General features: G+C 34.1%; 4 protein-coding genes across 6 annotated transcripts; 1 reads left to right on the forward strand and 3 right to left on the reverse strand.

Moving 5' to 3' along the window:
* Window positions 1-3038: 3038 nt before the first annotated feature.
* On the reverse strand, window positions 3039-21132 carry LOC107919361 (probable protein arginine N-methyltransferase 1). The gene is made up of 8 exons (XM_041108589.1): window positions 20843-21132; window positions 5467-5678; window positions 5091-5101; window positions 4572-4727; window positions 4375-4438; window positions 4143-4285; window positions 3403-3490; window positions 3039-3241 (listed from the first exon to the last, which is right to left on the reverse strand). The coding sequence occupies exons 1-8, from the start codon at window positions 21130-21132 to the stop codon at window positions 3039-3041; spliced, it is 1167 nt and encodes a 388-aa protein (XP_040964523.1).
* A 32005-nt stretch (window positions 21133-53137) lies between these two features.
* Window positions 53138-55492, forward strand: LOC107920188 (transmembrane emp24 domain-containing protein p24delta9). The gene is made up of 4 exons (XM_016849749.2): window positions 53138-53606; window positions 53702-53911; window positions 54895-54971; window positions 55099-55492. The coding sequence occupies exons 1-4, from the start codon at window positions 53400-53402 to the stop codon at window positions 55241-55243; spliced, it is 639 nt and encodes a 212-aa protein (XP_016705238.1). The 5' UTR covers window positions 53138-53399; the 3' UTR covers window positions 55244-55492.
* On the reverse strand, window positions 55269-61128 carry LOC107920187 (integrin-linked protein kinase 1). Of its 2 annotated transcripts, none has more exons than XM_041108774.1 (11): window positions 60595-61128; window positions 60425-60499; window positions 59686-59802; window positions 58714-58808; window positions 58238-58358; window positions 58056-58135; window positions 57699-57758; window positions 57308-57429; window positions 57144-57229; window positions 56944-57059; window positions 55269-55701 (listed from the first exon to the last, which is right to left on the reverse strand). In XM_041108774.1, exons 1-11 carry the CDS (start codon window positions 60907-60909, stop codon window positions 55608-55610), a joined length of 1281 nt encoding a protein of 426 aa, XP_040964708.1. In that variant the 5' UTR covers window positions 60910-61128; the 3' UTR covers window positions 55269-55607. The 2 variants fall into 2 exon arrangements, with proteins under 2 accessions (XP_040964708.1, XP_016705237.1); XM_016849748.2 differs by lacking the exon at window positions 55269-55701 and adding an exon at window positions 56288-56610.
* Window positions 61129-61829: 701 nt separating this feature from the next.
* LOC107920294 (26S proteasome non-ATPase regulatory subunit 11 homolog) lies at window positions 61830-64314 on the reverse strand. Of its 2 annotated transcripts, none has more exons than XM_016849922.2 (2): window positions 64135-64314; window positions 61830-63363 (listed from the first exon to the last, which is right to left on the reverse strand). In XM_016849922.2, the coding sequence occupies exon 2, from the start codon at window positions 63347-63349 to the stop codon at window positions 62081-62083; it is 1269 nt and encodes a 422-aa protein (XP_016705411.1). In that variant the 5' UTR covers window positions 63350-63363; window positions 64135-64314; the 3' UTR covers window positions 61830-62080. The 2 variants fall into 2 exon arrangements, with proteins under 2 accessions (XP_016705411.1, XP_016705412.1); XM_016849923.2 differs by having other exon boundaries at window positions 64108-64312.
* Between the last annotated feature and the right edge of the window lie 7775 nt (window positions 64315-72089).

Consider the following 72089-nt stretch of genomic DNA (forward strand, 5'->3'; position numbering starts at 1 on the left):
TGAGTTGTTGATCTCGGCACTAAACGTGCGGGTATAACCATTTATGACCATGAGATTGGCGCTAAGTGCGCGGGATTAAATTGTACAGCACTAAGTGTGCGATTTGACTATGTTGCACTAAGTGTGCGAAATGAATATGATGCACTAAGTGTGCGAATTGACCATGCGGCACTAAGTGTGCGAGTTTGACTATGTAGCACTAAGTGTGCGATTTGATTACGTAGCACTAAGTGTGCGAGTTGATTATATAGCACTGAGTGTGCGGACTCAATATACATTCGTGAATCATTATGGACACTATGTGTGCGACACTATTGAGTCGATCGCGGACAGCGGATCGGGTAAGTGTCTTGAGTACATGGCTAATAGGTGCTATGCTTATACTTGGTGTTGAGCTCGGTAAGTTTGAACCTATGTGACAACTATACTTGAAGTCACGTACATAAAATTTATCGTAGGATGGGTGAAAGGCCGTTTAGTCGTTTGATTGTAACGAAAATAAATTGATTTATGAAAATGCTTCAATGTCCTATTGATGAGTATATGGAATGTGAATGCATGAATTGATATGAAATTGAATCGATAGGTTGGAGTAACTATGGTATGGTTCGGAATGGATGGAGTAATTAGCCTCGTTCCATTTTGTTTTCTCTTGTGATAATGTTATTGATGGATGGTAGTGCATAGCTTATGACTTACTGAGTTATAAACTCACTCGGTGTTTCCTTGTCACCTATTCTAGGTTTCTTGGACACATCTCTTTTTGCGTGATCGGGCCGTCATCGAAGTCATCACACCGGATAGCAAGTTTTGGTACTTTCTTCTTAGTTGGCTTAGAAGAACATTTTGGCATGTATAAGCTATTACGTTGTGTTTGAACTTTGGCATGTAAACTTTAAGCCATGCGAAAATGGCACGAATGTTCGATTGAGTTGGATCAAGGGTAGGCATGAAATGGACCTAGTTACTTTCGTAACAGATGCTGGCAGCAGCAGTGTCATGAGATTGAAAAATCACTAAAAATAGTAGGAGTGGAATTAATTGATGAATAAATTATGTAATCGAAGCTCGATGAGTCTGTTTTCATGAGGAAGTAACGAAAAGATCATATGGGCAGTATATTAAGAGATAATCAGATTTTTGTGGGACAGGGCCAGAACGGTTTCTGGATTCCCTGCTCCGACTTTGGAAATTCATTATAAATTAACCAGAGATAATTAGGGGTCGTACCATATATGTATAGATTCCTCTCTGAGTCTAGTTTTCATAGAAACAAACGGCATCAGTATTGAAGCCCCGTGCAGGGAGATATCCAAGTCGTAATGGGAAAAGGCAGTGTAGTCGACCCCTGCAACATGGGAGACTTTGACTAATAAACTGTACTAATTGGCCCGACCAAAAATTCTAGAAAAAAATACATAGATGGGCACATGAGTCTAGTTTCTGGGAAAAATTACGAAACTGATTTTCGAGTTACGAAACTCAAGATATGATTTTTAAAACGACTAGTACACAGATTGGGCAGTGTCTGGAAAATAAATTTTATAAGGGGTTAAAGTCAGTTAACACCTCGTGTTCGACTCCGGTGTCGGTTTCGGGTTCGGGGTGTTACAAATCCAACCCAGGTAAGTTTATATGGTTACAATTTCACGATTATTTGTCAATTTAGGAATGATTTATTCATAATTTGTTGTTGAAATTAAGGGCACGTTTGGTTCGCTATATTGGATTAGAGGCGTAATGGAATAGAGGTGTAATGGAATAGAGGTGTAATAGCAAATCAACTGTTTGGTTGAATGTAATGGAATAGAGGCGTAATAGTAATCTTGTGTTTGGTTGAATGGAATATAGGTGTAATAGCATAAGGGAAAAAACTAAAATGACTAGAATACCCTTAGCAGAAATTTGTTTAGATAAATGGTTATTGTTATTGCTATTAAATTTTAATAAGATTATTAATATCAGTAATAAATAATTTAATCATATTTTAACATAATTATTATTAAATATATTTTAATTAAAATATATAATTTAATAAAATTCTTAATAATCAATATTCTTATATGAATTTACTCAAATCATAATATATGATACTATAAAATATAATTTGAAATAATTAATATTAAATATATTTTAATTAAAATATATGATTTAATAAAATTCTTAATAATAAATATTCTTATATGAATTTTCTAAAATCATAATATATAATACTATAAAATATAATTTAACATAATTATTATTAAATATAATTTAATAAAAATATATAATTTCAATTACTTATTTAATATAAATTCAAATTAATGATGATTAATTATATTAGATATATATGATCTTGTCCTAAAATTATTTTAAATTACCATATTATTTAATAATTGGAATACAGTTAATTTCTTACCAAATTATCTAAAAATGTTAAAAATTGTGTTTGGTAAAAATTTTAAAATAGCTGGCACAATAATTATGTTTTAAAAAACTATTAAATTTTTTTACCGTACCATTCTAAAAAATTCAAATATTGTTTTCTTAAAAAATATTAAAGTGCGAATTTATCATCATACTATAGATAAATATTGAAATTTGTCACTGTACTTTATTTTTATTTATATTTGCCGTTATTTTTTAAAAAAATATGAGTAAATTTGTAACTTAATTTTTATGTTATTGAATTTTACCACTAAAATTTAAATTTTATTAATTTTTGCCACTAACTCTTATTTTTAGTTAAACTCTTATTTTAAATTTATATTGAATTTTTATTTTTTAAATTACAAATATCTTCATTTAACTTAACGAGTAAATATAATTCTTGACTTTCCTTTCTCATCATCTAAACAAAAGCACAATAAACAAATTGTCAAAAAGAAACCCAAATCCAATAGTTGGGAGATTCAAAAGCTTTCTCCAATAATGTGTTTCTTCTATAAGAAACAATGCTTATAAGCAGCTTGTCAAAGCTCAAAATCTATTTAGTCCTATGTCATACATCCAATGTCATTTGTATATATGCTCCCTCACATCAGCACAAAACACAAGACTCAATATGAAGCATACATGAGAAGAAAACAGTTGGATTGAGTTAATGAAGTACATGCATACAGGAATATGCTTGTGTATTTTCTCACCTTGAGAAGGTGGCAATTTGTTACAATTTGTTTCTGGTCAACCGTGTCAACAAGAGGTTCCATCATAGCTTGCTTTTTTATACAACTCATGTCAAAGCCATAAACATTATTCCAAACTGTAGCAAGATGATGCCATGTAGAAAAGATGGGGTATATATAAGAATCCAAAAAGTTGAATTGCAATGAAACACAATAAAAAAACTCGTTGAAAGTTATACAAATACATATGAACATGAATACCTAGATTTATATCAATTTAGCAGTCTGTTATACTCACATTCGATCTTGTTGTCTTTGGACTCGGCATCCTCAATTGCTGTCAAGTAAAGAGAAGCTTCATCTGGTAGCACAACTCCATCATCAACCTGACACGGGTGAAGGAATAAGAACTTTGATTGTAAACAATGTAGCTTATAAGAACCCAACAAAAGTTTTGTTTTCATGAGCAAGAGTAAAAATAAATTTAAAAGGCCCAGCCCGTTTACCACACGAAATAATAAGGAAGCAAACTGCTCAAGAGAGCTTGACATGATGATGGAGTTAAAATCTCAATCAATTAACAGTTATAGCAGGAATCTAAGCTACTTTCTGCAAATCATAGCATGCAACGGAGAATTTAACTAACAAAGTAGCTAGCTGCCCCCAACCAAAAAGAGCTTGAGATGATGGTAACTGGAGTATGGGAAAAGGCCAAGAAGACATTGACAATAACATAAGACCAGGCACCACTACTGCTGCCATACTAGAATTTAGATTGGTCGCACAGTGGTATACTGGATATAGTATCACAAAAAAACCCCATATAGGCAGCCAGTCTTCACAACTAAACATAAGCCATACCTAACACATACAGCTCCATAACAGCCATACTAGATTGAATATCAGTTAATATAGCATACACATAAATGATTCATGAAGGAACTTCCTATTACATGATAAAAGTGCAAAAACATATTTCCAACCATGAAAATATTTTGAGTATAAATATTTATGGTATCAAGTATAGCAGCAACTTACAAGCCATTTATCACGGGCATATAACACTGTGTTCAACATATTCTCGAACAATAAAAAGTAACCCATCCACTCAGATATTATAATATCTACTTTTGCAACAGGAAGCTCAATTTCTTCAATCTTTCCTTTCAAGACCGTGACAACTGTAACAATTAAATAATTCTTTGGTAAACAATGCGCTAAAAAGGAGAGGAAGCAATACAAGAAGACACAAAAATTTTAAAAACTTCACCATCAGGCAAGCCATTTGTTTCAACAATTTGTTTAGCCATGTCAGCCATATGGGAGCATTCAACCTAGGAAAGGGAAAAATATGAACAGCATTTGACAAATAAGAGATAGACGCCAGGAGTGTAAGAATTTGGTCAGACAGATTATTAACAACACATAAAATAGAAACAAAAGGAAGATGTAAACTGGAAGTCATACAGCATAAACATGTGCCACCCCTGCTTTTGCACAAAACAGGGACAAAATTCCAGTCCCAGCTCCCACGTCAAGAACTACTTTGTTCTGGAATAGAAACTTATTCCGATAAATAACATTTTGATATGTCTTGGTTCGCACTACATCTTTAAGCATTTCCTGAAATACAAGGAATGGCAGGTTAACACAGAGGAAAAAAATTTCACAAAAAAGAAGAAATGAAAAAGTTACGCAACCGTATCAAGTTCTTCTACTGAAACCAAGAAAACAAACGCAGAAATCATTTCCAGAAATTTAAGTAAAAGATTAAGTTAAAAAAAGAAGATAGTTTTTGGATAGTAACTGTGATGCATTAATTCATGTATGAGCTTAAACAAACAGAAAAATTACAACCAACCCTCCAATCATAGATATTCGGCACCCAATAGATCATAAAATAATGGTGATTGAAGCAGAACCATTCCATAAATAAGTCGACAAAAACAAAACAAGATTCAAATGTCCAAGTTGTTGCACACTTACTTCATGAATACCTGCACATACACAAAAGAGGGGACAAAGATTTAGAGGAAAGTGCTCACTGGAGATAAATACAAGAATGTATGACTTGAAACATCAGCGAACCCAATGCCCTACCTAATACTGACATGCTAGCCCCATAAACATGCAACCAGTGAACCACAAATTACTTAGATATAAATAAACTATTGAACTCAACAAGCTTTAACTTTTGCGAAGATAGAAACTTTCTTCTCACATTCGAACCTTCTTCACAAAAATCTGAAAGGCAACACTAAGAAATCCTCACATTCTCATTGTTTTCTAATCAACAAGAAAAATCAGTAAAAAAACTTCAAAATTGAATCTTGGAAAAGAGGATGAAAAGCAGAAAATATACCGAAGTGAGAGTAAGAATCGAAGTAATAATCAGCACTGGTTTTATCATCTTTGCCGTCGCAACCGAAAAACGAAACGTCGGGCTCTCCTATGGAAACATCTTCACTAGCTTTGTCAACGGCGACGATTGAATCATCGAAAAGGAAGAAACAGAAGACGTGGATTTTGGGTAAAACAGAAGCGGGAATGGGGAGGGTAAAACAGGGACCAAAACTGAAGCAGCACCTAAACTGAGCTCAAGGAAGCGATTAGAAATCGGTGGATTTCACCGATTAAGTCAGTAATGGTTTAACCCCGTAATAGCAATACATTGAACCAAACAACGGATTAGAGGCATAATAAGTGGGACCCACCGATTAGTAGCCAATACACCTAACCAAACATAGTGTAAGATTATTGTAAAAGTATGAAAATTGAATTAAATGTTTAAAATAAGTATAACGTAGGATTAAGTACGATCGTTTCGTGGCAATGAATGAATTGACAGATAAGACCATCGTTGGACCATGACAATGTTTAAATGTAAGACCATAGTTAGGCTATGGCATTTTAATGAAAACACCATAACGGGGTTATGACACCTTGAACGTAAGACCATGGTTAGACCATGGCAGTATAGATACATGTGTAAGACCATAGTTGGGCTATGGCATTCTGATGATAAGACCAGAAGTGGGTTATGGCACTACAAATGTAAGACCATGGCAATGCATATGTAAGACCATAGTTGGACTATGGCACAAAAAGAACGATGTACTCATATCCGTAAGTCGTTCTTTGATTCAGTAAGAAACGGTAAGAGACTTATGTGATTGAATTGAAAAAATTATAGATTATTATTCATATTGATCTGAAGGAAGTCTGTTTATTGATTATATTGTATTTGACAAGAAAAAATGTATGATTTATTTACAATTTAATTTATTATATTATATTAAGTTCGGTAAGATTAATGTTTAGCCTATTGAACTTACTAAGTTTCATTAAGCTTACTCGTGTTGTTTAATGTTCTTGTAGATTAACGTGTAGTCGGAAGATTGGATCAACACATCAAGCTACACTATCCAGTTTATTCTCGTAGTTTTTGCAATGTAAATTTTGGTTTATATGGCATGTATAGGGTTGGTTTGACAATGAAATAGTTTGAATTGTGGTTGTGAATATTATATATTTGTATGCATGTAATTAGTAGTAGATTTGAATAATCAATGAAATGAGTTAAGTAGGTAGGTATAAGTAAATGAAATATTTGTGATGTTATGTCAAGTTGAGAACATGTTTTAGCTTGTATTGATTGCTTGGTGAATGTAAATATGTGTGAATGTAAATGAAATATATTAGTGTATGTGAATGTTGAGTGCAGGTTAATGTCAAAATGGGTAAAAAAATTTCTTTAAAATGACCTATTTTCGTCCACACGGGTAGAGACACGGGCATGTGTCCCTTGCTTTTAAGAAAATTTTTAAAATTTTGGGAAAATTTCCTGAATACCCGGTTTAGTCTCGATTCACTTCTAAGGTGAATATTGGGTCTCGAAGGTCCATTTAAGGGACAATATGAGTGTTATATGATTGATTCTTAATATGTGTAACAAAAGTTGGGAAATGACCGTATTTAATTCCTAAAGTTCAGTAATGCTCCGTAACCTTGTTCCGATAACGGATAAGGGTTAGGGGTGTTATATTTATTGGTATCAGAGCTTCGGTTTAGTCGATTCTCAGAATGATAGTAATGTGTAAAGTGTTTAGAAATACATGCCATATAAATCTGTGATAGTATGATGTGTATAATCCGATCTAACTTTTTTTTTCTTATAGATTGTAAAGATGTCAGATAGATCTGAACATGCTGAACATGATGACGTCAATAGTAGAGTGCAGTCATCTGAGCACGAGACAAGTAGTAACATCCCAATTACTCCTGCTCAAGAATAAGAACTTCAAAATGTGCTCTTTGGATTTATGAATCAATGGTTTAATGAATTTATGCAAGAAAGAAATCAAGCTCAACAACCTCCTCCCCCTACTACACCATCCGAAGTGCCTCTGGTAGCACCTCTACCTCATTTGGTGATTGAATCTAGTAAACGTACTCTGATCGAAAAACTTAGAAAATATGGGGCCGAAAAATTCTGAGGTAGGTCAGATGATGATCTTTTCAAAGCTGAGTACTGGCTTTAGAATACAATAAGAGTTTTTGAAGAAATTACTTGTTCAACAGATGCTTATTTGAGATATGATGTTTCCTTATTGAAAGAGGAAGCATATAATTGGCGGATGACTATAGTGGTCCTGGTGCCGAAAGAGAAAATCACTTGGGAATTCTTCCAGAGTGAATTTAAAAAGAAATATGTTGACAAGAGATATTTGGATAAAAAGAAGAGGAAATTTCTTAACTTGCAACAAGGAAATCAGTTAGTAGCTGAATACAGGAGGGAATTTGTATACCTCAACAGATATGCCCGAGAAATTGTATCAACTGAATAAGAAATGTTATTCGATTTGAGGAAAGTCTAAATGATGAAATTAGAATGATGATTGGGGGCATAGAAAGTTCAATAAATGTGAAATCCGGTTTCATGAGGTCATATTTTTGGGTCATATTGTATTAGCCGAAGGGATTCGGGTGGACCCGAGTGAAGTATCTGCAGTGGTGAAATTTAAAACTCCAAAGAATATAACAGAAGTACGAAGTTTTCTGGGTTTAGCAGGATATTATTGCTGATTTGTCAAGAACTTTTCGATGATTGCTTTACCGATGACTCGATTACTATAGAAAAACATAAAATTTGTTTGCTCTGATGAGTTTCAACAGAGTTTTGATCAGTTGAAGAAAATGCTAATAGAAGCTTCGATCTTGACTCAGCCAGAACCAGGTGCACCGTATGTTGTTACAGTGATACGTCTTTAAATGGATTGGGTTGTGTACTGATGCAGTTGGGAAAAGTAGTGACCTATGCTTCTTAGCAGTTAAAACCGCATGAGAAGAATTATCCTATACATGATCTTGAGTTGGTTGCATTGTGTTTACTTTGAAAATCTGGAGACACTATTTATACTACGAGAAATGTTATGTGTTTATCGATCACAAAATTTTGAAATACTTGATGACTCAGAAAGAGTTGAATTTGAGACAGAGATGATGGTTAGAGATACTAAAAGATTATGACCTGGTTATTGATTACCATCCGGGGAAGACTAATGTGGTTACAGATGCACTTAGTCGAAAGTCATCATTGTTTGCACTTCGAACGATGAACTCTCATTTGTCTCTTAATAAAGATGGATCTATATTAAAAAAATTGAGAACGAAAACTATGTTCCTTCAACGAATTCAGGAGTTGCAAGATAATGATCCAAAATTGGTGTTGAAACAACAAATGGTTCCGGACAAGTTGAGTTCAGAGTATACCATTGATAATAATGGTATGTTGCGTTATTACAATAGAATTTGTGTTCTGAATTATTCAAATTTGAAAAATGATATCCTTTCTGAAGCTCACAGTAGCATGTATTCCATTCCTCCGGGTAGTACAAAAATGTATTGTGATTTGAAAAGAATGTATTGGTGGTCGGGTATGAAATGGGAGATTTGTGAGTTTGTGGCAAAGTGTCTGATTTGCCAACAAGTCAAAGTAGAACATCAGGTACCAAAGAGTTTGTTACAACCGATCATGATTCCTTAGTGGAAATTGGAGCATGTCACGATGGATTTTGTATCTGGATTACTTGTGACTCCGAGAAAGAAATATTCAATCTGGGTGATTGTTGATAGATTGACTAAATTGGCACATTTTATCTCGGTTAGAACAGACTTTTCGCTTGAAAAGTTAGCGGAATTGTGTATATCAGAGATTGTGAAGTTACATGGGGTTCCCACATCCATTATTTCAGATCGGGATCCAAGGTTTACATCGAGATTTTAGAGTAAATTGCAAGAAGCTCTAGGTACAAAGCTAAATTTCAGCACTGTGTTTCATCCTCAGACTGATAGGAAATCAGAACAAGTGATTCAGATTTTGGAAGACATGTTGAAGTGTTGCATACTTGAGTTTGGAGGTAGCTGGGAAAGGTATTTACTGTTAAATGAATTTGCATATAACAACAGTTATCAATCCAGCATAAAAATGGCACTATTTGAAGCTCTTTACGGAAGAAAATGTAAGACTTTGTTGTATTGGTCTGAATTGAGTGAATCCAAGCTAGTGGGAGTCGACTTAATCCAAAAAACTGAAGATAATGTTCGAATCAATTGGGACAGTTTGAAGGCTACTTCTAACCGTCAGAAATCATATGCAGACTTGAAAAGAAGAGATATCGAATTTACAGTTGGTGATCGAGTGTTTTTAAAAGTCTCTTCTTGGAAGAAAGTACTACGATTCGATAAGAAAGGGAAACTGAGTCCAAGATTTATTGGACCGTATGAAGTTATAGAAAGAATTGGCCCTGTAGCTTATAGATTAGCTTTGCCTTTGGAACTTGAGAAAATTCATAACGTGTTTCACGTATAGATGTTGAGACGGTACATATCAGATCCTTCACATGTGATTCCTCATAGTGAAATTGAGCTACAACCGGATATGACTTACTCGAAAGAACCGATATGACGTACTCGAAAGAACCGATAAGAATTTTGGGTTAAGAGGTTAAAGAATTACAAAATAAACGAGTACCATTAGTTAAAGTATTATGGCATCGTCATGGTTCTGAGGAGGCTACTTGGGAAACAGAAGAATCAATGAGATCACAATATCCAAATATATTCTCAAGTAACAAATTTCGAGGATGAAATTTCCTAAAAAGGGGAGAGTTGTAACAACCTAAATTTTCAATGGTAACGGAAATGGTGATTTGAAGTCTCAAATTCCAATGAGTAAACTCATAAATTTTATTATTAAGTATTTACGAGTTAAATGTAATTTTAGAAAGATTTGTGAAATAGTGATTTGAGTTTAGAAGGAATTATTAGGTTAATTGGTTTTAAAAATAAGGTATCGAGACCTCAATTTTATAAACCGAGTCATAAATATTTTTATAAATATTTACGGAGTGTCATTAAGGTAGTACTAAAGTTTCGTTAGAAAATTTTATCGTTTCGATAGTTAATTAATTAAAAAAGACTAAATTGAAAAAGGTGTAAAACTTGCTAAAGTGATTAAATAGCATAAATGGTAAACAAAGGAGGACCTAAGGATAAATTATGCCTAAAATAAAGGCATGAGGCAACATAAGCAGAAAAGAAAACAAAAATCATGTGATTAAAAGGTAAAACTATAATTTTTATGAAATTAACGTAAATAAATTGAATTCTAAACTTTTCTAGGCTATTCTTCTTCCAATTTTTAGTACAAAAATGCCATTGAAGGTCCTCTAAGCTATTTTTTCATAGTTTTGCATCATGTGAGTTCAATTCTTGCTATTTTCTTGTAAATTTTGTGTTTTTAACACTTTTATAATTAGGTCCAACTATCTAATTCATTAGCTTTTTGTTATATGGGTAATTTTAAAAGTTACCATTGAGTAGTCTCTAAACTATCACCAATTTCACAATCGAACCCTGGTAAGTTCATATGGTTAAAATTTCATGATTATTTGTCAATTTAGGAATGGTATAATATATTTATTCATATTTTGTTGTTGAAATTAAGATTATTGTAGAAATATGAAAATTGAATTAAATGTTTAAAATGAGTAGAACGCAGGATTAAGTACGATCGTTCCGTGGCAAAGAATGAATTGACAGGGTAAGACCATGGTTGGACCATGACAATGTTTAAATGTAAGACCATAGCTGGGTTATGGCATTTTAGTGAAAAGACCATAACTGGATTATGACACCTTGAACGTAAGACCATGGTTGGACCATGGCAATATAGATACATGTGTAAGACCATAGTTGGGATATGACATTCTGATGATAAGACCATAAGTAGGTTATGGCACTACAAATGTAAGACCATGGCAATGCATATGTAAGACCATAGTTGGACTATGGCACAAAAAGAGCGATGTACACATATCCGTAAGCCGTTCTTCGATTCAGTAAGAAACAGTAAGAGACTTATGTGATCGAATTGAAAATTTTATAGATTATTATTGATATTGATCTGAAGGAAGTGTGTTTATTGATTATATTGTATTTGATAGGGAAAAATGTATGATTTATTTACAATTTAATTTATTATATTATATTAAGTTCGGTAAGATCAATGTTTAACCTATTGAACTTACTAAGTTTCATTAAGCTTACTTGTGTTGTTTAATGTTCTTTTAGATTAACGTGTAGTCGGAAGATCAGATCAACACATCAAGCTACACTATCCAGTTTATTCTGGTAGTTTTTACAATGTAAATTTTGGTTTATATGGCATGTATAGGGTTGGTTTGGCAATGAAATAGTTTGAATTGTGGTTGTGAATATTAAATATTTGTATACATGTAATTAGTAGTAGAATTTGAATAATCAATGAAATAAGTTAAATATGTAGGTATAAGTAAATGAAATATTTGTGATGTTATGTCATGTTGAGAACATGTTTTAGCTTGTATTGATTACTTGGTTGGGATATATTAGTATATGTGAATGTTGAGTGCAGGTTAATGTTGAGAACATGTTTTGGCTTGTATTGATTACTTGGTTGGGTTATATTAGTGTATGTGAATGTTGAGTGAAGGTTAATGTCAAAATGGGTAAGAAAAGTGCCCTTAAAATGGCCTATTTTCGCCCACACAGGCAGAGACACGGGGATGTGTCCCCTACTTTTAAGAAAATTTTTGAAATTTTGGAAAAATTTCCTGAATACCGAGTTTAGTCCCAATTCACTTCTAAGGTGAATATTGGGCCTCGAAGGTCTATCTAAAGGATAATATACGTGTTATATGATTGATTCTTAATATGTGTAATAGAAGTTGGGAAATGTCCGTATTTAATTCGTAAAGTTCGATAATGCTCTGTAACCCTGTTTTTGTAACGGATAAGGGTTAGGGGTGTTACAGTGAAATTAAGTGTCACTACATCATTGTGAACTAAAAATACCCTAAAACTATCACAATGTCACCTCAAAATTCTAACACAAACAAACTTTCTCTCCTAAAATTTTAACACTCAACAAAAAAAACAATTTAAAAAAATCTAAAGGTCGGTGGGTGAGAGAGCTGATAGAGTAAGGGGAAGAAAAACCCTCTTTATATAGGCAACCAGGGAAAAAAATTTAAAATATTATGTAGGAGCCTATGACTATCCGGGATTCCCAAGATGGAATGTTTCAAAATTATCCCAGGATTCCCTATTAGGGTTAGGGTTGAAATGTGAGGGAAGAAAATGCCTTCTGCAAGAGGCCCCCTGAATCCTAACCTTAAACTCAAAATTCTCGGGCCCCAAAATCTGGAATAAAATTCAGTTATCACATCCTATATATAGAAAAACGTTATAACAAGAAGCATTTTTTAAAAATAATTTAGACTTTTCAAGAATACGCTTCTTGTTAAGCATTTTTAAACTTGTCATTGTCATGTCCAATCTTTTCCAACATTTTGAAGTTATGTTTGATATCCAGGGGTAGTATTTTTTATAAAAATAAATACATTCTGTGTAGAGGTTCCATACTAAAATTTCGAGCAGATTGTTTGCACAAACATATTTGCATAAGAAGAATATTGTTTATGTTACAAATCTGAATTTCAAAAATCAACCCAACAAAGCAAATTAGTTCAAGTAAGTGTCATTGTTTGAATTTGGATAATATATACTCATTTTTCTATATAATTTTTTGGTTTTAAACATGTGAAATAGGTTATTTCGTTGAAGATGAGTAGACGAATTAGAGTTGTTGTTTATGACAACGGTCAAATTTGCAACACCAAAATTGGAGACATTTTTTATCAACCCAATCTATAGAATTGGTTTTCAACCAGAGCACAAAATTGCACGAGCTTCGATCAAGAATTAGAAGGAAAGTGTCGACTTCAAGCTAGAGAAGATTTTCAAGCTTGAAATATAGATATCTAATGTCACTAAACCCTGTATCAACACAATCTATAGATTTGGTTTTCAACCAGAGCATAAAATTGCACGAGCTTCGATCAAGAATTAGAAGGAAAGTGTCGACTTCAAGTTAGAGAAGATTTTCGATCTTGAAATATAGATATCTAATGTCACTAAACCCTGTTAGATATGATATATTTGAGCTCAAAGGCAACAAGGAAGTCGAGGCTGTCGAAACCACTTTTTTAAAAAACAAAAAAAAGTTTGTTGTCGACTTAAAAAAATGAAAATGAAAATGGGAGTCGCCACCGATCTTTTATTGTGGTGTGATCGGATCACCTTGAAAATAATTTTAGGTCTGCGAATTTTGAGAAAATAGGTTCGGGAGTCGATTACGCACGAGGAAGGATTAGCACCCTCGTAACGCCCAAAATTGGTACCGAATCGATTGTTTAATGTCTTAATGTCAAAATTCTAAAAAGATTTTAAAATACGATCCTTTGAAAAGAAAATTTGAGTGAAATGAATTGAACGATAAGGCTCACTTATTTCAAAGAAATAAATTGTAACACTCAGTAAGTTAGGGTGCGGCATTAAGTTTATCTCTTGACTCTTAAAACTTATGCATTTTGAGAAGGATATTTGATTATTTGGGTCAAATGAGAAAATCAAAACCCAATAAGTTAGGGCTCGATTTCACAAAACTCCTAAATATCAAATATTTCCTTTATTTTCATTTATTATAAAAATCCTCGCCTCGAGAAAACAACATGTCATATCCAATGCGTTAGGACACAACGTGTCGAATTCCCGAGGATGAGCTTTTTATTTAAAATTTGTAAGCTTTATTTGAAAAAGGTATTCGGCTATCTAAATTTAACGAACAAATTAAAATCCAGTAAGTTAGGGCATAATCTGCTCGAGAATCGTGAGCACCAAGTATTTGAAAACTTATGGATAAACGATTTCAATATTTTCCTAAATGGATGTAACGCGATTGAGTGGTAACGTATTACGCAAAGGTGATAATTTGAAAATAAAACACACGTTAACGAATCATGAATGATAAATAAATACAAACTAGCATGGCGATAATAATCTCAATCATACAATATACCAATATCGATGTTCAAAAGCTAAACAAATCTATCATCAATTTTAAGAATATACCAAGATAAAAAAAATGAAAAAAATGTCCTACATATAAAAGTTTTAAAACAAATTGTACGCATGAACTCAAAATAAACTTGAAATAAAATAATAACAACCTTGAAAGATTGTATAAAAAAATTATATGAGCATTTAGCATATGGATATACAAAAATGAATTTTAACATATAACCTAAACAAAACATTAAAATATGTACAAGTTATACCAAATTCTTCTAAAAATATACATATTAATAAATAATGAATCAAATAATGACATGTCAAGTTTGAAGATAGAAATATATAATAGATATTAAAATATATGATAAATTTAAAGCACATCAATAATAACTTAAAATAATAATATATTACATTTTAAAATTATACTAAAATAAGTACTAAATTCGATTTAAAAATTATACTATGAAAAATCAAATTAAAGTTAAGACATAATTTAACTATAAAGAAGAAATAATAATAATAATAATAATTGTAGTAAAAATGATAAATGAATATTAAAGTAATCATTTTAGTAGTAAAAATAACAAATTACTAATTTGGAATTAAAGCAGAAATTTAGGGGTAAAACGTGCAATAAAATGAAATGAAAGGGACCGATTTGAAATTCTTTTGAAATTGGAGTGACTAGAACCGAAATTAAACGCACAAATCCCACGTGGCATTCAAGTCAGATCATTGGAAACGGCGTCGTTTCAGACATTCGTCTCCTCAACTAACAGGAGGACGAAATTGAAAACAGGATCGAATTATGTGGCCAAATTAAAAAATATAAAAAGATTAAACTGAAGTAAATAAAAAAACAGGAGGACTAAATACGCAAATAAACCATTGAAATGAAACTCGCGGATCCTTCCCTCGGGTCAGGTCACCGCGCGGTTGCTGGGATTAATCGGTCAATACGGCACCGTTTTACGCGCTATACAAGATCCCCCCAGAACCTTAAAACCGTTTGTTAACAAACAAACTTCTCGAAACCCTCTCTGCGCCGCTTTAGCATCAAAATCCTTCCCTCGTGTATTCAATCTTGGCCTGAACGGAAGGGCATTCAGCGACGCATCGACTCAGGTAATGTTTCCGAACTCTTCGCCTCTTTTCTTTTTTATATGCTTGTATATATCTATTTAATAGCAAACGAAAAAGAAAAAATGTAATTGGAAAATAGGATCGAAAAGAGGAAAAAAAAGAAAACCTTTTTTTTGGATTAACTTTCATTTTTTGATACAGCCTTTTCGTTCTCTCTCTGTTCTCTCCCTGTTTTTTTTACATTCCAACCTTTTTTAAAAAGAAGAAGCCCCCCCCTTTTTTTTTACAGATTTTTCCATCTTTTTTTTGTAAAAAGAAAATACAAAAAACCTTTTTTTTCCTTTTTCTCTCCTATTCTCGTTTTCGCCCCCCGCTCGTTGTGCTTTTGCTTCTCCATTTGTTGCTTGGTTTCTTTTGTTTGTGTTGTTGCAGATACGGAGGCCAGCTAGTGTACGGAGCCGTATGGTGACGTGGCGCGGAGGCTCGATGCATGCTGAAAGCAGGAGCGGCGCACCAACCATTAGGGCTTTCGGCTTTTGCTTGCGTTGAGGTTGGGCTAGGGTTTCTACATCTGAATTTGTTTTGGGCATGGGTGCTGGGCTTGTGAAACCGGGTTAGGCTAGTGTTTGAATAGTTTAGGTATTGGGTTTCTATTAATTGGACTTTGGGCTTTATTTATTTATTTATTTTTGAAATGTATGTGGGTTTTAATAGTTGGGCTCGGGCCGAGCAAAATTTGGATATTACAGCTGCCCCTCTTTGCTTATTGTCGTGTAACAGGAACAGAGCGAAGACTAAAAATGACCAATTTTGCCCAGTCGAGCTTGGACCTTGGTGCTCTTCTTCTTCTAGTGGCTCCATTCCATCCTACTGCATCTTCAGAGGTATAGGAATTGCTTCGATCTGCTCCACTGTAATATCAGGGAGATAGGATTTGTAACTCGTAACTTTTGGAAAGTAAGATTCGCCATTGTTGCTTTAATCTTTTTAACTTCAATGTCGGGGAAGCATGATTCGCTGTTGTAGCTTTAATCTTTTTAATTGCAATATCGGGGAAGCAAGATTCACCGTTGTGGCTTTAATCTGCTTTACTGCATTGCCTGGGAGATAAGGTCTGCAATTTCCTCGATCTATTCCACTGAATCTCAGGGAGATAAGACCTGATGTGATCTACTCTACTATAACTTCAGAGAGATAAGATCCTCTATTTTAATCCGCTCCACTGTAATCTCAGGGAGATAGGATTACTAGCTTCAATCTGCTCCGTTGTAATCTTAGGGAGATAAGATTTTTGGCTTCAATCTGATGTGATCTACTCTACTATAACTTCAGAGCGATAAGATCCTTTATTTTAATCCGCTCCACTGTAATCTCAGGGAGATAGGATTACTAGCTTCAATCTGCTCCGCTGTAATCTTAGAGAGATAAGATTTCTGGCTTCAATCTGATGCGATCTACTCTACTGTAACTTCAGAGAGATAAGATCCTTTATTTTAATCCGCTCCACTGTAATCCCCGGGAGATAGGATTACTAGCTTCAATCTGCTCCGCTGTAATCTCAGGGTGATAAGATTTCTGGCTTCAATCTGATGCAATCTACTCTACTGTAACTTCAGAGAGATAAGATCCTTTATTTTAATCCGCTCCACTATAATCTCAGGGAGATAGGATTACTAGCTTCAATCTGCTCCGCTGTAATCTCAGGGAGATAAGATCTGTAATTTCCCAGATCTGTTCTCTGGGGAACATGATCTATATAATGAACCTAATTATGCCTAATGATTAGGATGGCATGATCAAAATGAATCAAATGCTCCTAACTAGGCATGTGAATAGTGTTTGCATGAATGTAGAGTTTCATTTTTTCGAGAAATGATCCCGCTTAGGTTGTCATTACTCGAAGTTTATTAAGGCTTTGCCACTGATGTGGTGCAACGCCTTCTCGCTTGACTGGCTTGTCTGAAAAACATTTAGCCAAGTTGCCCCCCACTGTAAACCTTAAAGTTATAACCACTGGGGCGCAAAATTTGTACCATCATTCTCCTACTGTAATTCAAGGGTAGAAATATGTGACTTTTCCTCGATCTTCTTTTGTCACAATTTAAGGATATAGGATCTAAGTCTGTCTGGTCCCTTACACCATTTCCAAGGTATTGTACCAAAGAATTACGCGCAGATGAAGGCTCTCTTCTCCGAGGTAATCTCCTCCTCTTGCCTGGTGATCATTGATCGCTTGTTTATTTAAGCTTTATCACCAACACGGCATCTTGTCAATCAATGCATTTGACAACAAAATCCAAAGAGAATGTCCAAATTTAGACTCTTCCTTCTCAAATTTCCAACCTTTAAATTTGGTGTGTTCTAAACAATAGTCCTGTTTCAGGCTCCTATATTATTTAGAAACTTTTCAGAGTAATATGCAAAACTTCCTTTGTGAAAGTTTTATTAGTCCATTAATCATTATTCCAATGCAACATGTTTGCAAAAAGGTCATAACAATGGATATGAATAAAGTTGGTTCTGAGCATAGCTTGAAAGAACAAATTATCGAAAATAGTAAAGAAGGATGACAAAGAAATTAATTAGGAATGTATATCTTGGAAAGGAAAAAAAATATTCCAAGAACAAAAAATAATATGAGAACTGGGTGTCCCAGATATCGCAGCTTGAACTTCTCTGTACAAACTTTCTACAGACCATTTTGAGTTAAACATGTGTTTAGGAGATCTACAGTGCTTTGTCGAAGCCCCAAGATGTCGCTTATCCTTTCCTGTTGATTCAGGCATAGCAAGATCACCACATGCCCCAATATAATCAAAATTTGAATTGCTCTGATCACTTCATGCCCCATTCTGATCAATATTTGAGCCGCCCTTTTCGGGTTTTCAACTCAAATCCCCTTTGGCTTAAGGTGCCCTTTGCGGGTTTTCCCCTTAGCCTCTCCATTTTTACTCTTTCATTTTTCTTTTTCATTTTTCATCTTTTTTTTTGGAATTGGCCATTTCTTCTTCTTCAAACGAAGTATTTCTTGACTGGATCTGAGTTTATAGGACTGGCAAACTCATTTAGGATCAGCGTTCCTTTGAAAAAGGTCTTCTTTACAACACAGGGACATCCCCGACTTAGCATTCATTTCCTTCTAGAATCTTTTTGTTGAAGAATGATATTTTGGCATCCACCCTTTCGTGGAATTCTCTGAGATGACCCTGTTTATTATGGGCTCGTATCATCTGGTACATTCGACCCTAATGAATAGCTTTTAACCCTTTTTCTAGGTCCAACTAATCATATCGAAATTGGATCCTTCCAACTCTAATACCCGGAGGGAGGGGATTTCAATAGATAAAACTACCTCAACCGCGTAAACCAAAGAGAACAACGTTGCTCTGGTAAAAATCTTGATGGATGTTCGGCAAGCAAGGAGGGCAAATGGTAATTTTGCAAGTCTCAGTCATTTTTCAATTTTCTTGATGTTCATCTCTAGTCAATTCGGTGACGAATCGTGGTGTTTGCTTGTGAGTTGATTTCAGACCTCAGCTATCGTGCTATTGTTCAAATTCAATGCAATTTCCAATACCATCTTCTCTGGAATATTGGCGTATGAAGCAGCCTCTAATGATCTCAAAAATGAAGCAATGCCCATTAGAAGTCTTCGATAATGGTGATGTCCATGCCCCATTTTGCTCAAAATTTGAGTCGCCTTTTTCGGGTTTTCAACTCAAAACCACCTTTGGTCACAAAGCGCCCCTTTGCGGGTTTTCGCCTTGGCCTCTCCTTTTCCTTTTCTTTTCCTTCTTTTTTCTCTCTTTTTTCATTTTCATTTTGACTTTGATTGATTTCTCTTTTTTACTTTTGACTTTGATTTTTTTCTTCTTTTGTTTTGATTTTGAGTTTTTTTTGCTCCCTTTTTGAATTGGATCTAAACTCTTGGGATTAGGCAAGTCCTTGTTATCCCTTTCAAAGAATCTTCTCTGATATCGGATTTTCCTTTATGGAACCCTTTGGGGTGAAACTACGACTGGAAACTTTTGATCTTCCTCTTCCATCAGGATAAAATCCAACAACATCTTGAAGGGATGAAAACTCGACTTCAAATGGGCAAAGTTATGCTGAATCAACGAGAGAGGCATTGCCCCAGCAAAGAATTTTCATTGCGTCACTGCAAATTTTGTCATTGTGTTGTTGTGCAGATTTCATTATCAGCACTTAACCTGACATATCCTGGTATGATCATACAAAGACACATTTGAACTCTACAGGTCACTCAACAAGGTGTTGCTTCGTCTTTGCGGTCAGGTCAGTTCTAATCTTCACCAAGCCCACAATTTCTAATGGTTCCTCGTGAGGTAAGATCTGTCGGTTCTCTTGTTCTGCCATCCTCAACAAGTTCGGAGGTAGGCTACAATCCATGTCATTTCCAAATTCATGAGATCCGTCTAAACACATGCCTCACTCAAGAGGAAAATCTGAGTCTGTAGCAGTGTCATTCATGTCATTGATATCTGAGACCCATAATAAGTACCAAAGAATATGCAAAAAAATGTATAAATTTATGAATAATTATTTATACAATATGATTATGAATGAATGAATAACAATTCAAAAGAATGAAAGAATCTGGAATTATTTGTAAATAATGAAAATATTGGCTCAACAATGATCGCAAAGATGTATTTCATTAAAATAATAACGTTCAGACATGAGCCTATTTCACAAAGGAATTTCTATCATTTTTAGGCTAAAAACAACAAAAATGTTCTAAACATTACTCTAGATAAGCTCTAAAAACTACAGGGATTTCTTCCGCAAGCCAAATGCTTAGAACGCTCCCAAATTTATAAGGGCGGGCATCTAACAAGGTCCCTTTTTTAGTTACTTTTTTGTTGATGTGAACATTTCCCGCTCTTCTTCATGCATTGCATTCACTCTATTATCAATTATGATTGGGTAACAGATTTTCTGCACTAAAGTCATCAAACTTGACAACACCCATGTTAATGAGCCTTTCAACAAGCTTTTCAAAGACGGTGCAATTTTCTATCGAATGTCCCCCAATTCCCGCATGATAATCGCACTGTGCATTCGCATCATACCACTTAAGGTACGGAGGTTGCAGGGGCTTTGAGTAGAAAGAGGCAACAATGTGCGCATCGAATAAGCGTTGATACAGCTCCTTATACGACATCAGAATTGGTGTGAACTGGAGCTTCTCAGTACTTGATTTCATTCCAGATTCTTGTCTCAATGAACCTTGTTGACTAGTGACCCCTTTACCTGGATGACTTGCTGACCTTGAATAACCTATGTTATTCATCTCATCTTCTTTTCTCCTTGAGACTGACTTTTGGTTACTCTCTCCACCCTCCATTCTTCCATTTCTGATGGCGTTTTCGATCATTTCACCATTCATGATTATATCTGAGAAACTCTTTGAAGCACTTTCCAACATGTGAGTGATGAACGGGGCCTTCAAAGTGTTGACAAAGAGCATCGTAGTTTCTTTCTCTAGGAGTGGCGGCTGGACTTGGACTGCAACCTCTCTCCACCTCTGTGCATACTGTCTAAAGCTTTCATTCGATTTTATTTCTAAATTTTGTAAGGTGATTCTGTCGGGAACCATATCCGTTACATGTCCGTATTGTTTCATGAATGTCTGTGCTAGGTCCCTCCATGAACCAATCTCGGTATGGCTCAACTGATTGTACCATTTTGATGCTGCTCCAATGAGGCTATCCTGAAAACAATGTTTTAATAGCTGATCATTGTTAATATACCCAGTCATTCTCCTGCAGAACATGGTGATATGGGCTTCGGGGCAACTGGTCCCACTATATTTCTCAAATTCAGGCATCTTAAACTTGTGAGGGAGTATTAAGTCTGGAACCAAGCTCAAATCTTTTGCATCGATTCCATGGTGACTATCGGCGCTTTCCAGGGCTTTGAATATTTCCTCCAACCATTTACACCTATCCTCCCATTGTTTTGGCAATTCTGCGATCGCCTTTCCTTTTTCAGCCATTTATCGAAATCGGGAATAACAAGATTCACTGGGTTATCTCTAGGATTAGAACCTGATCCAGACTCAGTCTGAACCTATACATGCGGAGGCGTAAAGCCTGGAAGATAAGTGGGTCCAGTCTTGTCTTTTTCATCATTTACCATAGGGCCTTTCCCCTTATTTATTCCTTTTAATAATTGCGTCAGCTTAGTCATCATGTCCTTTTGAGACTCTCGTATCCTTTCTGTCATGTCCTATTGAATTTTTTCCAATTGCTCCTTCATTTTTTTCTATAACTGATCTTGCATATCCTTTTGCATTTGCTCCAATTTCTTTAATCTTTGATTCATTTCCTTATTTTTGTGACGAGTACCGTAAGGATCTTTGATTCATTCGCATCATACCACTCGTTTAGACTCTTTCAATGGATTTTAATGCATGTAATGCAATGTAATGCAAATGCATGAAATGAATGCCTAAAGAGACGTTGATTCTGATTCAATTACATTTAGGAAACTTTTCTAGAAAGCAAATTCCTTTACATAAAGCAGATGCATGTACGGCCTCGCCCTTATATTCCAAGAGACAATATTTTTTCTTCATCCGAATATTTGTGATAATCTCGCCAACTTCCAATAGATGCCACTGCTAACTCCTTTTCTTGATCTTGGTCGCGATCCATCATCTTCCCATCTTCATAAGGCTCGTCAGCTTCTTTAAGGGATTTGGAACGTCGAAGGCTCTTCGACAATTGCCTTGAATCCTCAGGCCACGAAGCAAGGTCACGAACTCTTCCATTACTCTTCTTGTGTTTCTCATAATATATTCAGGCAGCCGTATTATTTTCTACTTTATCAAGGAATCCGTATTCCATGACAAGCTTTCTAATTTAGTAATCGGACTTGAATCAATATCTCTTTCCTAATATGCAAATGCAATGCAATGCAATCATAATCAAAACACAACAAAAGGGGTTGGTACAAAACAGAAGTAAACAAGGAAAATAGAAAGTACCTAATCATGTAACCACTAGGAATTTGGAGTGGCTCTACCTAGGTTAAGTTCCTAAGTCCACTATATGAGGTTTGGTTCTAAGGTCAAGGTACCCGAACCAGCAGATGCCTCGATCCTCACCCATTATAGGCTCATACAGACCGAGTTTGGTTCAGGGGAATACATTTCCCTATGGCTGCATAGAGATGAAAATCTCACGAAGACATAGGTACAGATGTATCCCGGAAGCGATCCACTATCCTGCACGGAGGTGAAAACCTCACGAAGGAGTAGCTTCTCACTCTCACTTAAAAGGGAAAGACTAACAGTTTTTATGCAATATGATGCCAAGGTACAAAATAGTAATTATACAAATGCAAAGAGAGGATCGTAATTTTTCAAATCAAATTTTTAATTTTCGATAATAAGACAACAAATAATAAATTTTACGGCTTGACTCTCTAAAGTTCCCCAGCGGAGTCGCCAAGCTGTCGAAACCACTTTTTTAAAAAACAAAAAAAAAAGTTTGTTGTCCACTTAAAAAAATGAAAATGAAAATGGGAGTCGCCACTGATCTTTTATTGTGGTGTGATCGGATCACCTTGAAAATAATTTTAGGTCTGCAAATTTTGAGAAAATAGGTTCGGGAGTCAGTTACACACGAGGAAGGATTAGCACCCTCGTCACGCCCAAAATTCGTATCGAATCGATTGTTTAATGTCTTAATGTCGAAATTTTGAAAAGATTTTAAAATACGATCCTTTGAAAAGAAAATTTAAGTGAAATGAATTGAACGATAAGGCTCACTTATTTCAAAGCAATAAATTGTCACACTCAGTAAGTTAGAGTGCGGCATTAAGTTTATCTCTTGACTCTTAAAACTTATGCATTTTGAGAAGGATATTTGATTATTTGGGTCAAATGAGAAAATCAAAACCCAATAAGTTAGGGCCCGATTTCACAAAACTCCTAAATATCAAATATTGCCTTTATTTTCATTTATTAGAAAAATCCTTGCCTCGAGAAAACAACATGTCATATCCAAAGCATTAGGACACAACGTGTCGAACTCCCGAGGATGAGCTTTTTATTTAAAATTTGTAAGTTTTATTTGAAAAAGGTATTCGGCTATCTAAATTTAACGAACAAACTAAAAACCATTAAGTTAGGGCATAATCTGGTCGAGAATTGTGAGGACCAAGTATTTGAAAACTTATGGATAAACGATTTCAATATTTTCCTAAATGGATGTAACGCGATTGAGTGGTAACGTATTACGCAAAGGTGATAATTTGAAAATAAAACACACATTAATTTGAAAATAAAACACACATTAACGAATCATGAATGATAAATAAATACAAACTAGCATGGCGATAATAATCTATATCATACAATATACCAATATCGATGTTCAAAAGCTAAACAAATCTATCATCGATTTTAAGAATATACCAAGATAAAAAATGAAAAAAATGTCCTAAATATAAAAGTTTTAAAACAAATTGTACGCATGAACTCAAAATAAACTTGAAATAAAATAATAACGACCTTGAAAATTTGTATAAAAAAATTATATGAGCATTTGGCATATGGATATACAAAAATGAATTTTAAGATATAACCTAAACAAAACATTAAAATATGTACAAATTATACCAAATTCTTCTAAAAATATACATAATAATAAATAATGAATCAAATAATGACATGTCAAGTTTGAAGATAGAAATATATAATAGATATTAAAATATATGATAAATTTAAAGCATATCAATAATAACTTAAAATAATAGTATATTAAATTTTAAAATTATACTAAAATAAGTACTAAATTCGAATTAGAAATTATACTATGAAAAATCAAATTAAAGTTAAGACATAATTTAAATATAAAGAAGAAATAATAATGATAATAATAATAATTGTAGTAGTAACAATGATAAATGAATATTAAAGTAATCATTTTAGTAGTAAAAATAACAAATTACTAATTTGGAATTAAAGCAGAAATTTAGGGGTAAAACGTGCAATAAAATGAAATGAAAGGGACCGATTTGAAATTCTTTTGAAATCGGAGTGACTAGAACCGAAATTAAACGCACAAATCCCACGTGGCATTCAAGTCAGATCATTGGAAACGGCGTCGTTTCAGACATTCGTCTCCTCAACTAACAGGAGGACGAAATTGAAAACATGATCGAATTATGTGGCCAAATTAAAAAAATATAAAAAGATTAAACTGAAGTGAATAAAAAATAGAAGGACTAAACACGCAAATAAACCATTAAAATGAAACACGCGGATCCTTCCCTCGGGTTGGGTTACCACGCGAGTTGCTGGGATTAATCGGTCAATACGGCGCCGTTTTACGCGCTATACAAGATCCCCCCCAGAACCCTAAAACCGTCTGTTAACAAACAGACTTCTCGAAACCCTCTCTGCGTCGCTTTAGCATAAAAAGCCTCCCCTCGCGTATTCAATCTTGGCCTGAACGGAGGGGGATTCAGCGACGCATCGACTCAGGTAATGTTTCCAAACTCTTCGCCTCTTTTCTTTTTTATATGCTTGTATATATCTATTTAATAGCAAACGAAAAAGAAAAAATGTAATCGGAAAATAGGATCAAAAAGAGGAAAAAAAAGAAAACCTTTTTTTGTATTAACTTTCATTTTTTGATACAGTCTTTTCGTTCTCTCTATGTTCTCTCCCTGTTTTATTTTACATTCCAACCTTTTTTAAAAAGAAGAAGCCCCCCCTTTTTTTACAGATTTTGCCATCTTTTTTTGTAAAAATAAAATACAGAAAAAACCCCTTTTTTGTTTTTTTTTACTTTTTCTCTCCTATTCCCGTTCCCCCCCCCCCGCTCGTTGTGATGTTGCTTCTCCATTTGTTGCTTGGTTTCTTTTTTTTTTGGGTTGTTGCAGATACGGAGGCCAGCTAGCGTACGGAGCCGTACGGTGATGTGGCACGGAGGCTCGATGCGTGCTGAAGGCAGGAGCGGCGCACCAACCATTAGTGCTTTCGGCTTTTGCTTGCGTTGAGGCTGGGCTAGGGTTTCTACATCTGAATTCATTTTGGGCATGGGTGTTGGGCTTGTGAAACCGAGTTAGGCTAGTTTTTGAATAGTTTAGGTATTGGGTTTCTGTTAATTGGACTTTGGGCTTTATTTATTTATTTATTTATTTCTGAAATGTATGTGGGTTTTAATAGTTGGGCTCGGTCCGGGCAAAATTTGGGTATTACAGAGGCAATGCTCAATTCACATTGCTCTAGTGAAATACTATACTAGAGTTATATGTCCATTATTTTTTATGTTGAGGAAGGTGCTCTAAGTTTGACAACAGTTCGAATTAATGCCTATCAAGAACAATAACCAGAAAGCTCAACCATTCGGTTGCATGGTGGGTTCATAGCATTGTCACAAAGCTCCTATCAGGAGATGTCGAAATCATCAATAGGAAGGCATTTATCGGTTTCAACCCTCGATTTCAACTTTTTCGTACAGTCCATCCAATATTCAGGGTTAGTTACTAACCCAAACATCAACACCCCGACACTACATTCTTTGAGTGCTTTTGATTTCAACTTCCAAACACTGATGTTCTATGTTGGAAACATTTATACGAGTATGCCATCAAGTTACACTGGTGGGTGATTTGCAAGTGATTTTGGTTTTAACATAGGTTTTACAAGAACGGCTGATGTACTCCATACAACTTGCACCGATGAAAGGACATCTTGTTGGATCTGGTGCCCTAAGTGGAATTTTTTTTCTAAGTACACTTATATTTTTTAGAACAAATTGGTTAATAAAATTATTCATGAATTACATTAATATTTTGTATAATGTACTCATAAGGTTTTTGCACACAAAGCAAAATGGAAGCAAATGTTGCTCATTGATTGTCAATTGTTTAAAATAATACTAAGCAGTATTACGTGGTCAGACCGCAGTACAAAAAGATAGCTTGTATTATTAGATGATCCTAAACATGTCCTTAGTCTAATTGAAAATGACCAAACCAATTGAAAGACTAATTTGGCATCTATCAAATCCAATTGGATGAGCACTGAGTAGTTGCTTTCGTAATGGTATGTCGTTGAGTAGAGCTTAGTCTCGATACTATAGTAGAATGACTTTGTGAATAAATGAGTTTATAATTAATAGGCGAAAAGCCATAACTTAATTATAAATCATTTGAGCCTCAACTACATATGTCCAATCGATCCCTCTGCTAGCTTGTTGAAAACCAGAAATGAATTGTGTGTTTGAATAGAAATGAACGGAATGAATAGGAAATAAGAAATGAGAAACATTTAGGAATGATTATGGTTTTTTTTTCGAAATGGAGAAATAGAATCATTTGGAAATGAATGTAGGAAATGGAAATGGAAAAGGAAATGATTAGTTTACAATTCTATATGGATTACTTAAAATTGATTAGAAGAATGAGTTTATGCTTACTGTTTTGAAGCTCGGAAATGAAAATAAACCATTCAGTCACAGTGACCATGTTGAGTTATTTTCTCCAAATTTTATCAAGGGTAAAATTGTTAAATTTTATTAAGGGTAAAATAGGGATGAGAAATTTTTTTATAAAATATAAATTTTTATTTTGGAAAATAGAAAAATATTTATTGGGATGCGTTAAATTATAAAGTGTTGAGTTAAAAGTCCAGAAAACACATAATTGGGCCCAATACAATGAGATGCTCGAATCCCCATCATAATACATATGATGGGAAACATACCCTATTAGTCCATCTCCTTCTCCTAGTTGGACTAGAAAGTTGTTTTTCTATTTGAAATAAATATCTACAATTCAAAAAGGGTTTTATCTTCTCTCCCTATAAATAGATACTATCGAAACCATTTTTTTAGGAAAAAAAATGGGAATCGATTTTGAAAATGGAGTCGCCACCAATATTTAGAGAAAAATAGGTTCGGGAGTCGGTTACGCACGAGGAAGGGTTAGCACCCTCGTAACGCCCAAAATTGGTACCGAATTGATTATTTAATGTTTTAGTGCCAAAACTTGAAAAGATTTTAAAATACGATCCCTTGAAATGAAAACTTGAATAATCGAATTGGATAATAAGACTCATTTCAAAGAAATAAATTGTCGCACTCAGTGAGTTAGGGTGCAACAGCTCAATCTTTGAAGTTAGATTTGTCTTTTTAAATTTTATAAATTCATATGTTTTGAGAAGGATATTTGATTATTTAGGTCAATTGAGAAATCAGAATCCAGTAAGTTAGGGTTTAATTTCTCGAAATTCCTATACATCAAATATTGCCTTTACTTTAACATCGAGATAACAAAATGTCGTATCCAGTAAGTTAGGATCCAACATTTTGAAATCTTAAAAGCTTTATTTTAAAATTGTATGGTTTTAATAAAATAACCACTTGGCTATCTAGATTCATCGAGAATAATTGAAGCCCAGTAAGTTAGGGCACAATGCTCTAATTAACTATGAACACCAAGCTTTTTTGAAAATTATGAAATGAAAGGATTGTAGTGCTTTAATAGAATACAATTTTTACAAATGAAACATGATTGAATAACAATACATAATGTAAAAGATAAATAGCAACCCAAACCTACACTAAGAAGTACTAAGCAAGATAGGTGAATACAAATAGCAATAATGATTTTAATATTATGCAAATACCAATATTAATAATTAAGCATCAAACAAATTGATAATCAGTCTCCTAAAAAGATACCTCAAAACAATGAAAAAAAAAATTATAATCGATATATACTTTATACAAAAATTCAAGAAAAATTACATACATTACTTCAAAATAAATTCAAAAATATTAAATAATTAGTATTTGGAACAAACTAGGAATAGATTTAAAGTAAGCAATATATATTTATTAGTTAGACATAAAAATATAAAAATAATGATACATACATACTAATATATAAAAAAATAAGTAAAATATATTACAAAATTTTAAAAGGAATTAATTATATATAAATAAAATAGATTTGAAAGACATATGCAAATATATTAAAAAAACACTTAAAATTAATTATCATATAAAATCAAAACATTAATACGTACTAAAAAATAATTTAATAAGCTATATACTTATATGAATAATAGCATTATAACAAATATTATTATCTAAAGATGTACCATATAGGAATATATATATAAAGAGAAAATTAAAAAACAATATAAAATAAAATATCAAAAATTTATTCAAATTACAATACACTCCAATAAAATACATAAAATACTTAATAATGAAATAAATAATAATATATTATATTTAAAACAAAATACCTAATGGATTTAAAACATCAATGTATAATAAATTTAAATTATATTAATTAACAAATTAAAATAATGGCATGTTATATTTTAAAATTACACTAATAATAAATTTTAAAACAATATCAAATTTAAATATTAAAATAATATTAGATTTTCTAGAAATAAATATGTCAAAATAAGAATTAAATAGATTTAGAATTAAATAAAAAACTAAATTGCTACTAGAATTAAAAGAGAAAGAAAACGAGCTAATTTGATAATTGATTCAAAACTGAGGGATCAAAACAGCAATTAAACGCATAAATCTGGATATTCAAAATCAAACGTGGAAAACGACACTGTTTGAACAAGGATCCAAATGAAATTGGTATCAAATGCGAGGTAACAATTAAAAAAATCAAAGAAAAACTGCATTGAAACAAAAAAGAATGCGGATGGGCTCATTGCGCAAATTTCCCCTTGATCCAAAAAGGCACGGATCTAGCCTCATTCGGGCCGGGTTCAAGCGCGGGTCATGGTCGTCGAAACGATACCGTTTAGAGGCTATTGAAACAAACCTCAAACGGTGCCGTTTCAATAATCAGATATAAAATAAATAAAAAACCCTAAACAAAATTCAATGAGCCACTTAAAGCAAAAACCTAATCACTCCCCTCTCCTTTAGCGCCGTTTCATGCCTTTAACTTCCCTCCATATCCGATTGCGACGGAGTAGAAGGAAGATCGGCCACCAGGTAAGTGTTTTATCTTCTAACTCCTCCTTTTCTTTTCTCTTTTTGTTTGTAATCAAAACCAATCGAAGGAAACAAAAGAAAAAAAAAGAAAAATCTGAAAATCACCTTTCGAATCTCCTTTTTATTTCCCTGAATCTTTTTCTCTTTTTTTGTGTATAATATATGTGGAAAAAAAATCCTCGAAACAATACAGAAATGGGGTTTTATAGCCCCGAAAATACATCCATTTTTTCTTCTATTTTTTTCCTATTTTTTTCTTTTCTGTTGCTATTTTGTTATTTTCCTTCTCTCTTTCTGTTTGTTGCTTGTTTGGTGCTGCGTTGTCTATTTTTTGTTTGTTACAGGTACGGCCGTACGGAGGCGGTAGACGTGGCACAGCATACACGGAGGATTGGGGCTGCTGCGGCGCTGGGAGTTTGCTTGCTGCTAGGGTTTCAGTCTTAGTTAGGCTAGGTGTTGGGCTTCTGTAATCGGGCTAGGGTTTAGATTAGTGGGCTAAGTGTTGTAACTGGGTTAAGCTATTTTGGGCTTGGGTGAATTAATTGGGCCTACTGTTGTAATAAAACTAGACATTTATTTGGGTTTTTTTTTATTTTCTTTTAATTTGTTGTTTATTTATCTATGATTTTGGGCCTGGGCTAAAATTGGGTATTACAGATACCAGTAGAGTTATTTACACAACTTTAAGAGATTGTTACTCTGCTAAAAATAGAGAGAATTTATTCTCAACTATTAAATTTTTTTCCAAAATAGCAATTCTACTGGTTTCTATTAAAGAAGAGAGAATTTTTGTTTTCACCCAAAACAAAGAAATCTAGTTCTGTGTTTTGATTCAATTAGTTCGAGCCCACACTCGACGTAGTTCAAGGTACAAGAATAGTGGAGAAGATCGTTTGGTTGAAAGCCGAAAAACATTAAGGATTCGCTTATCTAAAAACACAAGTCAATTTCAGTCTAAAGTTTATTGCTATAAATATCACAAACTGAGTCAATTTTCAAAATTTTAATTTCCAACTGTGCAAGAAAACTATTTTCAAACTAGATTTTTTCCAACACATCCAACCCTGGACATGTAACTAGGGTTGATAACGAAGAGAGAGTTGAGAACAAAAAGGGATTTGAAACCAATAATGATCCAATCCGGGAGTTCGGACTAGATGGCTCAAAAATCACATTATTTTCTGAATTAGAGCTTGTTCTTACTGAACTAGAAGAGATTGGTTCTACGGTGAATTCCAGAAAATGCTGGAGGAACCCATTTGGATTTCACGACATATGCACATTCACCCCACATGCTTAATTTTGACCTTGATGCTGAAGGTGGGTTAGAATTTCCAGAACTTTTTCATAAAAGACCGAGCCATGCAAGTTCTTCTGTAATGCCCCAAAAATTCTTGGTTTTATTCTATGCAAGCATGTCTAATAATTTGATTCGGTGTGTTGGTTTAGTGCTTGGAAAGTATGCTTTAGGTTTTAAGTTCTATTCCTTATTTTGGATTTTTCTATTAAATTTTGGCATTATGTCAAGCTTGATCTTTTGGGCTTATTTTCTATTCTTCGTTGGATTGTGACAAGAATGAGTCTGTTGGTTTAGTGGTAAGACTTTAGTTTACCACTAGGTCTTGTGTTTGAATCTCGTGTTACGCATGAGGGTAATATTTTTTCCTTTACAATTGATTGTTATTGAGTTTAATTTAAATTCTAAGAAAACTAGTGGGTGGGATTTGGATCAAATTAAATCTCTATTTTATTTTATTTTATTTTATTCAAATTTTAATTTCATCAAATACCTACTTTCTTCCACTTGCAAATGTTCAATCTCCCCCTCTCCCTTTTCATGTTACTGCCATTTTGTTTCCTCTCTTCTGTCGTTTTTATTCCGTTTTCTCTTGGTTTCTTCCTTTTCTTTCTTTTTTTTAGCTTTAATTATTCTTGAATACTACCGATTATTTTGTGTGTTTTGTCGCTGGGATTGTGTTTCGTTGCAATGTAAGTTTCATTTTGTTATCATTGTTGTCTTTTTATTATTGTTTTAGTTTTAGTTCGTTTCTTGAACAAGTTGGGTATGAGTTGGTATATTTTTCCATTAGTCATTGTGATTAGTGATTTCGTGCTTCTTATTTAGGCGAAAGGGTTGTGAATCCAGACTCTCCAGTAGAGTAGGCTCGATTTTGGACAATGTTTTGGATAAGTAAGTAATCAAATTTTGGTTTAGGGTCTGAAATTTTGGTTTAATGATGTGTTTTTAGATGGATTTTCTCTTGGTTAATTCGTGCTAACTGATGAACAATTGTAGGGTTTTTAAGTTCCAATGGTATAGTCAATCAAATTAACAATCAAGTGTGCAAAACTAACCCGGAACCTCGCTCGAAACTCAAGAAAATCACTAAATAAGGGTTATTTTCGAAATTGCCCAACACCACACGACCGTGTCTCAAGCCGTGTGGCATACCGTGCGCACCGGTAACACCCCTAACCCTTATCCGTTGCCGGAACAGGGTTACGAAACATTACTGGGCTTTACGAATTAAATATGGACATTTCACAACATCTATTATTCATATTAAGAATCAATCATATAACACTCATATTCTCCCTTAGATGGGCCCTTAAGGCCCAATATACACCTTAGAAGTGAATCAGGACTAAACCAGATACTCAGGGAATTTTTCCCAAAATCTCAAAAATTTTCTTAGAAGTAGAGGACAGACGCCCGTGTGGCCGACACGCCCGAATCTTACGCCGTGTGAGCATTCAATGTGAGGCACACGGTCGTGTCCCAACCCGTGTCCATACCTGTGTAACTCCCTGACTTGGGTCACACGGCCAAGCCACACACCCGTGTGCTAGGCCGTGTGCAAAAACCTAGGCATTCTATTTTAAAATTTTAAGGTGCAAGGGACACACGGCCAAACTACACGTCCATGTGTCAGGCCGTGTGTCACACAAGACTGAGACACACGCCCGTGTCTCTGCCCGTGTGAACGAAAATAGGCCATTTTAAAGCCACTCTTCTCACCCTTTTTTATATTAACCTATACACAACATTTCAATACATCAAATAGCCCCAAACAAGTAAATAACACAAGCAAAAAATCATGTTTTAAACATAACATAACTTCACAAAACTCATTTATCTATACTTACCAAAATAATTCCAATCATTGATTTACCAAAATCTACTACTAATTACATGCATACAAATATATATATCATTCACAACCATACTTCAAAATTTAATTATTTTCAAATCCAAAACTATACATGCCATATAAACCAGAAAGTGTAAAACAAAATCTACCGTAGCAAACTGAATAGTATGACCCAATATGTTAATCTGATTCTTCAAACTTCTTGAAAATCTTCAAAGAACATTAAATGACACAAGTAAGCTTAATAAAGCTTAGTAAGTTCGTTGGCTATAAACGTAAATCTTACCGAACATACTATAATAGTTCACTAAGGTAAATCATTTCAAAAACATCTCCTGCCAATCAAAACTTTATTAATAATTTCACTTATTTGAGCTCTATATCAATAATAACTTTAATTCTTCCACATTATTCCATATGGCACTTACCAATCCTCATCAAATCGGAGAACATCTTACGAATTTGACTACATCGTAAACAAAAACCCAAAGGCTGCACAGAAGCACATAAGTGCTAAACGGAAACTCATAAAGGTTGAACGAAAGCTCCTAGGAGCTTAACAGAAACCTATAAGGGTTAAACTAAAGCTCAGAAAAGCTAAACTGAAACCCATTAGAGTTAAACTGAAGCTCAAAAGAGATGAACTGAAACCCAGAAGGGTTAAACTGAAACTAATATGAGTTAACTGAACCTCATGAGAGCTAAACGGAAAGCAAACATGAGTGTTCGCAACAAATGCTAAACTTTGGTTTACTTGGGTAATTTACCGTCAATTCCTCTTTTGCACTGAACGACTGTACTCAATCCTGCGTTCCGTTCACTTCGAACTCTTGATTCAATTTAGTAAATTTTATAATAATTTTATTTTCAACAAATGTTACAAATAAATAAATAAAAATATCACTATCAATTAACATATAACATTAAAACTTAACCATATGAACTTACCTGGGATAAATTGTAAGTTTGTAGTAGTTAGGGACTACTCTACAAATTTCTCTTTTTCTTGTTGGTCTACAAGCAATTGATCTAAAATGTAAAATTATTAATTCATCAGTATATATTTCAGTTTTAGTCCATTCCACAATTTATACCCTTCAATTTTTAAAATTACATAATTACCCAAACTTTTACTATTTTTTCAATTTAGTCCTTCACTAATTAGCCTATCAAATAAGCTAAATTTTCTCAATTAACACTTTATCTAAATATTCCAAGCTATTACACAGCCATTGATAAATAGAATTTAATACTAAACCCTAAAATTTAATCTTCTTCACAATTTGGCCTTAAAATCAATTTCTATTGAAACTACTTGATAAAATCATCATATAACAAAATTAAAGTTTCAATTACATGTTAATTCATCATAAACATCCAGCACTCATCAATGGTAACTTTCAAAATTACCCATGAAATAAAAAACTAATGAAATAAATAGTTGGATGTAATTGTAACAGTCTTAAAAATGCAAAAATTTCAAGAAAAGAACAAGAATTGAACTCACTTGTAGCAAAACATGAAAAGCCAGCTTTTAGGGACCTTCTATGGTGTTTTTGGCTTAAGAAATGTGAATAATTGTCTAGAAATTCAATTTAGTCCCATTTTTAACTATTTAATTTTATTTCATTTCCAATTTTACCCCTTGTTTTACACTAATTCTTTGATTTTTCTCTGCCTTTGCCGCCCAAGCCATCATATTTGGGCTAATTTGCCTTTTAAGTCCTCCCTCATTTAACACTTAAGCTATTTAATCATTTTAGCAAGTTTTGCACCTTCTTCAATTTCGTCCTTTTTTTAATTAATTAAATATCAAAACATTAAAATTTTCTAATGTAACTTTAGTACTAACTTAATGACACTCCGTAAATATTTATAAAAATATTTACGATTCAGTTTTTCGAAACCATTTTACCTAATAATTCATTCTAAAACATAAATCACCAATTCAAGAATATTTCTAAAATCACACTTGACTCATAAATAAAAATTAATAAAATTTTCGAACTCACTTATCGGATTTAGTGACCTCGAATCATTGTTTCCAACACCAGTAAAAATTGGGTTGTTACAACTCTCCCCCTTTAAAAAGTTCGCCCTCAATATTTGTTACCTGAGAATAAATTTGGATACTGCAATCTCATCGATTCTTCTGTTTCCCAAGTAGCCTCTTCCAAACCATGACGGTGCCATAATACTTTTACTAGCGAAACTCATTTATTTCGTAATCTCTTAACCTCTCGAGCCAAAATCTTTACCGGTTCTTCAGAGTACGTCATTTTCGGTTGAAGCTCAATTTCACTGTAAGGAATCACGTGTGAAAGGTCTGATCTGTACCGTCTCAGCATCGATAAATGGAACACATTATGAATTTTCTCAAGTTCTTGAGGCAAAGCTAACCGATTAGCCACAAGGCCAATTCTTTCAACAATTTCATATGGTCCGATAAATCTTAGGCTCAGTTTCCCTTTTCTACCAAACCGCAATACTTTCTTCCACGGTGAAACTTTTAAGAATACGTGATCACCCACATCAAATTCTATCTCTCTTCTTTTTAAATCTGTATATGATTTCTGACGGTCAGAGGCAGCTTTCAAACTGCCCCAGATTATTCAAACTTTGTCTTCAGTTTCTCGAATCAAGTCAACTCCCACTAACTTGGATTCACTCAATTCAGACCAATACAATGGAGTCTTACATTTTCTTCTATAAAGAGCTTCAAATGGTGTCATTTTGAGACTAGATTAATAACTATTATCATATGCAAATTCAACCAAAGGTAAATACCTTTCCCAGCTACCTCCAAAATTAAGTATACAACATCTCAAATGTCTTCCAGAATTTGAATCACTCGTTCTGATTGCCTGTCAGTCTGAGGATGAAATGCTGTGCTGAAATTTAATTTTGTACCCAGAGCTTCTTAAAATTTACTCTAAAATCTCGATGTAAACCTCAAATCCCGATCCGAAATAATAATGTAGGAACCCCATGTAATCTTACAATCTCTGATATATATAATTCCGCAAACTTCTCAAGTGAAAAGTCAGTTCTGATCGGGATAAAATGTGTTGATTTAGTCAATCTATCAAGAATCACCCAGATCGAATCTTTTTTTTTCGGAGTCACAGGTAATTCTGATACAAAATCCATCTTGATGTGCTCCCATTTCCACTCAGGAATCATAACAGGTTGTAACAAACCTGTTGGTACCTGATGTTTTGCTTTCACTTGTTGACAAATCAGACACTTAACTACAAACTCATATATTTCCTGTTTCATACCCGGCTACCAATACATTTATTTCAAATCACAATACATCTTTGTACTACCTGGATGAATAGAATACATGCTACTATGAGCTTCAGAAAGAATATCATTTTTCAAATTTGAATTATTTGGAACACAAATTCTATTGTGATATCGCAGTATACCATTATCATCAATGCTATACCCTGAACTCAAATTGTCCTGAACCATCTGTCGTTTCAGTCTCAATTTTTGATTCATATCTTGCAACTCCCGAATTCACTGGAGGAACAAAGGTTTCATTCTCAATTTTGCTAGTACAGAACCATCCTCATTAAGAGACAAATGAGGGTTCATCGCTCGAAGTGCAAACAAAGATGACTTTCGACTAAGTGCATCTGCAACTACATTAGCTTTTCTCGGATGGTAGTCAATAACCAAGTCATAGTTTTTTAGTAATTTTAACCATCGTCTCTATCTCAAATTCAGCTCTTTCTGAGTCATTAAATATTTCAAACTTTTATGATCTGTGTACACATAACATTTCTCACCGTATAAATAGTGTCTCCATATTTTCAAAGCAAATACGATTGCAACCAACTCAAGATCATGTGTAGGATAATTCTTCTCATGCGGTTTTAGCTGTCGAGAAGCATAAGCCACCACTTTTCATGACTGCATCAATACACAACCCAATCCATTTAGAGACGCATCATTGTACACAACATACGGTATACCTGATTCTGGCTAAGTTAAAACCGATACTTTTGTCAACATCTTCTTTAACTGATCAAAGCTCTGTTGACACTCATCAGACCACACAAATTTAACATTCTTTTGCAATAATCGGGCCATCGGTGAAGAAACCATTAAAATATTCTTGAAAAAATGTCAGTAATAACCTACTAAACCTAGAAAAATTCGCACTTCTGTAATATTCTTTGGATTTTTCCAATTCACCACAACAGATACTTTACTTGGATCCACTCAAATCCCTCCAGCTGATACAATATGACCTAGAAATCCAACCTCATGTAGCCAAAATTCACATTTGCTAAACTTTGCATACAACTGTTTCTCTGAAAGTCTGTAACACAATACTCAAGTGTTGTGCATGCTCGTATTCTAACTTGGAATAGATCAATATTTCATCAATAAACACAACTACAAATCTATCCAAATAATGTTGAAAAATTTGATTCATTAAATCCATAACAGTAGCAGGAGCATTAGTCAAGCCGAATGGCATTACTAAAAACTCATAATGATCATACCGAGTTCTGAAAGTAATCTTTGGCACATCACTCCAACAGCCCGATTTTGGGCCTCGTCGGAACAGTGGTTTCGGGGCCACTAATCCGACGAGGAAAATTTAAATATTATTATATTCTATGATCTACAGATGTACGAAATAATTTTGCAAAAATTTCATTTCCAAAATTTTGACATTTGGGCACTCAATTTAGTCAAAAGAACTAAATTCTAAAAAAAAGTGCAAAACTTAGTTCTAGAAGCCAGAGGTGTCGAATTGCTATGAAATTTTAAATTACAGGTCCTTAAAAGGTAATTATTCCATGGGTTAATTTTTTTGACAAAAATGGACATGAAATAGGTGAAATAAAATACTTTTAAGTTAAGGGTATTTTAGTAATTTAGGGATTAAATGAATTAAAAAGCAAAATTAAAAGCCAATTTTTGCTCATCTTCAACCCCTTGGCCGAATTTCACATGAAGAAGACATATCTAGGGTTTTTCAAGCTTCCAGGCTCAATTGTAAGTCCGTTTTAGCCTCGTTTTTAATGTTCTTTACATTTTTGAGATCCTTGTAACTCGGTTTAGCTATTTCTACCATTATTTTGAGCTAGGGTTTGTGTTTAAAAAGTTACCCATGGATGAATTGCATGTGTTTTGATGTTTTATGGTAAAATATGAAAGTTTAAAGTGTAATAAACAACTTTTACTAAGTGATTTTTAGTGAAATTGCATAAAATGACTTATTTGTAAAAGTTGTAAAATATATGTAAAAAACAAAAAAAATGTGATGTAGTGAAAATTGTGGGCTGCCATAAGAGGGAATATGAATCGGCTAGGCTTGAGTAATGAGAACAATGAGTACTTTTCATTTTATGATCCTAGGGGCAAAATTGTAAATATGTGAAAAGTTAGGGGAAAAATGTAATTTTTGCCATAAGATTTTTTTGGGGCTGAATTGAAAATATGTGTATTAAATGAGTTAAATGTATTATTATATATCAAGAAAGAAGAGGAATTAACCTTGACCAAGGAAAAGGCAAGGTTGTGGACTAAGACGCAAACATTTGATATTTTGAACCGAGGTAAGTTTACATGTAAATAATGCATCGTTTTTACTTACGCTTTCATATTTTGATATATTTTGTGAAATGTGGCTGAATATTTGATGTATTTCACAAAATATCGACAAGTGAGAAATTTCCCAGTTGAACCTTAAGAATAGAATAGGATACAAGTGACATGTCATTAGGAAACTATGTGAAAACTATTTGAAATTGTGACTAAGTGAATCTGGGTGCTGGTCTTATAAGTTGTACCAGTGGCTGGGTAATCCGACATGTGTTGCAGGGTACCTGACAGCTACAGCTTGTGTGAGTAGACCCGCGAATGTGAATAGCTCGAGAATGAGCCTAAGTGTGATAAGTGATGTGAAGTAGCTTTGGCTACAAGTGTGGCACTATGTGCAATATTTCAATGTATCCATTAATATTCTGATGTTTTCAACGGGAAATGACGAAGAGTAAAAGATTGTGATTATGTGATGAATGAGTGCAGGTACATGTGTATATATATTCATGAGCAATGTGCTCGATATGTGATTGAATTTTGGTAAGGTTGATGTGGAGTAAGTATGACTATGAAGACTTGTAAATATTTGATAATGACTAGCTATTGGAATGGCTAACTATGGACAAGCTTGGTGTTATGTGTGTGTAAATGAAAGTTAATACATAGAAACCATGAAAGAGAAATTATTAATAAAATAATTTTGGATAGCAGCCATTGTATAACTTTGAAAAATCACCAAAAATTGTGAGAATTGAATTAGAGGTTGAATAAGATATGAAATTAAAGCTTATTGAGTCTAGTTTTACATAGATGAAACAGTATAAGCAAGATAATTTCATGTTATGAGATATTTTAATTTTTATGGGACAGGGTCAAAGTTATTTCGAAATCCCCTATTCTGACTTTGGAAACTCTTTAAAAATTGCATAAAAATAATTATGGGTTAGAATTTATATCTTTAAAATTATTAATGAGTCTATTTTCAATATAAACAAACAAGAACATAATCCAAATCCCGTACAAGGAGATAATTAATTTTTAGTGAAGAAGGGTCGAAACTATCAAACAACAGAACAGGGATGACTTTAAAGAATAAACTGTACTTATTGGCCAAACCATAAATTTTGAAAATTTTATGGTAAGAAGATATATGAGTCTAGTTTCATAAAAATTTAGTGGATCTTAATTCAAAGTTTCATAGCTCAAGATATAAATAATTTATTGAGTATGACTCACGTAGATAGCTTGATATGAACATGAGTGAATAGTGAAACTATGTGCAAATATGATTGTATTATCTTGAGAACACATTATGAGGATTGATAAAAGCATGTTAATAATTTTTTTTTTATTTTTTACATACCAACTTACTAAGCTATATGTTTACTCCATTTTCTTTCCCTTGTCTTATAGTATCACCAAGCTAGCTCGGGGTATAGAGATCGTCAGAGATCCATCCACACTATCAACACTCTTTTGGTATTTTGAAAGCAATATTATGAAGTATGGCATGTATAGAGGACTTGATTATTTTTTTATGTGTCATAATTGATTTGACCTAAAATGTTGGCCTATGTTATTTGATAGTTCATTTTGTATAAGGCCATTGATGTTGGCTATTATTGGTTAAGTTGCACGTTTATGATAATGTCGTGTTATGTGTTGATAAATTTGGTATAAGTATGTAAATGTTTGGATGGAAAAAGGCATGGTAAATAGCCTAACTTTCATCCACACGGTTGGCCACATGGCCATGTGCTCAAGGCGTGTAACCCTGTTTTTGAAGAAATTTTTCAAAGTTTTCAAAAGTTCTCGGTTTGGTCCCGAACTACTTTCAAAGTATGTATTGGGTCTCGTAAGCCCATATTAGGGACTTTATGATGAAATATGAAAAGTTTTAATTTGGATGAAATTTCATGACTCGATTTTGTATGATTAGTTATGTTTAAGTCTGGTAATGCCTCGTACCATGTTCTGGCATCTGACACGGGTAAGGGGTGTTACAATCACACTCTTTAACCTTCAACTGATAATACCCGGATCTGAGATCTACCTTCGAAAATACTGCAACACCTTTAAGTTGGTCAAACATGTTTTCAATATGAGGCAAAAGATATTTATTTTATATTGTGACTTTGTTCAACTGTCTGTAATCTATACAAAATCTCAAAGATCCGTCTTTTTTTCACAAATAGAACAGCTGCACCCCAAGGACACATACTTGGTCTGATGAACCCTTTGTCTAGTAATTCTTGCAACTGTATTTTTAATTCCTTTAACTCAGCTGGTGCCATACGGTATGGTGTTATTGATATTGGAGTTGTTCTCGGTATTACATCAATTACAAACTCAACTTCACGATTAGGTGGTAACCCCAACAATTCCTCAGGAAATACGTCAACAAATTTATTAACAATTGGTAACTGTTTTATCTTTGATTCAAAAACCTGAGTATCCAAAATGTAGCCTAAAAATGTCTCATTACCTTTACGCAACAATCTCTGAGCTGAAAAGGCTGAAATAATTCTAGCAATGTCTGTTGTATTCCCAACTCAACCGAAATTACTTCCCCTGTTTGACATTTCAGATCAATCTGTTTTTCTCTACAATTTATTACAGCATCATGCTTCAACAACCAATCCATTCCCAGAATAACATCAAATTCCCGAAAGGGTAGCAACATCAAATCAACAGGGAATTCACAGTCTTCCACTTTCAGTGGACAATTTCGACACACTAAATTAACTATCACAGTTTAACCTAATGGATTAGTAACTTGAACATCATAATCAGTAGGTTCAACAGATAATTTCTTTTCTAATACTAATGCAATGCAAACATAAGAATGTGTGGACCCAGGGTCAATTAATGCATATACAGTAACATCAAAAAGATAAAATGTACCAGCAATCACGTTTGAAACTGTAGCTTTCTCTCTCGCTCAGATGGCATAAATACGTGCAGGTGCCCAGCCTCTGATCGGGCAGCAAAATCCCTCATACCCAAACGAGCTGTTCTAGTAGCATTGTTTTTGCACGAACGTTTACTTTTTTGAGGAGTGGCCAATTGTTTCTCTTTCTACTATTTTTATTCTCTTTGCAATTGAGGACAGTTTCGGATGAAATGATCAGTAGCTCTACATTTGTAGCAGGCTCCCGCTTTACCTCTACATTCATTGGGATGGTATTTTCCATAATATTTACATTTAGGTCTAGGCACATTCTATACACTGCCCACACTAACAGCAGGTTTAATAGTTACCCCGTAATCTTGTTGAGTCACCTTATTCTTATTTGATCATTCCGACATTGAAGTGGCTCGACTAAAATCATCTCTTGAATTTTTAGCCGGAAATGCTGAAAATGATTTGGATGAGCTTCTTTTATAGGATCCTTTATTCCTTCTATCTCATTGAATTTTTCTATTGTATACCTCTTCCATTTTCTGAGCAGGATCTGATACAACGATAAATTCTTATTTTTCGGTGCTCCTAATCGTTATTCTGATTTCATCATTTAACCCTTCCTCAAACCGAATGAACATCTCTTCCTCTGTGGGTACAATTTCCCGAGCATACTTGCTTAGGTATACAAATTTCCTCTCGTATTCAGCTACTGATCAATTCCCTTGTCGCAAGTCAAGAAATTCCCTCTTCTTTTTATCCAGATACCTCTTGCCAACGTATTTCTTTTTTAAATTCATTTTGAAAGAATTCCCAAGTGAATTTCTCTTTCAGCACCATAGCCGCTATAGTCATCCACCAGTTATAAGCTTCTTATTTCAGTAATGACACATCACATCTCAAATAATCATTTGGAGAACAAGTCATTTCTTTAAAAAATATTATCGTGTTCTGTAGCCAATATTCAACTTTCACAGGATCATCATCCGACCTACCTCGGAATTATTCGGCTCCACATTTTCTAAGTTTTTCTATCAGAGCACGTTTACTGGATTCAGTTACTAAAGGAGGTGGTGGTACTACCAGAGGCACTTCGGATGGTGCAGTAGGGGGAAGAGGTTGTTGAGCCTTATTTCTTTCTTGCATAAATTCATTAAACCATTGGTTCATAAACCCATAGAACATATTTTTAAGTTCTTGTTCTTAAATCGGAGAAATTGGGACGTTACTACTTGTCCCGTGCTCATATGTCTGTACTCTACTATTAGCCTCATCACGTTCAGCATGTTCGGATCTATCTGGCATATTTACAATATATAAGAAAAACAAGGGTTAGACCTGATCATACACATCACACTATCACTGATTTATATGTCATGTATTTCTAGACATTCCACTCACTACATTCGTTCTATGAATCGGCTAGATCGAATCTCTAATACTAATAAATGTAACATCCCTAACCCTTATCTGTTGCCGGAATAGGATTATGAAGCATTACCAGGCTTTACGAATTAAATATGGACATTTCACAACCTTTATTATTCATATTAAGAATCAATTATATAACACTCATATTGTCCCTTAGATGGGCCCTCGAGGCCCAATATACACCTTAGAAATGAATCGGGACTAAACCAGATACTTAGAGAATTTTTCCCAAAATCTCAAAAATTTTCTTAGAAGTAGGGGACACACGTCCGTATGGTCGGCCGTGTGAGCACGAGACACGCCTCTATCTTAGGTCGTGTGAGCATTCGATGTGAGGCACACGGCCGTGTCTCAACCCATGTCCTTAGCCGTATAACTCTCTGACTTAGGTCACACGGCCAACCACACACCCGTGTGCTAGGCCGTGTGCAAGGTGCAGGGGTCACACGGCCAAGCCACACGCCCGTGTGCTAGATCGTGTACAAAAACCTGGGTATTCTGTTTTGAAATTTTAAGGTGAAAGGGACACACGGCTAGAATACACGCCCATGTGCCAGGCCGTGTGTTACACCCAGCTGAGACACACACCCGTGTCTCTGCCCGTATGGACGAAAATAGGTCATTTTAAGGCCACTTTTCTTACCCTTTTTTATATCAACCTATACACAACATTTCAATACATCAAATAGCCCCAAACAAGTAAATAACACAAGCCAAAAATCATGTTTTAAACATAACATAACTTCACAAAACTCATTTATCTATACTTACCAAAATAATTTCATTCATTGATTTACCAAAATCTACTACTAATTACATGCATGCAAATATATATATATTATTCACAACCATACTTAAAATTTTAATTATTTTCCAATCCAAACCTATACATTCCATATAAACCATAAAATGTATAACAAAATCTACCGGAGCAAACTGGATAGTGTGACCCGATATGTTGATCCGATCCTCCAAACTTCTTGAAAATCTACAAAGAACATTAAATGGCACAAGTAAGCTTAATGAAGCTTAGTAAGTTCGTTGGCTTTAAATGTAAATCTTACTGAACATACTATAATAGTTCATTAAGGTAAATCATTTCACAAACATCTCATGCCAATAACAACTTCGATTAATAATTTCACTTATTTGAGCTCAATATTAATAATAACTTTAATTATTCCATATTAATTCCATATGGAACTTACCAATCCTCGTTAAATCGAAGAACGTCTTACGGATTTGAATACATCATAAACAGAAGCCCGAAGGCTGCACAGAAGCACATAAGTGCTAAACGGAAACCCATAAGGGTTGAACGGAAGCTCACAAGAGCTGAACAGAAACCCATAAGGGTTAAACTGTAGCTCAGAAGAGCTGAACTGAAACCTGAAGGGTTAAACTGAAACTCATATGATTTAACTAAATCTCATGAGAGCTAAACCAAAAGCAAACACGAGATTTCATAATACATGTTGAACATCGATTTACTTGGGTAATTTACCGTCAATTCTTTTTTTGTACTGAACTACTGTACTCAATCCTGCGTTCCGCTCACTTCAAACTCTTGATTCAATTTCTTAAATTTTATAATAATTTTATTTTCAACAAATGTTACAAATAAATAAAAAATACCATTCATCAATTAACTTTTAACATTAAAATTTAACAATACAAACTTACCTGGGCTAAATTGTAAGTTTATAGTAGTTAGGGACTACTCTACAAATTTCCCTTTTTCTTGTTGGTCTATAGGCTCTTGATCTAAAATGTAAAATTATTCATTCATCAGTATATATTTCAGTTTCAGTCCATTCCATAATTTATACCCTTCAATTTCTAAAATTACACAATTACCCCAACTTTTATAGTTTTTGCAATTTAGTCTCTCACTAATTAGCCTATCAAATAAGCTAATTTTTCTCAATTAACACTTTATCTAAATATTATAAGCTATTACACAACCTTTGATAAATATAATTTAATACCAAACCCTAAAATTTAATCATTTTCATATTTTGGTCCTAAAATCAATTTCTATTGAAACTACTTGATAAAATCATCATAAAAATCCAGCATTCATCAATGGTAACTTTCAAAATTACCCATGAAATAAAAAACTAATGAAATAAGTAGTTGGACCTAATTGTAAAATTCTTAAAACACAAAAATTTCAAGAAAAGAACAAGAATTGAACTCACTTGTAGCAAAATATGAAAAAACAGCTTTTAGGGACCTTCTATTATGTTTTTGGCTTAAGAAATGTGAAGAATTGTCTAGAAATTCAATTTAGTCCCATTTTTAACTATTTAATTTTATTTCATTTCAAATTTTACCCCTTGTTCAAACTAATTCTTTGATTTTTCTCTGCCTATGCCGCCCAAGCCATCATCTTTGGGCTAATTTACCTTTTAACTCCTCCCTCATTTAACACTTAAGCTATTTAATCATTTTAGCAAGTTTCATACCTTTTTCAATTTAGTCCATTTTTTAATTAATTATCAAAACGTTAAAATTTTCTAACAAAACTTTAATACTAACTCAATGACACTCCGTCAATATTTATAAAAATATTTACGACTCAGTTTATGTAATCGAGGTCTCGATTCCTCATTTTTGAAACCATTTTACCTAATAACTCCTTCTAAAACATAAATCACCAATTCAAGAATATTTCTAAAATCATACTTGACTCATAAATAATAATTAATAAAAATTTTGAACTCACTCATCGGATTTAGTTATCTCGAATCACTATTTCCGACATCACTAAAATTTGGGCTGTTTTAGCACCACACAACCGTGTGACAGGCTATGTGGAGCACAAGACCGTGTGAAATTTCACGACCTAGATGTGTAGGCCGTGTGGACCACACTAGTTGTATTTTTATGTTGTGTGGGCCACACGGTCGTGTGGGCCTCTTGGGCCAGTTTTGAAGCCCAAAAAGGGGCCGATTAAGGGACTCTAGAATTAGGTCTGTGGGCGTTATGTAGGCTCAAAAAAGTGTAAGTTTCAGTATGCAAACTTGGTTATGTGTAGGAAGTATGGGTGAGCGTTCGATCGAATCAAATGAAAAAATTTCGAGTTAATCGAGTTGATGAATCCTATTTTATCATCCTAATTCGATTTTAAATATTCTCAAATCGAATCGTGTGAGATGGAATTCAAATCGAATTGAGTCGAATATATTTGTTCGAGTTAAATTAAAAAAAATGACTTTGGGTCCTTGTAACCACTATGACCCACCGTAATCAAATTTGTTATTAACTTTCACTCCTCAAGTTTATTTATTAATCTTTTATATACGAGTTAGCTTATTTGCTTGCTTGGTTGCTTCAATTCTCTTTTGATTTTTGTCATTATGTATTTTCAAATTAAAAATATATTAAATATAAAAAATGTAATATTTTAATAAAAGTTATCTTAAAGATAAAATGTGAAATTGGTACCAACATAAAATTTTAACAAGAATATTTTATGTCATCATCAATAATTCAATTTTAAAAGAAATTTATAAAGATTTAATATGATTAAAAACTTTAATAATATAAATAGTACAAAATATGAAATTTAATTTAATAATATAAATAGTAGATATAAATAAAATTATTATTTAGGTTTAGAGATTTTTTTTGGATAATTTTTTATTTGGGGATGAAGGGTGAAAAGTAAAAATGAAGGGGAAAATAAAAATTTTTGAGGGTTGGGTGAGTAAAATTTTGGGGGGAAAGTAAATGGGGGGAAATATTCAAAAAAAATTGAGGGGAAAATGGGTTTAGGGTAGATGGGGGTGGGATGGGAGGGGAAGTAAAAGTTTTGGGGGAAAGTGGGAAGGAGTAAAAGTATTGGGGGGAAAGTAAAAAAATTGAGAGTTTGGGGTAAAAATGTAAAATATTTTAGTTTGGTATTTGATTTATTTGAATTATTCAAGTTATTCGAATTCAAAAATCAAACTCAATTCGAACTCGAAATTCAAAAAAAAATTGAGTTAACACAAATAATTCGATTTGTTTAACTCAAAATTTGAAATTCTTTTCAATTTTTTGAGTCGAATCAAGTTTTGCTCACCTCTAGTAAGAAGCGTGTTAAATAAGTTCTGATAAGTATATTAATATGATATGATATGCTCTATAAATATGTACGTTAGCTATGCAAGCTATATGATTTGTGAGTACCATATGCTATGTTATGTTTCATATAAAAATATATGTGTACGCATGCCATACAATTTGTGTTATATGCATGTATGATATTATGTCTATGTTTTAGGATGGGATTTTACATGATGGATGAAGTGTTATATGGCAATATTTACTACAATTATGGCGGCTAAACTGCAAATTTCTGTTTGGCAATTCAACAGCATATTTATGAGTGGCACACCGTCATGTACTAGTGTGATTGGATGGATGGACTCTTGTAGTCCTAATTGGTGTGATTGGTTGGACAAAGATAGTGTGTAGCGGTTGGGGGTAGGATATGGTATGTTATAAGGTATGCTTTGATACGAAATATGGTATGATATGATATGTTATAAGATATGCTTCGATATGGAATCTGATGTGATGTGGTACATTTTGATATATAAATATATATTTATACTGCATTTTGTGGGTCCAATCACACACTAGGTGTAAAGCTCATGCATTTTTTTGCCTTATTTTAGGTGACCTTCAAGCTTAGGATTGGACAGCGACACTAGAGCCCGGTTTCACGTTTTTGATTTAATATGTTATGGATTTATATTTTTATGGGCTTTTTCAAAGTTTTGGGACATTTTAATTTGTTTAGGACTTAAAAACTTATTTTCGGTTCTTTTCATGCAAAAGTTCTAGTTCTTAAACCGGTGATTAAATCAAGTCAATTAACAATAAACTAAGGGTATATAAAATTGATTATTAAAATGTATTCTGTTGTCAAGTCTTTATTTATTATTCGACAAAATGTTTTATCACACTAATCAATTGAATAAATTAGATTTTTTTTATTAAAGTTATTAAGTCGTGCTTTCTTAGAGTATTCACGGGTTTTTGGAATTGATATGTTTTCATTGGGATAATCAATCTGATTTTCTTTGACTTAAAAAAATGGGTTTTCACCAAAGTTAAAGTAACACAGTTTTCACATACAATGTAACCTCCACAATCCGACCGTAATGTCTAGGCTGAGTTTGGGGTGTTACATTTTCGTTAAATGTTGACGATTTAAAAGTTGGGATGAAGTTTTCCTCTAAAGATGCTTTTGTTGCTGCAGTGAACCAGAAGAAAGTGGTTTTGAAGGTAAAGGTCCGAAAATTGCTGGACAAATCCATCCAGATTTCATGACATATGCACCTGCACTCCACATGCTTAATGTCGACCTTGATGCTGAAGGTGGGTTAGAATTTCAAGAATTTTCTCATAGAATATCGAGTCATGCAAGTTCTTTATTAAATGTCGGTGATTTACAAGTTGGAACAGAGTTTTCCTCCAACGATGTCTTTTTTTGCTACAGTGAAATAATATAACATAAAGCATGGGGTCAACTTCCATTTTACAAAATCCCAATCAAAAAATTTTGAAGCCAAGTGTGCAATGCGTGATAGAAGATGTCCATGGAAAAATCAAGACATCTGTGAGAAAGAAGATTGGGTTCTAAATAGTTAAGAAATATAACATACTTATGTTGTTGCAGGTATGTCACAGAATCATCTGAAATTGGATTCTAACCTAATATCTAACATTGTCTTACTTATTTTAAAAAACTTGTGTTGTTGCAGGTATGCCACAAGATCATTCGAAATTGGATTCTGACATGATCTCTGACATTATCTTACCTATGATGAAAATGAGCCCTAGGAATCTAGTGCCAATTTTGATTGTTAATATTCGTAGTTAGTACAATTGCACCATGTTGTACATCATATAATGATTTATGACAATGGTGTTAGGTACTAAATCAGTATGTCCTAGATATCATCATCGATTTGTAAAAGAAATTTGTGCATTATGGCAATGCATCGCAATATTCTAGTATTGTAAACCATTAGTCCAAATTCATGACACATTCATGTACGCAAGATATGAGCATCATTTATTGTTGGCTATTGCACAGAATGGTAATCAAAAAATCTTGTTAATAGCTTTTGCAATTGTTAAAGAAGAAATCGCTGATGTTTGAGATTTCTTCTTGACTAACTTGAGAAGGTATGTTGTATCGTAACCCGATATATGCATCATTTCTGATAGGGGGCCTAGAATATAGGCTGCAATTGATTGATGTGGAAGCCTCTAGGATCGTGCACACTATAAGTATTGTATACGTCATAGAGAGTCAAATTACATGGGTCGATATCATAAGGATGCTAAGCGACAACATGTTATTAACATGGGTACGTAGTAAATATGCTTTTCTATATCATTCTTTAACATAAACATTGTTTGCATTTATTGATATTGGTTTTTTCCCTTCGATGGGATACGAGCTTGTCCAATATTGATTCCATGAAATGTTAGAGAACTTGCAGGCTATAAACAAAGCTAATGCGGAATATCTTGATGGGATGCCCAATGGGCAATGAACTCAATCATATGATAGAGGTCTATGATACAGGCACATGACAACGAATCTAGCGAGATGCATAAATTCTGTATTGAAATGGACATGTCATTTTTCGATAACGTCGGTGGTCAAAAAAAATATTTACGCTTAACAGCCTTATTTCCAAAATGAGCGGCAAAATATGTTGGACAGGTAAAGGGCTATCACATTTGGTGTGAAGAGGTGATGAAAGATATTAGAGAAAATGTAGAAAGCGAATTTTATGCCTGTAGTGTGTCACTCGCATCCAAATCAAATATTTCGGGCTACAGAGTTCTTCCATAGACCTGAAGAAGGTATTATCGGAGGATCGTACTTTGTATACCTAAGAACAAGGACTTGCGACTATAGGAGATTTCAAACATTTTGTTTTCCATGCGCACATGCAATTGTTGCATGTGCCTTGGCACGTCTAGATTGCATGAGTTATGTTAACGAATTTTACAAACTAAAACACATGCACAAAGTATCTGAATTCCCGTCGGTCCTAAATAAAAGTATGTGGCTGTCTATCTCGAGCACTCCATTCGAGTTGGTACCAGATATTATGTTGTGTCGTAAGCCAAAAGGTGAACCAAATTCTACTTGGATGCACGACAATATGGATATTCGAGATAGCATAAACCAACTGAGGTTATGTAGTTATTTTAGGAATCTAGGCATAGTAAAACAACATATCCACACTTAAGGGCATCATTGAGGAGAAGACCTAATTAAAAAATTTTATTCATTTTTTTTATAAACAAACAAACAAACAATTTGTTCATTTTTCCACCGTTTCTCATTGTTTGGTAAATTGTAAATAAGTATATATTGTTGATGTAAAATGCAACAAAATACAATATAAACATTTTTTTTCATTTTTTTCTTAGATTGTAAATAAGTATATTATTGAGAATGCATACAATAGAATAAACTACAAATAAATTTTTTAATTTTTTTCGTAAATTGTAAATAAGTATATATTATTGATATAAAATACAATAGAATACAATTTTTTTTATTTTTTTGTAGACTGTAAATAAATATATTATTGATGTAAAATACAATAGAACTTTTTTAAGGAAATTGGAATAAGTACATTATGGATGGAAGATTTTAATACAATACAAATTAAAAATTAACAAACTAAATGATGATTTACATGAGAAAAATTTAAAATAAAAAATCCATCAGTGTTGTCCCAAATGTGTGCCACAACCAAGTAGGTATTGATTTCGAGGAGGATTTCATCGTAGTTAGGATTCTGGCTCCTTATCTTCTTCATCTTCATCTTCATCTTCACCTTCACCTTTATTTTGATCTTCATATTCATCTCGTTCCTTCGTGTTATAGTGCATTTACGTCCTAGGTTCCCGTCGTATATCATAATAAGTGGTTGCCAAGATAACTCACCTCTGAAAAAAAATGATGCTAGGGGTGTTTGTGACACTATCGACAAATAATTGTATGGTGTCGAATAACCCGATTGTGGATAGAATGTTGGAATTGTAGGTAATGACAGATACATCGGTGTTGTTGTTGGCAGTGGCGTGTAATATGGTCTTGAGGATGGAGGTGGTGCAAAAAATATACTTGGAGAAGGTGTTGATGCATGGTATTATAGTGTATAATGTGGTGCTTGTGTAAAAAAATAGGGTTAGTAAAAGTACCATAAAAATATGAACCATATTGACAGGGAAGTGGTGCACCTATCAGTGCCTCATGTGAGGTTGGAGCTGATGATGATTCCATTAATGCATGTACTCTCGATAGCAGCCTCATGTGGGGTCGTCTTGGCCTTCTATGACGACATTACCTACTTTTTTCCTCCTCCAGAAGTAGATATGGCTTACCATGAAGTCTAAATCATGTTATGTAATCTAGAGAGGTCGCCAAATCCGGTGGGAGAATTGGTTCGTGTATAGGTAAGAAACTATACCTATGTTCCCAAATGTAGATATATTTGACATGGAATTTAGGTTTATCTTCATTGATTCCCCTTCCTTCCGCGCAAATCGGTCTTGTGAAGTTCATTGAGCTATTGGGGTGAAGGCAAAATATTTTGCTTAGACACAAACTGGCGCATCACTTGATGTGATTCATGCATCTCGACCATTGCAAAAACTATCAATGACACTTTGATGTGCCAAATTTTGCGATTTGTCAAAAATTTGGCCGAGATGCATTCTTGAATTCTTGAATCAGAGTATGACATTCATTCAAACTATAGTATGAAATTATAAATTCTATTATGTACTTAATATTAAATTTCAAATCCTTACGTAAATATTATATAATTGAAAATTTCAAAAGTTAACATCGATTTATGATTGTTGATCTAGTAATAACCGAATATCTTCGAGCTTGTCTGGTATACCCACATGACTCGTGTTATTGTTTCACCTATTCAAATAATATGTTATTTCAAAAAAATAATAATGAAAAAAAATATTATGATAACTATATTATTAAATGAATTTTGTCGTATTACAAGTGGGAATTCATAAGGGGCGTTTACTTGGCGATGTAAAAATGGTAGGCGGTACCATGCCCATAACTGAAGGAGTATGCGACCATCAATTTTAATTTTTTGTGCTTTCGTTGCCCGATACATTTCTCGGTACCATGTTGCCAACACAACTGATCCTTAACCGAGTCACCTCGCTTTTTTTAGGTCGACTAGTTGTAGGAGCCACCTTAAATTTACCAGATGTTGAGATTTATTTGGCATTAGAAGACCTTTGATTAACTTCAGGATGAATACTCGCGTGTATTGTTGTCTTTCAACGACACCAGCAGAGTTGTCAATATAATTAAAATTGTCTTCTAACCATTTTATCTCTATCCGACTACCACTCAACTTGTCCAATACCTTGCCTAAGTGTGGGTTTGGACGGACGGTGCGGTGCGTTTAGCTTACTTTTTGTCTTACGCTACAATATCTAATCTCATCGCCACAACTATTTTTACACTAACTGCAGGTAAACGTATCGTCCATCCAAACCCACCCTAATAATTGGTCATAAATTGCGTTCCAATCACCAATGCCCACTAACCCCATAATGATTGCCCCATCAACTAGTAAATCGAGTTGAAATACTACATCCTTGAATGTAATTGTACACTCACCGTACGGAAGATGAAATGTGTGTGTCTAGGGTCTCCATCTTTCCACCAAAGAGTTGATAAGTGTGGGATCCAATTTAGTCCCCCTCGCATACGAGACACATGCAAGAATCTCGCCTCTTGTAAGTGTTGTTTAATAACGCGCGATGCCCTCGCATTTAAATTGTGTATGTACGTCTCGATAATATAATCGTCAGTCTGGTTATATTAATATAAAAAATTATAAAATTAATAATGTTAACAACTTAATAATTATATTAATTAAAATTAAAAAAATAAATAATATTTTCTTGCCATTTGCTATTGGACGCTGGAAATGTGTTTGCCATCTAAATGTATAAGTGGCATTAACATTTTAAAAATTATAAAAATAAAATAAAATCAAAAAATTACGAAATATAAAATTAAGACAATAAAAATTTGAGAAAAATTGAATGAAAAAATGATAATAAAATAGTTGAGAGAATAGAATTTGAATGCAAAAGAAGAAAATGGAAGTATGAAATAAATTAGCTGTTATATTAAAAGTTATTGTTCGATGAAAACATGTACAACAAAATGTGTTTTCTGTTTTTCGCTCCAAAATTAATTAATTTCCCTAAATTTATTAAAAAACCTAATTTCTTAATTAATTATGGAAACGGACTGTCTAACTAATTTAACCCTGAATTATTATTACTATTATTGAAAAAATAAAGACAAAACAGTGAAATACAGATCCAATGTTGTGCGTATCTGTATAAAACGTGCTGTTACGTTAAGACAGATCTGGGATTTTAGGACATCAAACAGCCTAATCGTATCTAAAAGTCTCCACAGTTACGTGTCTCTTCCAATCCCATCCCACCGCGTGTCTTTATTAATTTTGACCTCTATTTATTACTATTAGCACTACTATTATTATTAATTTTATTTTTCCTCCCCAATCTCTTCTTCTTTTTGCATCCACTGATTTTGCGTTCTTTGTTTTGTGGAATCAAAGCTTCGCCGTTGACCATGATTCTCCGGTCAGTATTGGTCTTGGTTCTGTTGGTGGGGGTTTTATTCCGTGCATCGCAATCTTTGCGTTTCGATCTGCAATCGGGACAAACTAAATGCATCGCCGAAGACATCAAGAGCAATTCAATGACTGTCGGAAAGTACCACGTTGTTAAACCTAACGAAGATCATCCTTTGCCCGATTCTCACAAGCTCACCGTCAGGGTACTCTTAAAAAAAACCCAACCTTTTTCTATCTAATTTTGTGTTTTGAGTTTTGGGAGTGATTTAAGATGTTTTGGGGCTGTAAATTCTTGTAGGTAACGTCTTCGTATGGGAATAATTTTCACTCGGCAGAAAAGGTGGAGAATGGGCAGTTTGCATTCACGGCGACGGAGCAAGGTGATTACATGGCTTGCTTTTGGGCGCCGGAGCATTCGCCGCCGATCACGGTCACCGTTGATTTCGATTGGAGGACTGGAGTCCACACCAAGGACTGGACTAACGTTGCCAAGAAAGGCCAAGTCGATGTAAGTATTATAATCCCTTCCCACGAATATGTTGCTTTAAGGGGGGGGGGTTGGCTGGTGAAGGGACCATAATTGTTGCATCTACAATACATATAGTTGAGTTGTTCTTTGTAACAATGATTCAATTTAGAGTGCTTGTAGTTCTAAGCGTTGAAAGCTACGTAGATTTATTGTAATGATCATTAGGATCATCTTGGTTGATTGGAATTACTTGGAAAAAGATTTAAACCCTAGTTGCTTAGTGCTAAGCTAAAGGGTCTCTCGGTCTCGGTGTTCCATAGAAAATTACTGCTTTTTCTTTAGTGTTCAAGGCTTGTTATGTTCTTTTTTTACATCAGATCCATCATGTTCACTTATCATGAGATGTTGGTTATGAAGTTCACTAGGCCGATTTATGTGACTTTGGCCTTTTCTATGAACAAAAACTTCCTTGCTTGCGGTTCAATCTTTGGAGCTACGGATTGGGTTTTTGTAAATTAGATGGACACTCTCTTACATGGTCGTTTCTGCAGCTGTTGATTTGCCCACTTACTAAGCAAAACAGTCTGAGAATATAGTTTAATATGTATAAGATCCTGATGCTTAACCCAGATACAATTAATGTAACATTAACCTTTTATCTCTCCTTAGTGCTAAAGCAGTTGTCTCTCTTTTCATTCTAATTAGTAAACCCTAGATAGCAAACACCAACCCACTATCACTCTTCTAGAACAATTAGGCATGCTAGGTTTTTTGCATTCCTATTGTTTTCATACCTTTAGGAGTACCTACCTGCCTGCCTTTGGAACATTGATGCTCGGATTCTTTATTGTCATCAATAGGTATGAGAAACACTTCACAAAAATTGCCATACTCATTTCAAACACATACCTCAAGTCTGTGTAACATAATTGGTGCTTATGTTCTAATCCCTTACCTGAATCCTAGATGGAAAAAAGAAAAACCTTATTGTTTCTCTCTTTTATTTCTATTGTAAATACCAGGCGATGGAACTTGAGCTGAAGAATCTGTATGATACCATTCAATCCATTCATGAGGAAATGTTTTATTTGCGTGAGAGGTAAGGAAACATCTTATCCATCGTCGTTGTTGCATAGCTCTTCCTCTTGAAGGAATCTTATTTCTTCACTCACTGTTTTGGGTTCTGCATATGATTCTTTTTGTGTGTGTGTGTGTGTGTGTTCCAGAGAAGAAGAAATGCAGGAACTGAACAAAGCTACAACCTCCAAAATGTTCTGGTTGTCGTTCCTCTCACTGTTTCTTTGCCTATCAGTAGCGGGATTACAATTTTGGCATTTGAAAACTTTCTTCGAGAAGAAGAAGCTTATTTAAGTTTGTAAGACCATAGGTTTTTTTCCCTGTACTGTTGCAAAATATTTTGACAAAAATAATTTTCTAGGTCTCATAGCTGGAATAGGTCTCTGTCATGTGAAATGTGTAATATCTTTGTGGCTACCTTCTATAATGGATGAAGTTTGGGGAGAGAGTGAGGTAAGGGGATACAAAATGACAAGCTTGGTAGTTGTTATTATTACCTATGTTATTCATACTCTTCATTTTTTTTAAAGCATTTATATCTAACACATACGCGTACATGTTTGAATGTGGGTATGAAAGCATGACCTTTTAAATATACAAAAACCGTCGGATACATTTTGATATCCGACACTTTTGTTTCGTTTATGATGATAGAAAATCACCTAATTTCTATCACATTTTGCAACCCAACCAGATTGCAAAATGAAGATTGAGGGCAAAATTTGAGATCCCCACCCAAACGCTTAAGGTTCCTGAAATCCAAATTGAACCTTAGAATGAAAAGACTGAATGCCGAAGAAGAATTATGTAATTTTTCATAAAATAAACAGGAATAAAAGTTAAAGCAACGGGCAGATCTGGCAATATCAGGCATAGCAAGATCATATGACAAATACAAAATGAAAAATAATTAAAATTATATAATAGAGATATTAACATGTTAAAATTACATAAATATAAAATATCTTAAACCTGGTTATGACAATAATATAATACAAATGTTGACAGATAAGAATTGTAAAGTCTGACAACAGGAAATGAGCAACAGCTACCATTAAACAAGCCATGATTCAAAAAGCATACCTAAGCAAAAAAACAAAATCCAGAAATTCAACCTGAAAGCTCAAACTAGGGTTTAGGGTTTAGGGTTTATAGTTTAGTGTTTAGGGTTTTAGGGTTTTAGGGTTTAGGGTTTAGTACTAATATAACAACATAGATATTTTCCTGCCTATTATTGCTCCTCGTAATCAATGGTGAATGGCGATAAGGATGAAAAGTAAAACTGTGTACGATGAGGAAACGTTTTATTATATGCAAATTCGGGTGACCTTCAAAGAGTTGAAATTGAAATGCAGGCATACTTTTATGACTGAATTTGGAAAGAGGATAGAGGAAAACCAGTTATGGTAAAATCTATAACAAGCAACTTACTGAGTCTATTTACAGTACCATCCATTGGCACAAATGGGGGAGCTTGGAGGTGATTGGTGGAAACGGGAGGTTTATCATCAGTTACATCAAATCTTGAACACTATGTATTGTATATATTCAAACAATGATCTGAGGATACATTTTTTTCCTACATCTTTTCAAGCCACTTGAGAATATCCAAGAAAGAAGGTCTTTGATTCATATCGGCAGCCCAACATTTGTCTGTTAAGCTAAGAAAGATTCAAGAAGAAAACAATCAGCAATTCCACTTGTCCAAGTCCAGCACCTCAAATTGTTTGTTAAGTAACTGTATTAACATTAATTGCTAAACATCTTTGAGAAGAGATTTTGCAGTTAAAAGGTTGGATAATACCAAAGGCTAGGAAGATGGAGATGTAAGGCAGTATTAAGGTCAACAATATGCAAATCTGCATGCAGATATTATAGCTTATATATAACCTACTTATCATTATAAAATTCAAGTTGTCGTTTGACCATGTACATGGTGTAGCACAAGCCATGAAACCTTCTAGTAAAGTAGAAGAATCATAGAGATGGCTTACTCTCTGAGTTCAGGGAGGTATGATTTTGAACGAAAAGAAGGTCGCTGTCCTGCTGCAACATACTTAGCTGCTTCATAAGGTTCATAATTCGAGAATGGTGGTTCTCCTTCAAGCATCTGCTCCAAGTAAGAATATCATGCATTAGAACTAATCTCAAATAGATTACTATCAATGTCATTTTGAAGGAGGAAGAAGATTACCTCATAAAGTATCATCGCGAAAGAGAAAACATCCACTTTTTTATCATATTTCCGGTGCTTGAAAACTTCAGGTGCCATATAACGATCTGTCCCAAATGCAAATTAAAGAACCTAAGAATCTGAGGATCATTTATTATCCAAAGGAAACCTGCACAAACACTCACAACTCCCTGTTTCCCCAGTCATTTTGTAGACATCATGACAATTTTGAACCTTGATGAGTTTGCTCAGTCCAAAGTCTCCAACTTTCAAATGATCAGCACTGGAGTTGACCAAAAGCACATTCCTGACAAAAAAAAAGGAATATTATAACATGAAAAGTCGATGCAATTCAAAGTTTTCAACCATGGAAGAAAAAGGAAAAGATTTCAACTAATGAGGAAGATTTTTGTGCTTTCAGAAGGCCAAGTTCATTAACCCTTCCAAATTTGAAGGAAATATCCCCAACATAAGCACGCACGCAGTCTATGAAATGCATAGAGTCCTCAAAAAATAGCTAGTTGAAGAAGAACCAGGATTACTTGCTCAGCAAAACTGAAACAGAAACCGACTTGCCTTGGTTTTAGATCTCGATGAATTATAACATTTGGCTCATTGTGAAGATAAGCCATACCCCTGGCCACAATCATAAAATCCAGATTAGCAAAATAGCCGTACATATGAGAGAAAATTAAATGCTATCACATAGCCAACACATGTTCTGCGGAGTAACTCCCAGTCAAAAGGACGTGAAGTTAGAAAAATAAAAACCAAAGAAAACAAATGATTTTATCCTAATTAAAAAAGTAACGTGATTTACGATACAGTTCTGCATTCTCTCACTCTTTTACTCCAAGGTTTACTCTGATACAAGAGCAGGACACATAGCGCTGCACCGACTATACAACTTAGCCTAGAAACATTCTTATATACCTCGCAATGTCCAAAGCAAAGCTGACGGCTGTTGATGCACTAAGCGAACCCTTTTCCTTGAGATACTGGTGAAGATCACCCTGTAATAAAACATAATATAGATCAAAGAAAGAGTAATTAGAGCAAAAGTTTCAAAACTCTAAAGAGAAACTGGATTGAGAAACATATATACATTCACATACCCCTTTTAAATACTCAGTAATTAGCATAAGGGGCTTCTTGTCAGTGACAGCTCCAAGGAATTGAACTATATTAGGATGGCGGAGCTTTACAAGCAAATTCACTTCATGCCGGAAATCCTGACTGAACCAGCAGAGCAGAAAACACACAAGTTGCCTTCTTAATTCAGTAAAAAATCAGGATAGATAGGAAATTAATCATGCTACAAGAAGCATCAAATTAACCTGGTCACATATGGGAGTTTCTTTCAAAAATTGAAGCTAATTACAAGAAGGAGATGCATGTGTCACTAAAGAAAATGTTTCATGCCTTCTTCTGTGAACTCAAATCGGTTTATCTTTTCCTTCGGCTGCTTTTCATTGTCAATTAGAACATATTCACCTTTTCAGCATAGGACACAAACCAAAGAAGGAAACTTTTATGGGAAAGAGCTTTGGATGCAAACTATAGAGATACATTCAAAACATCGTGGGCTTACATAACCAATCTATCATCTGAAAGTGATGGAAGAATGCGTTTGACAGCTACAGGTGTTCCTCGCCAACTGGCTTTTAAAATCTCACCAAATGACCCCTGGCAATATGAGATATAATTAGAGAAAGCACATATTCCAGATACTTGCATGCTGACTTGCTTACAACCAGAAATTACGGAGCTTACATATGAACTCAAGTTTGAAACTGGCAAATGGAACTTACACATCAGAGAGACACGCCAACAATCTAAACCATTTGAAGAAGTTTGATAGCTAGTTCAAACTTACATTAGCCCAAAAAACATAATCTCAGGTATGAGCTTTTATAGTAATCAATCTTTCTACTAAGCAGAAAAGGACATATACATTCAGCCATCTCTGTGTATAGGGAGATGATATCATACTTCTAAAGACCACTTCATGATAAGGGCCAATTTTGATGTAAATGTCCATGATGATTGTCAAATTCAGACATAGTAAATCTTGATTTCATCAAATGGTTAGTATCTTTCAATGGAGAAGATTACAATTATGCTAGTCATAAGGTCTTTATTATTTCCTTTCTTGCCACACACCACATGTCTACATCCATGATAAACCCTCTGATTTATCTAAGAATCACAGGCACTTCAGACACCAAAAATGATAGAAGACATTAGTCTTAGTTATGATAAGAATTATGGCTTTGCTTGGTTGGGAGGATCACAAGGAGGAAGGAAAAAGTTTTATTCCAATGCTTAAGCTACAAAGTTTAGAAGTGGTTATGAAACCTAACAATTAGATAAAAATTTCTAGGTTTCTCATTCTCCATCCTCTTTACCAAGCAAAGCCAAAAACCAAGGTAGATGCATCATGCAAAAATAAAACAACCAGTTTTTCTCAAAATCGTTTTACACTAAAAAAGCAATTCGCATGCATGCAAGCGGGCTTTGTTCTGCTCCGCAAGTTAGAAATAGTAAGAAATTGAAATCACACCTTTCCTATGATATTTGAACTAGAGAAGTCCAGCTCAGAAGGGTCAACTTCCCAGTCACACTTGTTTGGTAGAGGGGGCAGAACCGGCTTTGGTTCAAAGTGGCTTCCACTTTGGCCCTGCAACAAATAGAATTTTAACTTAAAACTCACAAGAGAAGTTAGAATGCAAAACTAACAAGGTCTTAATTACAAGTATTTCTACTAGCTCAAAAATCAATCAGATAATAAGAGAGAATTAACAAGCACTATTAAGAGCCAAAAGCAGGGTCCATTTCACTTTTTAAGGAAACTGTTCATGAATTACTTAAAACAAAAATAAAAGTTATCAGATCAATGGATATGAATCACTTTAAACAACGTTCTGACCAAACAGCCACATCCAATATGATGTCCTTCCAGGCATTCAAAAGATAATAATTCTTAAAAATAAAACAATCCATAATATCAACCATCAAGTCAGCCACAATATATAGGTCCTCAGTCTTAGAACCAAGTATGAAATGTATAAATGTGGACCAAAATGAAACATAAACTGGATACAGTCAGAGTAGTCGCATAAAATCAAAGTGTCATTCCCCGCAAATAATCATTCATCACACGATCAAGGTTTATTACAACGAATAATGCGATTAAGAGAGCATGTATTTTGAGTAGTCCTTTAACTTTAGACTAAATATCAAAAGAAAATAGTTCGCAAAATACTCTAATGGAAAACTGCAAAACAAAATTCTGAACTTACGTAAGATAATCCACCATTTGACTTCAATAGTTCAATCATATTATGTTTTTTAGCTCCTTCTGCATCAGCTAAAGGCTATCATCATCAAGCGAACAAAAATCAAATCAAAAAAATTCAGGTTAAATCCATATTAGAACATTGAAAACGAAAGAAAGCCTTTAAAGCGGCACCGTATTCTTCCAGCGATCTTGGGAGTTGACATCGGCACCATATTCAAGGAGGCACTTGGCGACGTCGATCCAGCCGTGGAGCGAAGCAACGTGGAGAGGCGTACGGCTGTCGTAATCTCTAGCGTTGACCAAAGCTCGATCTTCCTCGAGAAGCTTGCGGACAGCGCCGGCGTCGTTTTGGTGGGCATGCCACAGTATCATCGACGTGCGGCTCACTCTTGCCTTCTCTTTTTTCTTGTCTGCTGACGATGTGGAGCACACCCTCCCGCTCGATCCACGCGCCGCCAATTCTCCGTCGGATGTGCCGGAGTTCATGGTCAACGATCTAACTTTTTTCCGGATCGGAAATGTTTGTTTGTTTGTTTTTTTGTTTTTTTGTGTGGCTTATATTTTCTGGTGCGGTTTGGGCGGAGTCAATGTAAAAATAATAAAATAATAATAAAACTTCTTCTTTTGGAGTGGACCGATCTATTTTTCAGTTTTCCATACTAAAATTAGAAGCTGTGCCTATGATCATAAATTGCAGTCACATATTGTTCGGATAAAATACTGGAGGGTCATATTATTTAATATGATATTAGGGACCATATTATCTCCATAATTTCTTCAAAAAATATTTTAATAAAAAATATTTTTGTTGCTGTTATAATTTTGTTGTATATAAAAAATCTATATGAAAAATAAGGAAACAAAAATCATTTCAGGACAATCAAAATGAGTTGAATAGAAAGAAGGATTAGTTACACTATACAGTCTCGAAATTATGGTTTAATTTTTAATCAGTTCTCGAACTTTAAAATATTTGTTAGTGTAGTCCTTAGCTTATTGTATTAAAGCATCTCTAAGACACAAATCAAATTGTAAATACATGTATATTTTTCACATGTAAAGTTCAAATTTAACATGCCTTCAAATTTATTAATGCTAACTACTATCTTCTTTTTTAACATATTCAATCAAAAGTTTAAAATTTACTTTGTATGAAATTCAAATTGCATTTAATAGTTAAATCGACAATTATTAAGGAAAAAAACTTGATTGATAAATTAATATGTGAATTCGAGCTCACTGAAACCCGTTTATCTTCCTATTTAAAAGTTAAAAAGGGATCATAAATAATTCTAATCATTGTATCAAAAATGATAATTTTGAACTATACCTATTTTTCTTGTCCGATAAAACCAAGTTTAGATGAGAATATAATTCCAAAGTCATGAGAAAGTTGGTTCCACTTATCCCTAAAAAGATGTGATTCTATTAAAGAATTAATGTTGCCAAATAAAGTGAACAAGCTAAATTCAAAGAAAGACAACTTAGAAAAAGTTTTAGAAACATATCAGGCAATACACCACATATTTGAGTCCAATGTTCTTCCGCAATACACCATTAAAACCGAAACATTGAAACATGTCAGTCCGCAAACATACTTTCTCCCCGGGCTCGAAGCAGAGTGATTAATAATATAACCATTCCTAGGTATCACACCCTACGCCATTATCTTAGCAGACCTGACATAGAGGCTGTCTACGACCTTGCCAATGTTGGAGATGGTTTCCAATGTTGTGGGGTAGATGGCATCGGTCTTGGGATCGTCAAATATAACAAGACATCCGGCACCCTGATCCAGAGTCCCTGCAAACTTCTTATCTAAAATCATCTGAGAAAGTTTCTTCTCCACATGGTCTACAGGCAGTTCAATGAGTTCGGCAATATGAGCGATCTCAACCCTTGAGAATGGCTCAATCAATCTGCAGAGATTCTGCTCCAGTAGAGTGTCATAGAGGGAAGAAAGGTGCCTGTGGACAATAGGATCTTCCTCTAGTTGAGCCTTGAAATCACGAAGAGCAATCTCGAAAAGCTTCAGGGAACGTTTTGCATGGGCATCAGCGACAGCTTTCATGGCATCAAGTTCAGGCCCCACGTATTGAAGCCCAGCTTTTGATGATATTATACCAGCAACATCATCAGCCTGGCTCACCATTATTTTGCACAACAGCATATACTTGAGGCTAAAGACAGCTCGAGGATCTTCAAGAGCATTGAAAGCTTCAAATGCTTCGAAGAAATAACTATAAGCAGTTTTATAGTCTTTCTCCTCTGCATGGAGGATTCCACTCTGCAAATCTATATTACCCTGTTGAGCTGGTGGGACATAAATCGCATTTGCTGCTGTTCTTGCAGCTGTTAAAGATGCCTTGGCTTTTGGAAGGTTTCGGAGAGAGAAATGAAGCTTACTCTCCAACAAGTCTATGTCCACAAGAAGCAGCTTGTCATCCAACCTTCTCACCTCCTTAATTAGGCCAGAAAGGAGATTAAGTGCTTCCGAGTACTCCTTGTTCTCCATCAAAAGGCCTGCAAGTTTAGCTTCAACTCGTTGGCGTAGGAAAGTTCGCTTCTCGGCACGAGTCCACTGCACCACTTCTTTGCAAAGAGAAATCTGGAGATCTGATGTTCCAGGTATTTTAGCTACATCATCAATTATACCACGAACAATTTTGGCAGTTTTTGCCTTTGGAATCAACGCAAAAAAGGGCCTCAATTGGGCCAAAAGACTTTTGAGCTCCTCTGCTTGGTTCTCTTGTCTGAGAAGATCAGACAGATTTGTTATGGCCTGCTCTTTAATCCGCACAGCATCAGGAGCAGATGAAGGATTTTGTAATACACGATAGAGGATTGAGATGGCTTCAGATGGTGTTTTGGCTTCTAGGGCCCAAGCAATTGAATCGGTGGTTGCTGGAAGATATGATGAAGACATTGTAATTCCAGATCCTGCAAAACCAACAAGTCAGTTTGACATAGATGAACTTGCAGAAATAAAAAAATTCCATTACAAAAGGGATACAAGTAATCCAAGAAGTTACTACCTAATTTGACAGAATGGATTGTAGCCATTTTAGTCAGTAAATCTTATACTAAACCAACCCACTGAATGCAGCAGTTGATGGGAATTTAAAAGACAAGCATCATCAAACAACTTGGCTTTTTGATAAAAACACAAGTATTCTTACAAAGCCAATTCCATACTTCAAAGGCCATAAAACAATTCATCCTAAATTTTGAAAATAAAAACTTTTCTTGTTCAATCCCTTTGAACATGCATTGACGGTCTAGAAAATTGTTTGTCGTTCCATGTACCATGTTAGCTTCAACTACAAAGCATGTCGCTTGCTATTGGTATCAACCTATTGCAAATGAACAAGAATAAAAAGGCATATCAATATTTCCTGATCACCACTTGCCACTCAAATCTCATTGAAGTTGGCCTCAAATTACTATGGACAGCAATAAAGTTTCTCACAGAAGAAACAACAAATGCTAATTAGCACTACCAAAAGAATATATAAACCCTTATAGTTTTCAATAAAATGATGACAAATCAAAAGTGTCATAGTTTTCTTTGAGAAGTTTGAATATGAAAGATATTAGAAACCCAATTATTAGCTATTCAATGTTCTATTTATCGCTAATATGGAAAGAAAGAGCTAAGCCATCAATAGAAGCCCCGTTCGTTACCCAGACTTGCAATTTGGGGTGCAGTACCTGTGTCGACACGATCCGACACGGGACACGGGTCAGATCCGGCGAAAACCAGCGGACACGGCGGTGGGTGAGAACTGAGATGAGAGGAGAAGAAAACTGATTTGCAGAGACGACAGAGAAGGGTATTCAAATAAATGAACAAAAAAATTGGAGTAACCCTATATTTATATATGGGTAAACGGCTCAGTTAGTCATTGTGCTTTCATTTTGGTTACTTAAAATCACATGTTATAATTCATCCAATCTTCTGGACGCTTTTATTTTAATAATTCAAGCGTTAAATATCTTATTACGATTGATTATATACTTAAATCATCTTTATAGTTTCATTTGCTCACCTAAGTTTTATGTTTGCTTTCATTTTGGTCATATAAAAAAATCTTCTTTTAAGTGTTAATTGAGGTAAAAAAGTATATTAAAGATTAAAGTGAATAATTATAGAAACTAAAATAATGTATTAAAAATTATCAAATTATACTTGTTTATCCCTTGCCAAAAGTTCTATTTTTTTCAATATTGAAAATTTAAATTTCAGAATATCAAAATCAATTAAATAAATTGTAAATTTTTTTTTCTCTCTCCATAGTGTCAACTCAAATAACTCATCTTTAATAATTGCCTACAAAATTCAAATTTCTTTTTATTATATGATATTAAATCTTTCTTATTAAGCTAAACGCAAAGAAAAAAATCTCTGTACTTAATTAAATTAATTAATTTTATCTTCCATGTCAAATAAAATCTAATTTTTTTTCATTACTTCTTTACCCACACAAAAAACAAGTAATTAATTGTAAGGATTTTTTTTTATTTTTAACTTAACACGGAAGATTTGAGATTACATAATTAAAATAAATTTAAGTTTCATAGACAATTATTAAATATATGGGTGAGCGTTCAATTGAATTGAGTCGAAACGAGTGAAAAAATTTCGAGTTAATGAGTCCTATTTTATCATTTTAACTGGATTTGATTTTTTTTTTCAAATTGAGTCGACTGAAATGAAATTCGAGTTGAGTCGAATCAAGTGAAATTGTTCGAGTTAAATTAAAAACTTAAACATGTCAAATTAAAATCTTGTTATAGTATAACTAATTTCATGTTAGAGCTCATAAATTTGAAACTATATATATATTTGAAAAAATTTTCAAAGCAAAACTTTTTCAAAGCAAAATAATAATAAAAAAATATTTTAGTATGATAAACTTGAATCATTAATTAACTTATTTAGATCCCCAAAATTATTATTCTAGAAAATTTTTAATTTTTTAACTTTTTTATATATTTTTTAGATTTTTTTTTGAATTTTTTATAATTTAAAAAAAATTATTTTTTTGAATGTTTTGTAATTTTTGTTGAGAGAGATATCAATTTGCTCATTTTCAAACTTAACAATGACCAAAAGGGTATTTATACCAATCTGCTATTCGAATTATTCGAATTGTAAAATTCAACTTGATTCGAACTCGAAACTCGTAACTTGAATTATTTATCCGAGTTGACTCGAATAATTTGAATAAATTGATTCGATTAACTCGAAATTCAATTTTTTTTTATATTTTTGAATCGAATCGAGTTTTGCTCATCTATAATTAAATATAAGTTATATAAGTTTATTTTGTTAAAGATAACCTAAAAATATAAAATAAAATTTTAAAATCTAGAAAGAGATTAAATTAATTAAGTTTATTAATTCCAATATTATGGTAACAAATCAGTTGACATTATCAAGGGATACAAAAAAATATCCGTACGACATTTTACACAATTTTATCTCGTCTTTCTATCTACTCTCGTTAAGTTTCTCACTTTCTTGTTTTTCCTTCTTTGATTCCATTTCTGTGCTAGAAAAGTAGTAGTTTTGTTGACAAAAAAAAAAGAAAAAAAAAAGGAGAAGCCCTAGCCATTTCTACTCTTTTCTGAAATGGAACTCTCAACAATTAGGTGATTTTCTCTGTTCAATTTCTTCATTCATTTCTCTTCAGTGATTTACCACTTTAAGTGAAATCAGTTGGTTCAAGTTCGAAACTCAATTGTCAAAATGGACAGTGAGACAATTAACTATGGGAGATGATGAGAAATTAAGAACTATTTTGAAATTATATGATTTGTTTGCTTGCTTCTATTTGATTTTTTTCTATTTTTTTTAAATTGTAATTGTTGCTAATTCTGCTTGTGATAATTAGGTGATGAAATGGCAAGGCTTTCCTAAGTTTTACTAGTCTTGTGATTTTTTAAGCTTTACTAATCTTTTAGATTGATGTATTTCCTTATTATATAAGATGAATACTTCGTAGATTAGATTTATCAAAGGCCAATTTTGATTCTTTTATTGCCCATTTAAGTGTCTAGTTGACTTTGTATTCAGCATCACTTTTACATTGGCGATTCATTTTTGTTTTGCTGCACAGACAAATCATCAGTATGTAAATTGGTTAGTGCACCTGTGTGGGCTTGATTTGAGTTCTAGGAATCTGTTGGGAGTTGTGACGCATGTAGAGTTTATCTGGTAATTGTACATTATTAATCCATTGATGTGTGTCTGGTGCATGTTTCTGAATGGTAATGATATGTCTTTTTAATTCGTTGTGACATTCTGTTTCTTCGTTTTCTCAATAAATATATACTTTAGTTTTCAAAAATAAAAATAAATCTAATTGGTATATATTGTTAATATTGATATTAATTGAAGCATTGACAGGTGTGCGAATTGCAAAGGTTTTTGAGGTTTTGAGTTTCATGATCATATGGTGGAGATTATCCTAATTCATGTTTACATGGAATGTCTGAAGGTTGGTTCTTCATCGAAGTTCAAGGTTTTGAAGAAAATGATCCCACCAACTCCTTTTTTAGAGAAATTTGTCTCTAATTTTATTGGGACGATATGTTGATATTCATAGATGGTATGTTTCAATGGATTGCCTGCAATGAAGTTTTCTTTTAATAGTGGGTCTTTTAACTAAAGAGTGGTATTGTAATTGAAGTATATATGTGCAAATATTAATTTATGTAATTTAATTCAAATAGAAATAAAATTATGTTATAAAGATTTTTTTTTAAGTCTTTTGAAGGTAGAGCATCATATTTTTATCATATTTTAAAATGGAAAAGTTTCCAAACAATAGAATGCTACATGGCCCAACAAGTGAACTTGTGCGGTCCATACGGTCTACCAATCCAGGCCATGTAATCACACACGGCCTACCACACGGTTGTATGATGCACACAGTCTTCTGCACGGCCAGCCACACGACCGTGTGACATTTGAAACCAGTCCCTATTTTGTAATTTTTTTGAGTTTTGATTGATGTTTCGGGTTAGTTTCTCACACCTGACAGTATTTTCTATTAACCACGCAACTGGGGACCCAAGAATCCTATAATCATTCATCCAATTAAACCGATTAATCATCAAACTACCACCCAAAATCACATTCCTTAAATGAACATTTCAATCCTTAAAGCGAAGCTCGAGTACTTACCACTCAAAAACAACATCCAACATGAGAATTACTCCGCTGGTGGGACACAATTATCATTTTGTTCACCTAACCAAGGACCACGAAAATGCTTAACACAACAAGAATCAACATAAACACTAAACCAACACTTATCTTTCCCCAAAGAACGAATTTAAATTCAATAGTAGAAAAATAAACGACATAACTTACATTTTGCTTGGATTTACGAATACCACTGAAGAATCAACGAAACAGTCCACAACCACTTAATGGGAACAAATAAGGTTGTAACGCTCCAAAATATCTTATATATTTTTTCGTATCTTTGTGACACACAAATTGTATGTTTGCTTCAATGGTTAAGTGTTCTGGTAAGTGATTGAGAGGTCCCAAGTTTAAGCCCTAGCTTGGGTAAATTTTTGTTTTTAAATGAATAAACCCCTATCTCTAATCAGTAGGCTTGTAAATATATGTTGGTAAAATATATCAAAATGGGCTTATTTGTTTGGTGGCTAAGGTGTTAGTTAGTGTGTGAGGGGTTTGGAGTTCAAGTCTCTACGCTAGCAAGGGGGATATATTTTTGCTAGTGGTGTCTTGGAGAGTTTGAGTAAAACTGAAATACCGATGTGGTAGAGGTGTGGTGGGAAGTGAGGAGAGAAAATAAGGGATTTTGGATAGGGAAAGAGAGTACTGGACAGTTTTGGGGTGTTTGAGTAGTAGTGAGGGACTGTGGGAGCAGATTGAGGGATTGAGGGGTTATCTGATTTAATTTAGATTTTCTTTTTTCTCTCTTTTTGGAAAATTTGTTTTCTCTCTCTCCAATTCCAAATTTTGATTTTTTTATGTGTCACTTTGCACATTACCGAAATTCTCTAATCTCCCTCTTCAATCTTGTTTTTCTTTTCTTTCACTATTGTCGAAATTCTCCTTGAATCCTCTCTTGCCGACTTTCATTTTCTTCTTTTTGTTTGCTACCGACTACTTGTTGAATTTTTTCTTCTCTTCTCTCTACTTTAGTTTCTCCGTTAGTCCATTCCTTCTTTAATCTTTGTTGCTGCATTTTTTCAGCTCTGATTTGCTTTCGTGCGTTGGTGGTAAGTTTCGTAACTGTGGTGTATTTTGATTTATGGATTCTTGTTAAATCGGTCGAATGTTTCTTTGTTGAAGGTTAAGGGCTGGAGCAATTTGGTTAGCGTTGGAGTAGTGTGGTTCCACTGTTACTCGTTTAGTAGGTAAGGTGGTTATGTTTTGTGAATTAGGGGAAGTTTTTCTATTCTCTTGATTACGAAGATGTGAATTGTTGTTAACATTAGGTCTTTCAGAATAGTCGGCAGCGAATTGTGGGAGTGGTGACCTATCTTGCTCGGATTCGTAGTTGGGGGTTGCTCAGTTTTAAAGGTGCTGGTGACATCGGAAGTGCTTTTAAGTGACAAATGAACCAGGTGTGTAAACACAACTCTCAAAACAAAAATCGACAAAAAGTCAAGAAATGTGATTGTCGACGCCACACGGGTGAACCACACGGGCGTGTGGGAATATTGGGCCAGGCCGTGAGATTCATACGGCCAAGGCCATTTTGGGCCGTGTAGGCCCACATGGGCATGCAACATGGGCCGTGGGCCAATTTTTACTATTTGACTACTAAGGTTGCACGGGTCACCCAAGTCGACTGTAAACCTACTGTAGGGTGGGTAAGTTTACCTAGATCCCTAATTGACTGAAATGATTGAAAGATTGTTATATGCCTATATAAGATAACTATGTATGTTTGTATGTTGAGCATGCTATATACACTATACTGATTATACATGATACAATGACATGTCTGTATGATGCATTGCATTAGGTTGGGAATTGATATTGATTGGAGGAAGTGTATTGAAAGGCTTTAAGCCTAACTTACTGGCAGCTCAGTTGCAACTACTGTCTAGTGCCGCATTCGGTATTGTTTGGAGTGTAGGGATGGGTGGGTTGATTATATCCCCACATGGAGTGTAGGGTTGGACGGAGATGGAGTGTATAGGCTGGTTGGGTAGGATTTTGTAACTACATAACTGTCACTGTTACTGTACTATGATGGGCTAGGGCCCTAATGCTTACTGTTATTGAAATGGGCTAAGGCCTAAACTGATACTAATACTGATATTAATAATGGCTTAGGCCCAAACCGAGATTATTTGTTATTGTCTATTAGTTTGCATGGGGATTATACACTGAGTTTTCGTAAACTCACCCCTTCTGTTTAATCTATACAGGTAATCCCTAGATATAGGCAGATTGGTGTGGCGGAGGACTCAACGGTGGCCACACGACTCCTTTTTGCTATACTTATTTACGATTTTAAGTTTTATTTTGGGGTATTTTTCTGTAATAATGGCCTCTAAGGATTTTTACCTAAAATTTGGATTTTATACTGTTTTCTGGTTATATCTGCAAGAAATAGGTAAAAATCGGGTTTTCAAAATAGATGAATGTTTTATGAAAATACCACGCACATGCAAATTATTTTAAAAGCTTCCGCATAGAATAAATGTTTTAAAAATTTTCAACTGATTAATTAACACGACTTTAGAATTAAAAGTTGCTAAGTGAAAATTGTTTTAAGCAAAGTTACGATTTTCCAACACAACCTACGATTTTCAGACACACTACCATGTGACATCACCAGATTCGTCCATAACGTCTAGGTCGGGTTTAAGGTGTTACAATGGTAGCAAAAAAAAGAAGAAGGAAAATGGAACTCAAAGAAGAAAGGGAGAGAAAAGAAACATAAACGTGACAAGGGAAGGGAAAAACCAAAAAGTAGAAACGTGCAAAAAGGGGAAAAAGTTGGAGGCTAATGGGTAAGGGAAAATAGGGATTTGGGATAATTTTTTTAAAAAAATAAAATATATTCAAAATACCTTAATTCCAACTAAATCCTAACCCATCAGATTTACTAGAGTTCAAAGTGAATTCAACCTCCAACAAATGGAAAATAGCAAAATATTTTCGAAATTGCACACCACAAGATTCAAACACAAGACCAAAAAGTAAGCTAACAAACACCTTACCATCAAACCAACAGACTCATTTTGTCATAACTTGAATGGAAATAACATTTAAGCCTAAAAGACTAGGGATAATATTAGAGACAAAAATTAACAAAATTTGAAAAGGTAGGATTTGAACTTAAGACCCCTCACACACATATAGAACACATAACCACTAAACCAAATTAAATTACTTGTCATAATTTAACTTTCCATATTAAAGAAAATTTGAGGCGTTACAACTCTTCCCTCCTTTAAGAAATTTCGACCTTGAAATTTTACCTGACTAAAAAAGATAGGGTTATTGCTGACGAATTGAGTCCTCAAGCTCCCAAGTGGCCTCCTATGAACCATGATTTTGCCACAGAACCTTAACTAACAGAATGGTCTTCCTCCTTAAGACATTAACTTTACGATCCAAAATTTGTACTGGCTTCTCCTCAAAAGACAAGTCCGTCCTTAACTCAACCTTCTCCACTTGTAATGCCTTAAATAATTTAAGTCTATTTTTGTGAAATTTGACATAAATATGTACCTACTTCAGTGGCTAAGTGTTCTGGGTATGTCTGAGAGGTCTTGGGTTCAAGTCTCACATTTGGAAAATTGTATTATTTTTAGTTCTAACCTTATCCTTTGTGGGTTGGGTTATTTTTATCTGTAGTAAACTCATATTAGAATGACCTTTCTGGTTCGGGTGATAAGGAGTTAGCTTGTTGGAGGTCCTGTATTCGATTTCCTGTGTGAGCGTAGATGATAATTTTGCTTCCATGGTTGATAATGGTTCAGTAGTAGTAGGATTCTAAGTTAGTTAGATGGTTATGGATGTGGATGTAGTGGGATTTGGGTCAAGCTTTTTATTTTTATTCTATTTTCCAAAAATCTCTCCCTTTTCCAATTCTGACGTTTTTTTCTTTGTGTTTTCTTCCCAACGAATTTTTTTACTTTTTCCTTGATCTGTCAAAATTGTTCTTCCAAATTACGGTATTTCGGTTCCCTGTTTTCATACGTTTTGGTAAGTGGTGGTGTTATATTTTTTCTCGAGTTAGGGAGAATTTTCTTTAAAGCCGTTTTAGAATGATGTTGTCTTTTTCATTGGTATTGAATTTTTTATTTTGGCAGTAGAGAACCGGGAGGTGCAGAGTTCTTCTCTTGCAGAATCGTAGTTGTAGTCGTTTGAGAAATCGGGTAAGCGTTGATCACTCGAATTTCACCGTTGTCGGTTTCGTTAGTTTAGTTTAATTGGGAATTAGACTGATTTTGAAAGTTTGTTATGTTGATTATAGGTTCTGGTGGTCTCAGGAGTGTTTTCGCATCAAAATCAAACCAGGTGTGTACTCCTGACACGAAAAATTGAGCTTCAGTAAAAGCCAAAAATGGAGTCTGTCGACGTCACATAGGCGTGTGGCTGGCCGTGTGGTTGGTCGTGTGCGAGACATGGTCGTGTGATTGATGAAGGCATTGCC

This window comes from Gossypium hirsutum, chromosome D13 (genome assembly GCF_007990345.1).
Source record: "Gossypium hirsutum isolate 1008001.06 chromosome D13, Gossypium_hirsutum_v2.1, whole genome shotgun sequence".
Taxonomy (NCBI): domain Eukaryota; kingdom Viridiplantae; phylum Streptophyta; class Magnoliopsida; order Malvales; family Malvaceae; genus Gossypium; species Gossypium hirsutum.

Coding starts and splice junctions, on each gene's coding strand:
- LOC107919361 (XM_041108589.1), bottom strand. CDS start 21,132: ATGCTCTTTGTCAACACTTTGAAGGCCCCGTTCATCACTCACATGTTG. Junction 4,439..4,571: donor GGGTGGCACATGTTTATGCT/GTATGACTTCCA, acceptor TCCCTTTCCTAG/GTTGAATGCTCCCATATGGC. Junction 4,286..4,374: donor AACAAATGGCTTGCCTGATG/GTGAAGTTTTTA, acceptor TAATTGTTACAG/TTGTCACGGTCTTGAAAGGA.
- LOC107920188 (XM_016849749.2), top strand. CDS start 53,400: ATGATTCTCCGGTCAGTATTGGTCTTGGTTCTGTTGGTGGGGGTTTTA. Junction 53,607..53,701: donor CTCACAAGCTCACCGTCAGG/GTACTCTTAAAA, acceptor AAATTCTTGTAG/GTAACGTCTTCGTATGGGAA. Junction 54,972..55,098: donor ATGTTTTATTTGCGTGAGAG/GTAAGGAAACAT, acceptor TGTGTGTTCCAG/AGAAGAAGAAATGCAGGAAC.
- LOC107920187 (XM_041108774.1), bottom strand. CDS start 60,909: ATGAACTCCGGCACATCCGACGGAGAATTGGCGGCGCGTGGATCGAGC. Junction 59,803..60,424: donor CAAATGGTGGATTATCTTAC/GTAAGTTCAGAA, acceptor TATTTGTTGCAG/GGCCAAAGTGGAAGCCACTT. Junction 58,809..59,685: donor GTTCAAATATCATAGGAAAG/GTGTGATTTCAA, acceptor TCATATTGCCAG/GGGTCATTTGGTGAGATTTT.
- LOC107920294 (XM_016849922.2), bottom strand. CDS start 63,349: ATGTCTTCATCATATCTTCCAGCAACCACCGATTCAATTGCTTGGGCC.